Genomic DNA, 63722 nt, shown 5'->3' on the forward strand with positions numbered 1-63722 from the left:
TTGCTCCTGCCAGGGGTTCCTCAGCCGTCTCACTCCGCAGAGTGACGGGGCTGAGCACCTCGGTACCTGTGGACACATCTACCGTTTCAAAGAAAGGGTTAACGGGTTCAGTCGGCACAGATACATCAACATCATCATTCCTAGGAAAAGAATGGTTATCAGTTTGCTTTGGTACAATCACATCAGCATCATACCTTGGGAAAGAATGGTTGTTAGTTGCGTCATTACTCATCAAGGCATTAGCAGGTAACACATTCAGTTTCCCATCATCAACATCATCAGGGTTAACGTTACCCTTATTATCAGTTTGGGGAAGGGTGTCAGGGACATAGTATGCAACCATCCTCCCCAAGTCAGTCCCCAATAAAACATCAGTGGGCAAATTTTCAGACACTCCCACCTCCCTCAACCCGCTCCCGGCACCCCAATCAAGAAAAACTCGTGCCACTGGCAAGGGACAACGGGTGCCTCCAATCCCGGTGACAGTCAAGGTTTTCCCCTCAACAAACTCTTCAGGGGCCGCCAGTCCAGGACGGATGAGGGTTCGTTCAGCCCCGGTGTCCTTGAGGCCTGTAGCAAGACGGGCCCCCACCTGAACAGGTTGAACGTTGTCGTCAGCCCTCCCAACCACACCTCCCACCAAAAGAACAGAGGCGTTGGGCCCGGGGGCCTTGGCTGGGGGGTTCTTCGGCCTATTCGGACAGGTGTAAAAGAAGTGACCAGGCCGCTGGCAGTGGTGACACAGGCGACTGTCAGTAGCCGGCCTGCTGTTGGCAACAGGGACAGGGCCTCCGGAGGGACGGCTAGCTGGGGCATTGGGGTTGGTTGCTGGCTTACCCCCTTTCCAGCTGGTGGCGACTGGCCTCCGCGTCTCGGGCTTCCGGTTGGCCTCGTGGTTGTCGGCGATCTGCGCCGCTTTGTCCGCGTTCGTTGGTTCGCGGTCCAGGATGAACTGTCGGACCTCAGCTGGGCAGAGATGCAGGAACTGGTCTTTGATCATCAGGTCCCGTAGCTGCTCAAAGGTTTCAACGGACAGTCCATGGATCCACTGGTCAAAGTGGGTCCTGAGTCCTTGCACCACATCACTGTAGCTATCGTGTGGGCCACGTTGGAGGTGTCGGAACTTCTTTCGGTATACCTCAGGTGTCAGCCGGTATTTGGCGATCAGCGCCTGCTTTATGGCGTCATAGTCGTCATCGGCTTCTGGCGGAAGAGAAGCAAATGCCTCCAGGGCTTTGCCTTTTAGCCCTGGGGTCAAGTACCTTGCCCATTGGTCTCTAGGCAGCTGGTACTGTCTGCAGGCTTTCTCAAAGGCTCGCAGAAATGTGTCCAAGTCCCCGTCCTTTTCCATCACGGGAAAATGCTCTGGCCGGGGTTTAGAAGTCTGGACGCTGCTGGGCTCACGGCTTCGGGCTGTGGGGGCATTCCACCCCCGCTGGAGCATCTCCAGCTCATGGGCCCTCTGAGCTTCAGCTTGGCGCTCACGTTCGGCTTGGGCCTCCTGCCGATATTGCTGGATCAGCCTCACCCGCCCATCCCTGTCTTCGGCGGGGAGTTCGTCCAAGGCCATTTGCAGATAGGGGTCCACCCCGTTCTGGTTGAATGTGGGGCCAGCGCTCAGGAGTGGAGCCTCTGCTGCAGCCCCATGGCAACTTGGGCCAACTTCTGCGCTCGCTGGATTCTGGCCGTTGTCCAGCTGCACTAGAGCCGCGATCATTTGATCTTTGGTTCCGCCTGCGGCGTCTATGCCTCGGTACGTGCATAACCCAGTAAGGGTGTCCTTTTTCTGCTTCTGATACCACTCCACTGTCATCGCCGCCATGGTTGCCAAATAAAAGATAGAAAAAGAAAAACGAAGAAACGGGAGGGGGATACTTGCAAGTACACACTAATGTCTCAGGACTAGTAACCACTGAGTCTGTTCTCCAAAACCTATGATGCAGGATTCCCGCAGGAACCGTGCAGGTCTTTAGTGAGAGGAATGATTGCTCAAACCAAATCACTAATGCTCTAGGATTATCCCACCGCTCTGCCACCAATATGTGACGAACAGCCCACCGCCGTTCGTCCACTTACGGGCGACACTAACGGGAGTCCCGCTGCCACCAAAACGCGACGGACAGCGGACCCTGTGTCACCACTATGTCACAATCCCACCACTGACCCGGGTGTATCAGCGGACGGAGGGACGTGACACAATGCCGGCACACGGCTATCACAGGCACCGTTGGGGCTTATCTTAGTTATCCCAACACTGGCACCATGTGACCAAAAATATCCAGCAAGCTAATCTCGCTCTACAATTGGCCGCAGGGGGAGTTTAATTTGGATGCCCCACCACTGCTATCAATCTTCCAAGTTCTGCGGGGATTTATGTATATCCCACTTTCTCAGTTCCACTTTGGAACTCGCAGCTCTCCGGCGCCCCCCTTACCCTCAGGTCAGTCAGGGAACTGCACCTAGGATAATTAGTCGCCGGACGGGCTGCCTGTTGTGAACCGGCAATTAGGCTTCTGCAGTAAGGGAATTATCAATGCTGTGGCTGAAGCCCCTTACTCAGCAATATAAGACCCTTCTAGACTGCCAGCAAGCCGTAATAGCCGTACACAACGCGCTGCCACCAGTCACGGTTACTTAATTCACAGTGTTAAATTAAGAGGGTCCGTGGCAAACCCCTTGAATTAGTAGCGATTATCTATCAAAGGCGTATAGTTCGATTCTTAGAGCATGGAGACAGATCTAAATAATTTCATTTATTTTCCGAAAGAGGACAGTGATTACAGATAAAAGTTGCTATAAAATTGAGACATAAAATATGTACAGTACAGGTATAAAATAAAAGTGGAGAAAACAAAGAGATTACACTCACAGTTCCATATTGTTCCTTAGGCAGACCATGCGGCTTTAAGGGAGGAGGAGCCACACGTCTCCATTCATCTGGAGTTCTTGTCAGCACGGACTCTGCAGCTGTTCTGACCTGGTTTGCCCAGGAAATGCCTTATAGACTTTCCTATGTGACATCACGGAGAGGTGCATTCTGGGTTGATCCCACCTCTCTTATCCAAGTTATGTTTTGGCTACAAAACTTAGATTAGCTATAACTTTATGGGAGAAGCTGGTATGGACTCATCAGTGGTATCATGTTTCCCAGCGTAATGAGCCCATCAAGAAAACATCAAACATCTATGCGATATGACCGTCCATTTGGGCGCAAATCATATCTCAGGTTCTGGACATCCGAGAGTTTTGCAACAGGCACCACAGCGAAGCTGGGTCTGCTCGGATCGCAGAAATATGATTTTTATATTTCTGCTGGGTATGGTTTTCGTAATATGACTTTTATGTTTCCCATATACCGGCATACAGCCTGTGTTTTTCCGAACAAAGGGATCCCTTCCCCCTGCTCTTCGAGAGGAAGTTGGTTTAAGGTTTCAGAGCTAGCCCAGGCAGGGGGGCACTGGTCAGTGTGTGAGTGAGCCATGGGCGAAAAGAGGAGGGGGGGAAGGTGCTGCATGAGCTGACAGCCTGCATTGGCATAGAGGGCTGGATTTTTCTGGAAAGTTACAACAGAAAACATCATATTTTGTAGACAAAACCCCATACCTCACAGACATTGTACATCACACTGTACCTGTGCTGTGTATACCTGTCATGGTGTAGTAGTAGTGTGAGGAGATGTGTGTACTGTACCTGTGCTGTGTGTATACCTGTCATGGTGTAGTAGTAGTGTGAGGAGGAGATGTGTGTACTGTACCTGTGCTGTGTATACCTGTCATGGTGTAGTAGTATTATGAGGAGGAGATGTGTGTACTGTACCTGTGCTGTGTATACCTGTCTTGGTGTAGTAGTATTATGAGGAGATGTGTGTACTGTACCTGTGCTGTGTATACCTGTCATGGTGTAGTAGTAGTGTGAGGAGATGTGTGTACTGTACCTGTGCTGTGTGTATACCTGTCATGGTGTAGTAGTAGTGTGAGGAGGAGATGTGTGTACTGTACCTGTGCTGTGTATACCTGTCATGGTGTAGTAGTATTATGAGGAGATGTGTGTTCTGTACCTGTGCTGTGTATACCTGTCATGGTGTAGTAGTATTATGAGGAGATGTGTGTACTGTACCTGTGCTGTGTATACCTGACATGGTGTAGAAGTATTATGAGGAGATGTGTGTACTGTACCTGTGCTGTGTATACCTGACATGGTGTAGTAGTATTATGAGATGTGTGTACTGTACCTGTGCTGTGCATACCTGTCATGGTGTAGTAGTATTATGCGGAAGAGATGTGTGTACTGTACCTGTGCTGTGTATACCTGACATGGTGTAGAAGTATTATGAGGAGATGTGTGTACTGTACCTGTGCTGTGTATACCTGTCATGGTGTAGTAGTATTATGAGATGTGTGTACTGTACCTGTGCTGTGTATACCTGTCATGGTGTAGTAGTATTATGAGATGTGTGTACTGTACCTGTGCTGTGCATACCTGTCATGGTGTAGTAGTATTATGCGGAAGAGATGTGTGTACTGTACCTGTGCTGTGTATACCTGACATGGTGTAGAAGTATTATGAGGAGATGTGTGTACTGTACCTGTGCTGTGTATACCTGACATGGTGTAGTAGTATTATGAGATGTGTGTACTGTACCTGTGCTGTGTATACCTGTCATGGTGTAGTAGTAGTGTGAGGAGATGTGTGTACTGTACTTGTGCTGTGTATACCTGTCATGGTGTAGTAGTATTATGAGGAGATGTGTGTACTGTACCTGTGCTGTGTATACCTGTCATGGTGTAGTAGTATTATGAGATGTGTGTACTGTACCTGTGCTGTGTATACCTGTCATGGTGTAGTAGTAGTGTGAGGAGATGTGTGTACTGTACCTGTGCTGTGTGTATACCTGACATGGTGTAGTAGTATTATGAGATGTGTGTACTGTACCTGTGCTGTGCATACCTGTCATGGTGTAGTAGTATTATGCGGAAGAGATGTGTGTACTGTACCTGTGCTGTGTATACCTGACATGGTGTAGAAATATTATGAGGAGATGTGTGTACTGTACCTGTGCTGTGTATACCTGTCATGGTGTAGTAGTAGTGTGAGGAGATGTGTGTACTGTACCTGTGCTGTGTGTATACCTGACATGGTGTAGTAGTATTATGAGATGTGTGTACTGTACCTGTGCTGTGCATACCTGTCATGGTGTAGTAGTATTATGAGGAGATGTGTGTACTGTACCTGTGCTGTGTATACCTGTCATGGTGTAGTAGTATTATGAGGAGATGTGTGTACTGTACCTGTGCTGTGTATACCTGACATGGTGTAGTAGTATTATGAGATGTGTGTACTGTACCTGTGCTGTGTATACCTGTCATGGTGTAGTAGTATTATGAGGAGATGTGTGTACTGTACCTGTGCTGTGTATACCTGTCATGGTGTAGTAGTATTATGAGATGTGTGTACTGTACCTGTGCTGTGTATACCTGTCATGGTGTAGTAGTAGTGTGAGGAGATGTGTGTACTGTACCTGTGCTGTGTGTATACCTGTCATGGTGTAGTAGTAGTGTGAGGAGGAGATGTGTGTACTGTACCTGTGCTGTGTATATGTAGTAGTATTATGAGGAGGAGATGTGTGTTCTGTACCTGTGCTGTGTATACCTGTCATGGTGTAGTAGTATTATGAGATGTGTGTACTGTACCTGTGCTGTGTATACCTGTCATGGTGTAGTAGTATTATGAGATGTGTGTACTGTACCTGTGCTGTGCATACCTGTCATTGTGTAGTAGTATTATGAGGAGATGTGTGTGCTGTACCTGTGCTGTGTATACTGTGATAAAACACTCCGGGATCGCCTTTGCTGGGGTCAAAGGTCACGTGCGTTCAGCATAAATCTCAGGCGCAGAGCTGGGATTCGGGTATAACTGACTCTGGGTCAGGATTATTAATGGTGAAAGCAATGCATAAAAGAAATAAAACATAAAACAATTCCTTGTCTGTCCGGCACTAACTAAACAAAGTACAACCTAACTACCAACTGGTGGGCTTCTCCCGTCCAGCCAAACCACAGTTGCAGTGGGCACTGCTTCCACTCACGTGTGTCTCTCAAACAGACAGGCTCTCTGTGTTCCCAGGCTGAGACACTCACACATCCACCTGGCATCCTTTTATATCCACCTCCCATTATCCATTAGTAAGCAGGTGCGATACTGACCAGACTAGGCCACATAGGAAAGGAATCTGGGCGAGATATACCTGCCCTCATCCACTATTCCCACATGATTCTCACATATCCCCCCCCCTCTGCTCAGACCACTCCGGTCGAGCAATGACACCCGCCAAACAGTGCACTCGGGACAGGGCATCTGCATTTCCCATCTGTACTCCTGGGCGGTGCTCCACCGTAAAAGTGTAGGCCTGCAGGGCAAGGAACCACCGGGTCACCCGGCTATTCCGTTCCTTGTTTAAGTGCATCCACTTGAGAGGGGCATGGTCAGTGATCAGCCTGAACTTTCGGCCCACCAGTTAATATTTGAGGGCCTCTAGAGCCCACTTAATGGCGAGGCACTCTTTTTCTACGACAGCATACCTTTGCTTGTGTTTATTCAGCTTCCTGCTGAGATAGAGGACTGGGTGTTCCACTCCGTCCCTCACTTGTGAGAGTACGGCCCCGATACCGGTATCAGAGGCATCTGTTTGTACCACAAACTCGCTGCGGAAGTCCGGAGTCACCAGTACGGGCTGAGAGCAAAGTGCCCGTTTAAGGCTATGGAAGGCTTCTTCAGCCGCTAAACTCCATTTAATCATGACGGAGTCTTTCCCTTTTGTAAGATCCGTCAGGGGGGTAGCGATGGCTGCAAAATTGGGTATGAACCGGCGATAATAGCCGGCGATCCCCAGGAAGGCTTGCACCTGCTTCTTGTTGACAGGTTGTGGCCAGTCCTGAACCGCCTGAATCTTATCAACCTGGGGTTTAACAACACCCCTCCCAATTACATACCCCAAATACCGGGCTTCTTCTAGCCCGATGTGACATTTCTTGGGGTTCGCGGTTAGACCTGCCTCCCACAGGTCGTCAATCACAGCTTGTACTTTCTGGAGATGAGTCTCCCAGTCCAAGCTGTAAATGACAATGTCATCCAAATAGGCCGAAGCATACCGCCTATGTGGCCTCAAGACTCGATCCATCAGTCTCTGGAAGGTCGCCGGTGCCCCGTGCAGTCCAAACGGCATATACACATACTGAAATAAACCTTCCGGCGTAGCAAATGCCGTCTTTTCTCTGGCAGCCTCAGCCAGAGGGATCTGCCAATACCCCTTTGTTAGGTCTAGGGTCGTAATATACCGGGCTTTTCCTAACCGGTCTATTAACTCGTCGACCCGGGGCATGGGGTAGGCATCAAATTTTGAGACCGCATTCAGTTTCCTGAAGTCATTGCAGAACCGGATGGTGCCGTCCGGTTTAGGAATTAGCACAATCGGGCTGGACCACGCACTGTGCGATTCCTCAATGACTCCTAACTCTAACATTGCCTTCACTTCTCGGGAAACGGCTTCACGACGCACTTCCGGGATTCGGTAGGGCTTTACGTGAACTGTGACACCTGGTTCCGTTACGATGTCATGTTTCATTAGCATAGTCTGCCCGGGTTTTTCTGAGAAAAACTTTTGGTTGTGAAGTAGAAACTGCCTGACTTCCGTCTTTTGCCGCTCCGAGAGAGTCTCTGCAACCCGTACCTCCGGTACGGTATGCGAGCAGACAGGACGGGCCAGCTCCGCTGACAAGGCAGACCGATCCTTCCAGGGCTTTATCAGATTTACATGATAAATCTGTTCAGGTTTCCGTTTACCTGCCTGGTATACTTTGTAGTTTACTTCACCAACTCTTTCCTTGATCTCAAAGGGGCCCTGCCACTTTGCCAGGAACTTACTGTCCACCGTGGGGACCAGGATCAACACCCTATCTCCGGGTGCAAACGTACGGATCTTGGCGCCCCTATCATAGATTCTTTTTTGGGCTCCTTGAGCCTGTATCATGTGTTCTTTGACGATAGGCATAACAGCCGCAATACGGTCCTGCATTTGTGTGACGTGATCTATCACTGTTTTAAATGGAGTGACCTGACCCTCCCAGGTTTCTTTTGCAACGTCTAACAGTCCGCGAGGACGTCGGGCGTACAATAACTCGAAAGGCGAGAATCCCGTGGAAGACTGGGGTACTTCCCTGATGGCAAAAAGCAAATACGGAAGTAAATAGTCCCAGTTCTTCCCATCCTTGTCTATCACCTTTCTCAGCGTCTACTTCAGAGTTTTATTGAACCGTTCAACCAACCCGTCTGTTTGAGGGTGATACACGGATGTGCGTAACGGTTCGATTTGTAACAATCGGCAGAGCTCCTTCATTACCCTGGACATAAAGGGGGTCCCCTGGTCGGTGAGTATCTGTTTTGGTATACCGACCCGACTAAACACATGCACCAGTTCCTTGGCAATCGTCTTGGTGGCCGTGTTACGCAAAGGGATGGCCTCCGGGTAACGAGTGGCATAATCCAAGATGACCAGGATATGTTGGTGTCCACGTGCAGACCGTGGAAGGGGCCCAACTAAATCCATCCCAATCCTCTCAAACGGGACTTCAATAATAGGTAGGGGTACCAAAGGGCTACAGAACCGGGGCTTAGGTGCAGAGGCTTGGCAGTCAGGACAAGACTCACAATATACACGAATATCGTGATGCATGCCTGGCCAAACAAAACAGTGTAATATCCTTTCGGTCGTTTTCTGGACTCCCAGGTGACCTCCCATCACATGTCCGTGGGCCAGGTCCAGCACCTGCCGCCGGTAGGGTTTTGGCACGACTAATAGTTGCACCGTATCTTCCCCCTTTTTCTCTATCTGATAGAGTAAATCATTCTCCAGAACCATGTAAGGATATGCCAGCCTAGAGCCAGGTTCTACGGGTACCCCATTTATCACTTTTCCATTTGTCCTAGCCTGAGAAAGGGTAGGATCCTTTATTTGCTCGCTTTGGAAGTCATCTTTCTGAACTTCTAAATCCGGCAAACGGGGAGGTGGACGGCTGTCGGCCTCCTCCTCTTCCCCGGTCTCCTCCGTATCACCCGCCATGACTGAAAACGGGAACGGCAGGTCATTTCCCGCAGACTCTTCTCCAGAGTCTTTCGGGGAGACCTCTTCCAGGGGTTCGGGACCCACACGCGCCCTGGGAGAAGAACCATGTACACTATTACCCGAGGGCATCAACAGATTCTCCCACAATTGCCAGAAGTGGGGAAAATCCCGGCCCAGGATAACATCATGCAATAACGCCGGGACGAGTCCCACTTTATGTTGCACAGACCCATAGGAAGTAGTAATGCATATGACCGTGGTGAGGTATGAACAGGTGTCTCCATGCACACACGTTACAGAAAATTTGTCTGATGGTCCAGTCGGGGCTGACACCAGACTGGCCTTCACCAGAGTCACCACACTTCCCGAGTCTAACAATGCCACCACATTTTTGCCGTCAACAGTTAAATCACACAAGTGTTTTTCCACATCCTTTTGACCGGCATTCACACTCACTACCCGTGCAACCATAGACATGCGGTTTTTAGAGTCTGTGGCGTCGCACTGCATGGGTTCAGTAGTGACCGGACAGTTCGCAGCAATATGTCCCATCTCTTGGCAGCGGAAACACCTAACGGGCCCCTTGCTTAGACCATAGTTCGTTACTCTCGGCCTCGCAGTGCGGGCAGTCCCGTTTTCCTCCCCCACTGTCTTAGGGATTTTTCCATCTCCCCTACTCCCTGGAACAGTCTTACCGGATCCACGTGGAGATGATGAAGAACGAGGTGGGGTAGCGTCGTCTCGGAGTCCTTCCGCCACGGAGTAACGTTCAACCAGATCCACCAGTTGATCTGCCGTCGTAGGATTTCCATGGCTTACCCACTTCCTCAGGGCTGGCGGTAGAGCTCTCAGGTACTTGTCCATGACGACTCTCTGGATTATCTCTGGCGCTGTCAGCACCTCGGGTTGTAGCCACTTCTTCGTCACGTGGACCAGGTCGAACATCTGTGACCGCGGTGGTTTATCAGGCTGATAAGTCCATTGATGCACTCTCTGTGCACGGACAGCGGTCGTCACTCCCAGCCGGGCCAAGATCTCGGATTTCAATTTGTCAAAGTCCTGCGCAGCTTCAGGTTCCAAGTCATAATACGCCTTTTGGGCCTCACCGGAAAGAAACGGGGCAATCAGGCCGGCCCATCGTGCCTTCGGCCATTTTTCTCGCACCGCCGTCCGTTCAAACGTGGTCAGGTACGCCTCGACGTCATCTTCGGTCGTCATCTTCTGCCAGTACCGACTCACGTGAATCACTCTCGACTCGGCTTCCAGGTTAACCTCCTGTAGGCTTGCCAGGCGCTGCGCCACCTGCTGGAGAAGCGAACGATCGGTAGCTGTCATGTCCACCAACTCCTTCAGCTGGGCCATCATCACCCGATTAGCTTCTTGCTGGACGGCGGTGGACTGTACCAGCGCTTTCACCACGTCCTCCATGCTCATGCTTGCAACGTGATGCCCGCATTCTCCACCACAATGTGATAAAACACTCCGGGATCGGCTTTGCTGTGGTCAAAGGTCACGTTCGTTCAGCATAAAACTCCGGCCCAGAGCTGGGATTCGGGTATAACTGACTCTGGGTCAGGTTTATTAACGGTGAAAGCAATGCAAAAGGAAATAAAACATAAAACAAATCCTTGCCTGTCCGGCACTAACTAAACAAAGTACAACCTAACTACCAATTGGCGGGCTTCTCTCATCCAGCCAAACCACAGTTGCAGTGGGCACTGCTTTCACTCACGTGTGTCTCTCACGCAGACAGGCTCTCTGTGTTCCCAGGCTGAGACACTCACACAACCACCTTGCATCCTTTTATATCCACCTCCCATTATTCATTAGCAAGCAGGTGCGATACTGACCAGACTAGGCCACATAGGAAAGGAATCTGGGCGAGATATACCTGCCCTCATCCACTATTCCCACATGATTCTCACAATACCTATCATGGTGTAGTAGTATTATGAGGAGATGTGTGTACTGTACCTGTGCTGTGCATACCTGTCATGGTGTAGTAGTATTATGAGGAGGAGATGTGTGTGCTGTACCTGTGCTGTGTATACCTGTCATGGTGTAGTAGTGTTATGAGGAGATGTGTGTTCTGTACCTATGCTGTGTATACCTGTCATGGTGTAGTAGTATTATGAGGAGGAGATGTGTGTACTGTACCTGTGCTGTGTATACCTGTCATGGTGTAGTAGTAGTGTGAGATGTGTGTACTGTACCTGTGCTGTGTATACCTGTCATGGTGTAGTAGTAGTGTGAGGAGATGTGTGTACTGTACCTGTGCTGTGTATACCTGTCATGGTGTAGTAGTATTATGAGGAGGAGATGTGTGTACTGTACCTGTGCTGTGTATACCTGTCATGGTGTAGTAGTAGTGTGAGGAGGAGATGTGTGTACTGTACCTGTGCTGTGTATACCTGTCATGGTGTAGTAGTAGTGTGAGGAGATGTGTGTACTGTACCTGTGCTGTGTATACCTGTCATGGTGTAGTAGTAGTGTAAGGAGATGTGTGTACTGTACCTGTGCTGTGTATACCTGTCATCGTGTAGTAGTGTGGGGAGGAAATGTGTGTACTGTACCTGTGCTGTGTATACCTGTCATGGTGTAGTAGTAGTGTGAGGAGGAGATGTGTGTACTGTACCTGTGCTGTGTATACCTGTCATGGTGTAGTAGTAGTGTGAGGAGGAGATGTGTGTACTGTACCTGTGCTGTGTATACCTGTCATGGTGTAGTAGTATTATGAGATGTGTGTACTGTACCTGTGCTGTGTATACCTGTCATGGTGTAGTAGTATTATGAGGAGGAGATGTGTGTACTGTACCTGTGCTGTGTATACCTGACATGGTGTAGTAGTATTATGCGGAAGAGATGTGTGTACTGTACCTGTGCTGTGTATACCTGACATGGTGTAGAAGTATTATGAGGAGATGTGTGTACTGTACCTGTGCTGTGTATACCTGTCATGGTGTAGTAGTATTATGAGGAGATGTGTGTACTGTACCTGTGCTGTGTATACCTGTCATGGTGTAGTAGTAGTGTGAGATGTGTGTACTGTACCTGTGCTGTGTATACCTGTCATGGTGTAGTAGTATTATGAGGAGATGTGTGTTCTGTACCTGTGCTGTGTATACCTGTCATGGTGTAGTAGTATTATGAGATGTGTGTACTGTACCTGTGCTGTGTATACCTGTCATGGTGTAGTAGTATTATTAGATGTGTGTACTGTACCTGTGCTGTGTATACCTGTCATGGTGTAGTAGTAGTGTGAGGAGATGTGTGTACTGTACCTGTGCTGTGTATACCTGTCATGGTGTAGTAGTGGTGTGGGGAGATGTGTGTACTGTACCTGTGCTGTGTATACCTGTCATGGTGTAGTAGTGTGGGGAGATGTGTGTACTGTACCTGTGCTGTGTATACCTGTCATGGTGTAGTAGTATTATGAGATGTGTGTGCTGTACCTGTGCTGTGTATACCTGTCATGGTGTAGTAGTAATGTGAGGAGATGTGTGTACTGGACCTGTGCTGTGTATACCTGTCATGGTGTAGTAGTGGTGTGGGGAGATGTGTGTACTGTACCTGTGCTGTGTATACCTGTCATGGTGTAGTAGTATTATGAGGAGATGTGTGTATATTCTTGTACATAGGAGCAGTGTTATAGTAGTTATGTTCTGTACATAAGGGGCAGTATTATAGTAGTTATATTCTTGTACATATGAGCAGTATTATAGTAGTTATATTCTTGTACATACGGGCAGTATTATAGTAGTTATATTCTTGTACATAGGAGCAGTATTATAGTAGTTATATTCTTGTACATAGGGGCAGTATTATAGTAGTTATATTCTTGTACATGGGGGCAGTATTATAGTAGTTATATTCTTGTACATAAGGGGCAGTATTATAGTAGTTATATTCTTGTACATAGGGGGCAGTATTATAGTAGTTATATTCTTGTACATAGGAGCAGTATTATAGTAGTTATATTCTTGTACATAGGAGCAGTATTATAGTAGTTATATTCTTGTACATAGGAGCAGTATTATAGTAGTTATATTCTTGGACATAGGAGGCAGTATTATATTAGTTATATCCTTGTACATAGGGGCAGTATTATAGTAGTTATATTCTTGGACATAGGAGGCAGTATTATAGTAGTTATATTCTTGTACATAAGGGGCAGTATTATAGTAGTTATATTCTTGTACATAGGGGCAGTATTATAGTAGTTATATTCTTGGACATAGGAGGCAGTATTATATTAGTTATATCCTTGTACATAGGGGCAGTATTATAGTAGTTATATTCTTGGACATAGGAGGCAGTATTATAGTAGTTATATTCTTGTACATAGGGGCAGTATTATAGTAGTTATATTCTTGTACATAGGAGCAGTATTATAGTAGTTATATTCTTGAACATAGGGGGCAGTATTATAGTAGTTATATTCTTGTACATAGGGGGTAGTATTATAGTAGTTATATTCTTGTACATAGGGGGCAGTATTATAGTAGTTATATTCTTGTACATAGGGGGTAGTATTATAGTAGTTATATTCTTGCACATAGGGGGCAGTATTATAGTAGTTATATTCTTGTACATAGGAGGCAGTATTATAGTAGTTATATTCTTGTACATAGGGGGTAGTATTATAGTAGTTATATTCTTGTACACAGGGCCGCCATCAGGGCATGATAGCCCTTACTGCTGTATGGGGCCCGATGAACATCAGTACAGAAGGGGGCCCGCAGATCAGGGGCCCCGCTCCTGTGCTGCCAGTCATCGGGCCCCAAGTGCTGTGCGTCATAGGGGCGCCGGGCAGGCCCCAAGTGTGCGCTGCAATCGGGCCTGCAGCGCACACATCAGCAGAGCCGCCACAGCGCCCGACATCCGAAAGGTAGAGAAGAGCTGAAGGACCTGTGGTGACGTCATCATTATCACAGGCCTTCAGCATTGATCAGATCCGCCCCCTGATCACATGACGATGACGTCACCACAGGTCCTTTCAGCTCACACAGCAGCAGCTCCATCTTCAGCGCAGGAGCGAGGTCAGGTAAGAAGAAAGTTTTTATTTTTGAAAGGAGCAATATGTATCCCTGGCAGAATGGAGACACGGGGGCAGGATTGGAGGAACACAGGGGCAAATATGGAGACAGGGGGCAGGATTGGAGTCACACAGGGGCAAATATGGAGACGGGGCAGGATTGGAGTCACACAGGGGCAAATATGGAGACAGGGGGCAGGATTGGAGACACAGGGGCAAATATGGAGACGGGGCAGGATTGGAGTCACACAGGGGCAAATATGGAGACAGGGGGCAGGATTGGAGACACGGGCAAATATGGAGACAGGGGACAGGATTGGAGACACAGGGGCAAATATGGAGACGGGGCAGGATTGGAGTCACACAGGGGCAAATATGGAGACAGCGGGCAGGATTGTAGTCACACAGGGGCAAATGTGGAGACGGGGGGCAGGATTGGAGTCACACAGGGGCAAATGTGGAGACGGGGCAGGATTGGAGTCACACGGGCAAATATGGAGACAGCGGGCAGGATTGGACTCACACAGGGGCAAATGTGGAGACGGGGCAGGGTTGTAGTCACACAGGGGCAAATGTGGAGACGGGGCAGGATTGGAGTCACACAGGAGCAAATATGGAGACAGGGGGCAGGATTGGAGTCACACAGGGGCAAATATGGAGACAGGGAGCAGGATTGGAGTCACACGGGCAAATATGGAGACAGCGGGAAGGATTGTAGTCACACAGGGGCAAATGTGGAGACGGGGCAGGATCGGAGTCACACGGGCAAATATGGAGACGGGGCAGGATTGTAGTCACACAGGGGGAAATGTGGAGACGGGGCAGCATTGGAGTCAAACAGGGGCAAATGTGGAGACGGGGCAGGATTGGAGTCACACAGGGGCAAATGTGGAGACAGGGGGCAGGATTGGAGACACACAGGGGCAAATATGGAAACAGGGCGCAGGATTGGAGACACACAGGGGCAAATATGGAGACAGGGGGCAGGATTAGAGACACACAGGGCCAAATATGGAGACAGGGGGCAGGATTAGAGACACACAGGGCCAAATATGTAGACACGGGGCAAAATGCAAGACATGGGGGTAGAATGCAAGACATGGGGGCAAAATGCAAGACATGGGGACAGAATGCAAGACATGGCAGAATGCAGACATGGGTGCAGAATGCACACATGGGTGCAGAATGCACACATGGGGGCAGAATGCAAGACATGGGGGCAGAATGCAAGACATGGGGGCAGAATGCAAGACATGGGGGCAGAATGCAAGACATGGGGGCAGAATGCAAGACATGGGGGCAGAATGCAAGACATGGGGGCAGAATGCAAGACATGGGGGCAGAATGCAAGACATGGGGGCAGAATGCAAGACATGGGGGCAGAATGCAAGACATGGGGGCAGAATGCAAGACATGGGGGCAGAATGCAAGACATGGGGGCAGGCAGAATATGACAGTGAGACACAGGAGGGGGCTGAATGTGACAGACATGGGGCAGAAAGGACATGGGGCAGAATGTGAGACACGAGGGTAGAATGTGAGACATGAGGGCAGAATGCAGAACGTGAGGGCAGAATGCAAGATATGGGGGCAGAATGCAGACATGGGGGCAGAATGTGACAGTAAGACACAGGGGGAGCAGAATGGGACATTGAGACACAGGAGGGGGCAGAATGTGAGACATGGGGCAGAATGTTACAGTGAGACACAGGAGGGGGCAGAATGTGACAGTGAGACACAGAAGGGGGCAGAATGTGAGACACGGGGTCAGAATGGACATGGGGGCATAATGTGACAGTAATACACAAGAGGGGGCAGAATGTGACAGTGAGACACAGGTGGGTGCAGAATGTGACAGTGAGACACAGAAGGGGGCAGAATGTGAGACACGGGGTCAGAATGGACATGGGGGCATAATGTGACAGTAATACACAAGAGGGGGCAGAATGTGACAGTGAGACACAGGAGGGTGCAGAATGTGACAGTGAGACACAGAAGGGGGCAGAATGTGAGACACGGGGTCAGAATGGACATGGGGGCATAATGTGACAGTAATACACAAGAGGGGGCAGAATGTGACAGTGAGACACAGGAGGGTGCAGAATGTGACAGTGAAACACAGGAGGGGACAGAATGTGAGGCACGGGGGCAGAATGTGACAGAGTGACACAGGAGGGGGCAGAATGTGACAGAGAGACACAGTTGGGGGCAGAATGTGAGACACAGGGTACAGGATGGGAGACACATGGTGCAGGATCATGGGGCAGGATGGATACTATGTAGACAGATGGGGCAGGATCGGGAGATCATGTGGGGGCAGAATGGATACTCATGAGGGCAGGATGAGAGAAAATATGGCTGGAGCCAGGATGGGGGATATTATTACCATAGGGGCTAATTAAGGGATATTATTACTGCAGTGATGTATTTATTTTATTTTTTTGAGGATACTGTTTTAAATGGGGGGAGGTTCTGTTACTGTGCAGAGCGACACTATGTCGCCTTTTTTTCTTCTTCATCTGGTGTAGTGTAGAAGTTGGGAAAAAAAATTAAGTAATGTGTTCTGCAAGTGGAGCTCTAGATAACTGTGTTATTTCCTCCAGAGACAAGCCCTGGCTGGAAGACGTGATGGCGATCTGTGCTGGATGAAAGATGAAAAGCAAAGATGAAGGACTTCACCTAGAGACATCACTGGTGAGTTTGTGTTACCTGTACAATGACACTATACACTATATACAGAGTGCCTTTGTACAATGTCACCAGTGATCACTGTATTACCTGTACACTGACACTATATAGAGTTCCTGTGTATAATGTCACTGGTGATCACTGTATTACCTGTACACACACTACATACTAAGTACAGATCTCCTGTGTATAATGGCACTTATGGTGATAGTAATATGTTTTTTTATTAATGATCAGTATCCAGTCACCATGTGCTGGTAATAAGTGGTCTGGTCATGGTGCGGTGGTATTTGTCCCTTGTATGTGCTATTATTCTGTCACTGGGGGTAATATGTGGCCTGGACATGGTATGGCTGTATTTGTTCCCTGTATGTGGTATTATTGGTCACCATGTGGTGGTAATATGGTGTCTGGGCATGGTGTGGTGGTATTTGTCCCTTTGGATGTGATATTATTGGTCATTTTAAAAATTGAAAAATAAATAAAAAAATATACCTAAATTGTATTGGATATTTTAGCAAATGTTTAATTGGTTAGAGTAGAATAGGGCTCAGCCAAAAGAGTCTACCTAGTGGTGGCAGATTTAAAAAATATTTTGGTCATAATAAGAGCTGCTGGCTATGTGTGTGATCTGGAGATGGGAACTGTTAATGTCTGATTGGTGAGAAGTGGAATTTTTCTAAGAGAGAGCGGTGGGGCTGTGGTCAGTTTGAGGGGTGGAGGGCGGGGCTGTGGTGGAGTCTCAAGGGGGCCCAAAAAATTTTGCCAGTATGGGGCCCCAAAATTCCAAGTGGCAGCCCTGCTTGTACATAAGGAGCAGTATTATAGTAGTTATATTCTTGTTCAGGGGGCCAGTATTATAGTAGATATATTCTTGTACATAGGAGGCAGTATTATAGTAGTTATATTCTTGTACATAGGGGCAGTATTATAGTAGTTATATTCTTGTATATAGGGGCAGTATTATAGTAGTTATATTCTTGTACATAGGGGCAGTATTATAGTAGTTATATTCTTGTACATAGGGGGCAGTATTATAGTAGTTATATTCTTGTACATAGGGGCAGTATTATAGTAGTTATATTCTTGTACATAGGAGCAGTATTATAGCAGTTATATTCTTGTACATAGGGGGCAGTATTATAGTAGTTATATTCTTGTACATAGGAGCAGTATTATAGTAGTTATATTCTTGTACATAAGGGGCAGTATTATAGTAATGTTCTTGTACGTAGGGGGCAGTATTATAGTAGTTATATTCTTGTACATAGGGGGCAGTATTATAGTAGTTACAGTGGGGAAAAAAGTATTTAGTCAGTCAGCAATAGTGCAAGTTCCACCACTTAAAAAGATGAGAGGCGTCTGTAATTTACATCATAGGTAGACCTCAACTATGGGAGACAAACTGAGAAAAAAAAATCCAGAAAATCACATTGTCTGTTTTTTTTTCATTTTATTTGCATATTATGGTGGAAAATAAGTATTTGGTCAGAAACAAGCAATCAAGATTTCTGGCTCTCACAGACCTGTAACTTCTTCTTTAAGAGTCTCCTCTTTCCTCCACTCATTACCTGTAGTAATGGCACCTGTTTAAACTTGTTATCAGTATAAAAAGACACCTGTGCACACCCTCAAACAGTCTGACTCCAAACTCCACTATGGTGAAGACCAAAGAGCTGTCAAAGGACACCAGAAACAAAATTGTAGCCCTGCACCAGGCTGGGAAGACTGAATCTGCAATAGCCAACCAGCTTGGAGTGAAGAAATCAACTGTGGGAGCAATAATTAGAAAATGGAAGACATACAAGACCACTGATAATCTCCCTCGATCTGGTGCTCCACGCAAAATCCCACCCCGTGGGGTCAGAATGATCACAAGAACGGTGAGCAAAAATCCCAGAACCACGCGGGGGGACCTAGTGAATGAACTGCAGAGAGCTGGGACCAATGTAACAAGGCCTACCATAAGTAACACACTACGCCACCATGGACTCAGATCCTGCAGTGCCAGACGTGTCCCACTGCTTAAGCCTGTACATGTCCGGGCCCGTCTGAAGTTTGCTAGAGAGCATTAGGATGATCCAGAGGAGTTTTGGGAGAATGTCCTATGGTCTGATGAAACCAAACTGTAACTGTTTGGTAGAAACACAATTTGTCGTGTTTGGAGGAAAAAGAATACTGAGTTGCATCCATCAAACACCATACCTACTGTAAAGCATGGTGGTGGAAACATCATGCTTTGGGGCTGTTTCTCTGCAAAGGGGCCAGGACGACTGATCCGGGTACATGAAAGAATGAATGGGGCCATGTATCGTGAGATTTTGAGTGCAAACCTCCTTCCATCAGCAAGGGCATTGAAGATGAAACGTGGCTGGGTCTTTCAACATGACAATGATCCAAAGCACACCGCCAGGGCAATGAAGGAGTGGCTTCGTAAGAAGCATTTCAAGGTCCTGGAGTGGCCTAGCCAGTCTCCAGATCTCAACCCTATAGAAAACCTTTGGAGGGAGTTGAAAGTCCGTGTTGCCAAGCGAAAAGCCAAAAACATCACTGCTCTAGAGGAGATCTGCATGGAGGAATGGGCCAACATACCAACAACAGTGTGTGGCAACCTTGTGAAGACTTACAGAAAACGTTTGACCTCTGTCATTGCCAACAAAGGATATATCACAAAGTATTGAGATGAAATTTTGTTTCTGACCAAATACTTATTTTCCACCATAATATGCAAATAAAATGAAAAAAAACAGACAATGTGATTTTCTGGATTTTTTTTTCTCAGTTTGTCTCCCATAGTTGAGGTCTACCTATGATGTAAATTACAGACGCCTCTCATCTTTTTAAGTGGTGGAACTTGCACTATTGCTGACTGACTAAATATTTTTTTTCCCCACTGTATATTCTTGTACATAGGGGGCAGTATTATAGTAGTTATATTCTTGTACATAGGGGCAGTATTATAGTAGTTATATTCTTGTACATAGGGGGCAGTATTATAGTAGTTATATTCTTGTACATAGGAGCAGTATTATAGTAGTTATATTCTTGTACATAGGGGCAGTATTATAGTAGTTATATTCTTGTACATAGGGGGCAGTATTATAGTAGTTATATTCTTGTACATAGGGGCAGTATTATAGTAGTTATATTCTTGTACATAGGGGGCAGAATTATAGTAGTTATATTCTTGTACATAGGGGCAGTATTATAGTAGTTATATTCTTGTACATAGGGGGCAGTATTATAGTAGTTATATTCTTGTACATAGGGGCAGTATTATAGTAGTTATATTCTTGTACATAGGGGGCAGAATTATAGTAGTTATATTCTTGTACATAGGGGCAGTATTATAGTAGTTATATTCTTGTACATAGGGGGCAGTATTATAGTAGTTATATTCTTGTACATAGGGGCAGTATTATAGTAGTTATATTCTTGTACATAGGGGCACTATTATAGTAGTTATATTCATGTACATATTGGCAAATTTCCGTGATTCTTAAAAATCTAACATTTTATTCATTATAAATTTACAAGCAGAAAATTCACATCAATTAACAAGAAATGAACTGGAATTATGAAAGTGCAATATCAGCACTGCTTGGCACGTTTGCGGTCCGTGGTCCGTTCTGCAGAATCCTTATATTGAGGGCAGTAGCAGGGCAGTGAATACCAAGTTTGCACCATTACAGAGCAACGTCACCAAGTTGCAGAGAGAGGAGATACCGTGGTAACGCATGAAGGATTTGCGCAGGGCTTGGTATTTGGGGTCCTTCTCCCGCAGGCGCTTGTACCCTTCAATGTTGGCGCTCAGCCCGATCTCTGCTCCCAGGCCATGCTCGCGCTCTATGGCCTGCATCTTAAACATGACATTAGTAGTGGCCGGTGAGAACCACCGAGCGTTGAGTGCTGATAGAATGAGCGAGACAAAGAAAAGACCGATCTGCAAAATATAGAGAGAGATGAGAAGATTAACGAGAGCGCTGCCACATGGGACATAAGTATAGAGGTAGACAGGGCTCTCTCCTGTCCTATATAACACAACCAGAGGTAAAAAATGCAGTAAGGGTGTATTACTTGTAGAAGGAATAAGCCACCATGGAAGAGAACCTGATGTCCCCTCACCCTGACATGCGTTTCGCCGCCAGCTTCTTCTGGGGGCGTAATACACAATTACTGTATTTTTTACTTGGCAGTCTGCACACATGATATGTTAACCCCTTTATCCCCAAGGGTGGTTTGCACGTTCATGACCGGGCCAATTTTTACAATTCTGACCACTGTCCCTTTAAGAGGTAATAACTCTGACACTCTTCCATGGATCCCGGTGATTCTGACATTGTTTTCTCGTGACATATTGTACTTCATGTTAGTGATAAAATTTCATTCAAATAACTTGTATTTATTTGTGAAAAAAACAGAAATTTGGCGAAAATTTTGCAATTTTCCAACTTTGAATTTTTATGCCCTTAAAGGGAATCTGTCACCCTTTTTTTCGGCTTGCGGCTGCCGGCATAGACATCGGGGGCTTATCTACAGCAGTCTGTAATGCTGTAGATAAGCCTCCGATGTAACCTGAAAGAAGAAAAACACGTTATACTCACCGGGGTGGGCGGTCCGGTCCGACGCCTCCCTTCTTCATGCGATGACGTCCTCTTCTCCCATCCTGTAATGGCTGCGGCGCAAGCGCACTGCTCTGCCCTGTTGAGGGCAGAGTAGAGTCCTGCAGTGCGCAGGCGTCAGGAGAGGTCCGGCGCCTGCGCACTGCAGAATTCTACTCTGCCCTCAACAGGGCAGAGCAGTGCGCTTGCGCCGGAGCCAATACAGGACGGGAGAAGAGGACGTCATCGCATGAAGAAGGGAGGCGTCGGACCGGACCGCCCACCCCGGTGAGTATAACGTGTTTTTCTACTCTTTCAGGTTACATCGGAGGCTTATCTACAGCATTAAAGACTGCTGTAGATAAGCCCCCGATGTCTATGCCGGCAGCCGCAAGCCGAAAAAAAGGGTGACAGATTCCCTTTAAATCACAGAGATACGGCACACAAAAAACTTAAGTAACATTTCCCACATGTTTACTTTACATCAGCACAATTTTGGAACCAAAATTTTTTTTTGTTAGAAAGTTATAAGGGTGAGTCTGACTTCTATACCAGGAAAGATCTTTGAACAAATTATTAAACAACATGTATGTCAGTACCTGGATAAGAATGAAGTGATTAAACAGAGTCAGCATGGGTTTGTAACTAATAAGTCATGTCAGACTAACTTAATTTCCTTCTATGACGGAATCACTGATTGGATCAAGGAAATGCTGTAGATATAGTATATCATGACTTCAGCAAAGCATTTGACAAAGTCTCTCATACAATCCTTATTGAAAAAATGACTAAGTATGGAATGGACAAGGCAACTGTTAGGTGAATTCATAACTGGCTTAGTGATCGGACCCAAAGAGTGGTCATAAATGGCTGCACATCCAGTTGGAAGAATGTCTCAAGTGGGGTACCACAGGGCTCTGTCCTGGGCCCTGTATTGTTCAACATCTTTATCAACGATATAGATGAAGGAATTGAGGGTAAACTGATTAAATTTGCTGATGACACAAAGCTAGGAGGGATAGCTAATACTAGAGAAGAGAGAGAGAGGATTCAAAAAGATATAAATAAACTGGAGAAGTGGGCAGCAACTAACAGAATGGTTTTTAACAGGGAGAAATGCAAAGTACTACATCTGTGCAATAAAAATGAAAAAAGCATATATAGAATGGGAGGAATAGGGCTAAGCAACAGCACATGTGAAAAAGACTTGGGTATACTAATAGATCACAGACTGAATATGAGTCAACAGTGTGATGCAGCAGCAAAAAAGGCAAATGCAATTCTAGGATGTATTAACAGAAGCATACAGTCTAGATCACGTGAAGTCATTATTTCCCTCTACTCCTCTTTGGTCAGACCTCATCTGGAATATTGTGTCCAGTTTTGGGCACCACATTTTAAAAAAGACATCAACAAACTGGAGCAAGTTCAGAAAAGAGCGACCAGAATGGTGACCGGTCTGCAAACCCTGTCTTATGAGGAAAGGTTGCAGGATTTGGGAATGTTTAGTTTGCAAAAGAGAAGACTGAGAGGAGACTTAATAGCTGTCTACAAATATCTAAAGGGCTGTCACATTGTAGAAGGATCAACTTTATTCTCATTTGCACAAGGAAAGACTAGAAGCAATGGGATGAAACTGAATGGGAGGAGACACAGATTAGATATTAGAAAAAACTTTTTGACAGTTAGAGTGATCAATGAGTGGAACAGGCTGCCACGAGAAGTGGTGAGTTCTCCTTCAATGGAAGTCTTCAAACAGAGGCTGGACAGACATCTGACTGGGATGATTTAGCGAATCCTGCTTTGAGCAGGGGGTTGGACCAGATGGCCCAGGAGGTCCCTTCCACCTCTACGATTCTACGGGTTAAAGTTGACCAGCGATTTTTGGTCATTTTTGCAACACCATTTTATTTTTACGGACCACATCGCATTTGAAGCCACTTTGAGGGTTCTATTTGGTAGAAAATACCCAAAAGTGACACCATTCTAAAAACTGCACCCCTCAGGGTGCTCAAACCCACATTCAAGAAGTTTATTAACCCTTCAGGTGCTTCACAGGTATTTTTTTTTAATGTTTAAAAAAAAAATGAACACAACTTTTTTTTCACAAAAAAATTACTTCAGGTCAAATTTTTATTTATTTTACCAAGGGTAACAGGAGAAATTGGACTGCAAAAGATATTGTGCAATTTGTCCTGAGTACGCTGATACCTGATATGTTGGGGGGAACCACTGTTTCGGCGCATGGCAGAGCTCAGAAGGGAAGGAGCGCCGTTTGACTTTTTCAATGCAAAATTGGCTGGAATTCAGATCGGACACCATGTCACGTTTGGAGAGCCCCTGATGTACCTAAACAGTGGAAACCCCCCACAAGTGACCCCATTTTGGAAACTAGACCCCCCCAAGGAACTTATCTAGTGAGCACTTTGAACCCCAAGGGCTTCACAGAAGTTTATAATGTACAGTCGTAAAATTAAAAAAAAAAAAAATCACTTTTTTCCACAAAAATTATCTTTTCACCCCCAATTTTTATTTTCCCAAGGGTAACAGGACCCTAAAAGTTATTGTGCAATTTGTCGTGAGTACGCTGGTACCCCATATGTGGGGGTAAACCACTATTTGTGTGCATGGCAGAGCTCGGAAGGGTAGCAGCGCCATTTGACTTTTTTGGCTAGAATTGGGATTGAACACCATGCCGCGTTTGGAAAGCCCCTGATGTACCAAAACAGTAGAAACCCCCCACAAATAACACCATTTTGGAAACTAGACCCCCTAAGGAACTTATCTAGATGTGTGGTGAGCACTTTAAAACCCCCAGTGCTTCACAGAAGTTTATAACCCCCGGACGTGAAAATAAAAAAATCATTTTTTCCACAAACATGATCTTTTAGTCCCCAATTCTTTTATTTTCCCAAGGGAAACAGGAGAAATTGGACCCCAAAAGTTGTTTTGCAATTTGTCCTGAGTAGGTTGATACCCTATATGTGGGGGTAAAACACTGTGTGGGTGCATGGCAGAGCTTGGAAGGGAAGGAGCACCGTTTGACTTTTTCAACGCAGAATTGGCTGGAATTGAGATCAGACGCCATGTTGCATTTGGAGAGCACCTGATGTGCCCAAACAGTGGAAACCCCCAATTCTAACTCCAACCCTAACCCCAACACACCCCTAACCCTAACCCCTGCCCTAACCCCAGCCCTAATCCTAGCCCTGGACCTAGCGGGAAAATGGAAATACATACTTTTTTTAATTTTATCATTTTTCCCTAACTAAGGGGGTGATAACGGGGGGTTTGATTTACTATTTATGGCGGTTTTTTTGTTTTGGCAGCTGTCACACGCTAAAAGACGCTTTTTATTGTAAAAAGTTTTTGCATCACCACATTTTGAGAGCTATAATTTTTCCATATTTTGATCCACCGAGGCTTGTGAGGTCTCATTTTTTGCGGGACGAGTTGACGTTTTTATTGGTACCATTTTCGGGCACGTGACATTTTTTGATCGCTTTTTACTCTGATTTTTGGGACGCAGAATAAACAAAAACCAGCGTTTCATGAATTTCTTTTGGGGGAGTGCGTTTACACCGTTCCACGTGCGGTAAAATTGATAAAGCGGTTTTATTCTTCGGGTCAGTTCGATTATAGCGATACCTCATTTATGTCTTTTTTTTTTTAGGTTTTGTCGCTTTTATGCAATGAAAACAATTTTATATAAAAAATAATTATATATATATATATATATATATATATATATATATATATATATATATATATATATATATATATTATATCTTTTTTATTTTTCCGCTGAAGATGCTGTATGGTGGCTCGTTTTTTGCGGGACAAGATGACGTTTTCAGCGGTGCCATGGATATTTATATGCGTCTTTTTGATCGCGTGTTATTGCACTTTATGTTCGGCAGTATGATAATAAAGCATTATATTTTCCTTTGTTTTTTATTTTTTAAGGGGTTAGCTTAAGGGGTTAACTAATGGGACAGTTTCATAGGGCAGGTCGTTACGGACGCGGCGATACTAAATATGTGTACTTTTATTGTTTTTTTTATTTCCAAAAAATGAATTTATTAGGGAATTTTTTTTTTTTAATAAATTATTTTTACACTTTTTTTTTTTACTTTATTACAATGTCCCCGGGGGGACATCACTGTCATGTGACAGATCGCTGATCAGCGATCTGTCACATGACAGTGATGTCCCCCCTGGGACATTGTAATTAAGTTAAAAAAAAAAAAGTGCAGACTTCCTCATGCCTGCGCTTTGCAGGCAGTGAGGAAGCCAGCTACCTGCAGGCCCCCCGGAGGTCTCCGCTGCCATATTGGATCCGGGGACCTGCAGGGAAGGAGGTCCCCGCAGCAGCGCTGCACATCGCGCTGCTGTAGGGGGCTCAGGGAAGCACGGAGGGAGCCCCCTCCCTTCCGATGCTTCCCTAAACCCCCGGTACACTGCGATCGTGTTTGATCGCAGTCTGCCAAGGGGTAACGTGTCGGGGGCGGTCCGTGAACGTCCCTGACACATAGTGCCAGGTGTCAGCTGTGATAATCAGCTGACACCCGGCCGCGATCAGCAGCGCTCACCCCGTGAGTGCCGCTGATCGTGCTAGACGTACTATACCGTTCATGGGCACAGGGGCCCAGGTCCCATGGATGGTATAGTACGTCTCATGTCAGAAAGGGGTTAAAATTTATGATTTTAACCATCACCTTATTTTGAGATCTCTTCTTTTTTTTTTTCCCGTGTTTATCCTCATAATAGCTGGTGGCCCGATTCTAACGCATCGGGTATTCTAGAATATGTATGTAGTAATTTATTTAAAGGGAATCTGTCACTCTATTTTTGCCCCATAAGCTGGGGCCACCGCCATCACGAGCTTATCTACAGCATTCTGTAATGCTGGGCCCTGTATTGTTCAACTTCTTTATCAACGATTTAGATGAAGGAATTGAGGGTAAACTGATTAAATTTGCTGATGACACAAAGCTAGGAGGGATAGCTAATACTAGAGAAGAGAGAGAGAGGATTCAAAAAGAAATAAATAAACTGGAGAAGTGGGCAGCAACTAACAAAATGGTTTTTAACAGGGAAAAATGCAAAGTACTACATCTGGGCAATAAAAATGTAAAAAGCATATATAGAATGGGAGGAATAGGGCTAAGCAACAGCACATGTGAAAAAGACTTGGGTATACTAATAGATCACAGACTGAATATGAGTCAACAGTGTGATGCAGCAGCAAAAAAGGCAAATGCAATTCTAGGATGTATTAACAGAAGCATACAGTCTAGATCACGTGAAGTCATTATTTCCCTCTACTCCTCTTTGGTCAGACCTCATCTGGAATATTGTGTCCAGTTTTGGGCACCACATTTTAAAAAAAGACATCAACAAACTGGAGCAAGTTCAGAAAAGAGCGACCAGAATGGTGACCGGTCTGCAAACCCTGTCTTATGAGGAAAGGTTGCAGGATTTGGGAATGTTTAGTTTGCAAAAGAGAAGACTGAGAGGAGACTTAATAGCTGTCTACAAATATCTAAAGGGCTGTCACATTGTAGAAGGATCAACTTTATTTTTGTTTTCACAAGGAAAGACTAGAAGCAATGGGATGAAACTGAATGGGAGGAGACACAGATTAGATATTAGAAAAAACTTTTTGACAGTTAGAGTGATCAATGAGTGGAACAGGCTGCCACGAGAGGTGGCGAGTTCTCCTTCAATGGAAGTCTTCAAACAGAGGCTGGACAGACATCTGTCTGGGATGATTTAGCGAATCCTGCTTTGAGCAGGGGGTTGGACCAGATGGCCCAGGAGGTCCCTTCCAACTCTACAATTCTATGTCTCTGATTGGTCGCAGCCGGCCGCGACCAATCAGCGACGCAGGATTTTTGTTACAAACAGACAGAATTAGACGATTATATGGTAGATGGGAATTGCGTTGCTCTACTGTATATGAGGTGCCCTTTTTTATTTAAAGACATTTAGTTTATCTCACCTCTTAGGATGCATGATAGCTGGGGGGGCTGTGCTACAGTTTTGATGCGGTGGTCACTCACCTGCACACTCTCAGTGGTGGCGAGCAGCTCCCGCGGGTGATAAGTGGCGTAAATGGCCAGGTTCAGGAAGGAGAAGCACAGGACAATGTGCCCATAGAAGGGAAACAGCTTACTCTGCACCAGTCCAAACATATGGCGGGGAACCCCCCTGATCATTACGAAGCCTGCGGAGGAGTAGAAGGAAGTCAGCTACTCATAAGGCCGAGGCTGAAGAGGACTCTGGGAGTATGACCGAAGATCGCTTTGTGCAGCTGCTACATTGCAGGCGTCTCGGGGCGGGAAAGTCACACAACACCCAACTGGTTCTGACGTCCTCGTCCCAATATCCCAGGATGGACAACAGTCACTTATCACTATGCAGCGGCACAGAGCGATGTTTGGCCACGGCCAAAAAGTCACCACACACGTGACATATCAGCTGGAGTCACCTGCGACAAACGTCACCCAGCACTGCATGCCCCACGATGCCGCCAGCAGCAGGATGTGCGCCACCTTCACCAGGCTCCCGGGATCGCCCTCCGCCACCATCCTGCGGAGAAAGACAGCAATTATCACTGATGGGCACCCCGCGGGATCTACAGTGTTGACTACTCCCCTCTGCAGGCCTCATACTATGGTGGTGCTGAGTCATGCAATCATGTGAGAGATAAGGCAGCTGTGGACGGTACAAGAGGCCAACGTGGGCTGCGGGCGGTCGTCAGGTCGGGGGCAGCGGGCGGTCGTCAGGTCGGGGGCAGCGGGCGGTCGTCAGGTCGGGGGCAGCGGGCGGTCGTCAGGTCGGGGGCAGCGGGCGGTCGTCAGGTCGGGGGCAGCGGGCGGTCGTCAGGTCGGGGGCAGCGCGGTCACCCAGCACCCCAACATTAGGGGGCAGTCTCCTGTATTCCCTATCCTGACATATAATGGTGCCCCCCTGTATCGCAGCTATAGACCCGCCAGACAGGCGCTGCTCCTCACACAGTAGAGCGTCACCGGAGCGGTCATTTCTCGGGGGCACAATTCCTGTAAGCCGCTGCAGGAGGATCAGCCAGAAAGGCGAATTATTGTACAAAGCGAGGGAGCAAGGCCGCTGTCACGGAATGTAACCCTCCATTTATACGTGGAGTCCAGCTGTGGCGGCCCGTGCGGATGTGTCGCCCGCTGCCACGGATGAAGGCTGGGCGATGGCGCACGCTGGATGTGTCTATTCACTGACAGCAAGCAGAATCCAAGCCGCTGAATGACAGGTTTATTACAGTGACAGGCCCCACTGCGGCGACACAGAGAAGAGGGTCAGGGATCTTTAATCAAGAAGTTGTGCTCCAGAAGTCATGAGATGGAGTTCCCCTCTAAGAGCTAATAATGGATTACATCCCTGGCCTGATCTCGCGCCTTCCTTGTTTACATAAAAAACCATTAGCAGCTTATGCTGGAGAACTACAAATCCTAGCGAGCCTGAGAGAGCCTCCAAATATTACATCAAACACACACAGACCGCCATTGGTGTGACTCCGTGACGTCACACAGTGAGCCGCCGCCTGTACCTGACTATCGCCTACCCCCCGGTCTGACAGCAACACAGCGACTGGCAGCTACTTCCGGGTTCCCTGCGATTTCATTATTACTCATGACGTCATCAGAAGCTGGTTTCATTTCCGACCAATCGGAAACGCGTTCCTCCCTTAGTAACTGTTGCTAAGATGTCCCTGATTACCTTGTGGACTACGGAAGCTCGGCTGAGGCAAAGTTATAACTTTCTATCTTGATCGCGTTCTGAAAAAGGCCTAATAGGTGGACTCCTGGTCCGAGCCGAAGCGAAGCTGTCATGTCTCCCACATGTCTGACTGAATGTGAGGGAATGTACTCCGAAATTACACATATATCACATCCACAGTGCCCCCATAATAACAGCGATCTCCACAGTGCCCCCATAATAACAGCGATCTCCACAGTGCCCCCATAATAACAGCGACATCCACAGCGCCCCCATAATAACAGCGATATCCACAGCGCCCCCATAATAACAGCGACATCCACAGCGCCCCCATAATAGCGATATCCACAGTGCCCCCATAATAACAGCGATATCCACAGTGCCCCCATAATAACAGCGATATCCACAGTGCCCCCATAATAACAGCGATATCCACAGTGCCCCCATAATAACAGCGATCTCCACAGTGCCCCCATAATAACAGCGATATCCACAGTGTCCCCCATAATAGCGATATCCACAGTGCCCCCATAATAACAGCGCTATCCACAGTGCCCCCATAATAACAGCGACATCCACAGTGCCCCCATAATAACAGCGACATCCACAGTGCCCCCATAATAACAGCGACATCCACAGTGCCCCCCATAATAACAGCGCTATCCACAGTGCCCCCATAATAACAGCGATATCCACAGTGCCCCCATAATAACAGCGATATCCACAGTGCCCCCATAATAACAGCGATCTCCACAGTGCCCCCATAATAACAGCGATATCCACAGTGTCCCCCATAATAGCGATATCCACAGTGCCCCCATAATAACAGCGCTATCCACAGTGCCCCCATAATAACAGCGCTATCCACAGTGTCCCCATAACAGCGACATCCACAGTGCCCCCCATAATAACAGCGCTATCCACAGTGCCCCCATAATAACAGCGCTATCCACAGTGCCCCCATAATAACAGCGCTATCCACAGTGCCCCCATAATAACAGCGATATCCACAGTGTCCCCATAATAACAGCGATATCCACAGTGTCCCCATAATAACAGCGATATCCACAGTGCCCCCATAATAACAGCGATATCCACAGTGCCCCCATAATAACAGCGATATCCACAGTGCCCCCCATAATAACAGCGCTATCCACAGTGCCCCCATAATAACAGCGCTATCCACAGTGCCCCCATAATAACAGCGCTATCCACAGTGCCCCCATAATAACAGCGACATCCACAGTGCCCCCCATAATAACAGCGCTATCCACAGTGCCCCCATAATAACAGCGCTATCCACAGTGCCCCCATAATAACAGCGCTATCCACAGTGCCCCCATAATAACAGCGATATCCACAGTGTCCCCATAATAACAGCGATATCCACAGTGTCCCCATAATAACAGCGATATCCACAGTGCCCCCATAATAACAGCGATATCCACAGTGCCCCCATAATAACAGCGATATCCACAGTGTCCCCATAATAACAGCGATATCCACAGTGCCCCCATAATAACAGCGATATCCACAGTGCCCCCATAATAACAGCGATCTCCACAGTGCCCCCATAATAACAGCGATCTCCACAGTGCCCCCATAATAACAGCGATATCCACAGGGCCCCCATAATAACAGCGATATCCACAGCGCCCCCATAATAACAGCGATATCCACAGCGCCCCCATAATAACAGCGATCTCCACAGCGCCCCCATAATAACAGCGATATCCACAGCGCCCCCATAATAACATCGATATCCACAGCGCCCCCATAATAACAGCGATATCCACAGCGCCCCCATAATAACAGCGATATCCACAGCGCCCCCATAATAACAGCGATATCCACAGCGCCCCCATAATAACAGCGATATCCACAGCGCCCCCATAATAACAGCGATATCCACAGCGCCCCCATAATAACAGCGATATCCACAGCGCCCCCATAATAACAGCGATATCCACAGCGCCCCCATAATAACAGCGATATCCACAGCGCCCCCATAATAACAGCGATATCCACAGCGCCCCCATAATAACAGCGATATCCACAGTGCCCCCATAATAACAGCGATATCCACAGTGCCCCCATAATAACAGCGATATCCACAGTGCCCCCATAATAACAGCGATATCCACAGTGCCCCCATAATAACAGCGATATCCACAGTGCCCCCATAATAACAGCGATCTCCACAGTGCCCCCATAATAACAGCGATATCCACAGTGTCCCAATAATAACAGCGATATCCACAGTGTCCCCATAATAACAGCGATATCCACAGTGCCCCCATAATAACAGCGATATCCACAGTGCCCCCATAATAACAGCGATATCCACAGTGTCCCCATAATAACAGCGATATCCACAGTGTCCCCATAATAACAGCGATATCCACAGTGTCCCCATAATAACAGCGATATCCACAGTGCCCCCATAATAACAGCGATATCCACAGTGCCCCCATAATAACAGCGATATCCACAGTGCCCCCATAATAACAGCGATATCCACAGTGTCCCCATAATAACAGCGATATCCACAGTGCCCCCATAATAACAGCGATATCCACAGTGTCCCCATAATAACAGCGATACCCACAGTGCCCCCATAATAACAGCGATATCCACAGTGCCCCCATAATAACAGCGATATCCACAGTGTCCCCATAATAACAGCGATATCCACAGTGCTCCCCATAATAACAGCGACATCCACAGTGCCCCCATAATAACAGCGACATCCACAGTACCCCCATAATAACAGCGATATCCACAGTGTCCCCATAATAACAGCGACATCCACAGTGCTCCCCATAATAACAGCGACATCCACAGCGTCCCCATAATAACAGCGACATCCACAGCGCCCCCATAATAACAGCGATATCCACAGCGCCCCCATAATAACAGCGATATCCACAGCGTCCCCATAATAACAGCGATATCCACAGTGTCCCCATAATAACAGCGATATCCACAGTGCCCCCATAATAACAGCGATATCCACAGTGCCCCCATAATAACAGCGATATCCACAGTGCCCCCATAATAACAGCGATATCCACAGTGTCCCCATAATAACAGCGATATCCACAGTGCTCCCCATAATAACAGCGACATCCACAGTGCCCCCATAATAACAGCGACATCCACAGTACCCCCATAATAACAGCGATATCCACAGTGTCCCCATAATAACAGCGATATCCACAGTGCTCCCCATAATAACAGCGACATCCACAGCGTCCCCATAATAACAGCGACATCCACAGCGCCCCCATAATAACAGCGATATCCACAGCACCCCCATAATAACAGCGATATCCACAGCGTCCCCATAATAACAGTGATATCCACAGTGTCCCCATAATAACAGTGATATCCACAGTGTCCCCATAATAACAGCGATATCCACAGTGTCCCCATAATAACAGCGATATCCACAGCACCCCCATAATAACAGCGATATCCACAGCGCCCCCATAATAACAGCGATATCCACAGTGTCACCATAATAACAGTGATATCCACAGTGTCCCCATAATAACAGTGATATCCACAGTGTCCCCATAATAACAGCGATATCCATAGTGCCCCCATAATAACAGCGATCTCCACAGCGTCCCCATAATAACAGCGATATCCACAGCGCCCCCATAATAACAGTGATATCCACAGTGTCCCCATAATAACAGCGATATACACAGTGCCCCCATAATAACAGCGATATCCACAGTGCCCCCATAATAACAGCGATATCCACAGTGCCCCCATAATAACAGCGATATCCACAGTGCCCCCATAATAACAGCGATATCCACAGTGCCCCCATAATAACAGCGATATCCACAGTGCTCCCCATAATATCAGCGACATCCACAGTGTCCCCATAATAACAGCGATATCCACAGTGCCCCCATAATAACAGTGATATCCACAGTGCCCCCATAATAACAGCGATATCCACAGTGTCCCCATAATAACAGTGATATCCACAGTGCCCCCCATAATAACAGCGATATCCACAGCGCCCCCCATAATAACAGCGATATCCACAGTGTCCCCATAATAACAGCGATATCCACAGTGCCCCCATAATAACAGCGATATCCACAGCGCCCCCATAACAGCGATATCCACAGTGCCCCCATAATAACAGCGACATCCACAGTGCCCCCATAATAACAGCGATATCCACAGCGCCCCCATAATAGCGATATCCACAGTGCCCCCCATAATAACAGCGATATCCACAGTGCCCCCATAATAGCGATATCCACAGTGCCCCCCATAATAACAGCGACATCCACAGCGCCCCCATAATAGCGATATCCACAGCGATCTCCACAGCGCCCCCATAATAACAGCAATATCCACAGTGCCCCCATAATAACAGCGATATCCACAGTGTCCCCATAATAACAGCGATATCCACAGTGTCCCCCATAATAACAGCGATATCCACAGTGTCCCCATAATAACAGCGATATCCACAGTACCCCCATAATAACAGCGATCTCCACAGTGTCCCCATAATAACAGCGATATCCACAGTGCCCCCCATAATAACAGCGATATCCACAGTGCTCCCATATTAACAGCGATATCCACAGTGTCCCCATAATAACAGCGATATCCACAGTGCCCCCATAATAACAGCGATATCCACAGTGTCCCCATAATAACAGCGATATCCACAGTGTCCCCATAATAACAGTGATATCCACAGTGCCCCCATAATAACAGCGATATCCACAGTGTCCCCATAATAACAGCGATATCCACAGTGTCCCCATAATAACAGTGATCTCCACAGTGCCCCCATAATAACAGCGATATCCACAGTGTCCCCATAATAACAGCGATATCCACAGCGCCCCCATAATAACAGCGATATCCACAGCGCCCCCATAATAACAGCGATCTCCACAGTGCCCCCATAATAACAGCGATCTCCACAGTGTCCCCATAATAACAGTGATCTCCACAGTGCCCCCATAATAACAGCGATATACACAGTGTCCCCATAATAACAGCGATATCCACAGTGTCCCCATAATAACAGCGATATCCACAGTGTCCCCATAATAACAGCGATCTCCACAGTGTCCCCATAATAACAGCGACATCCACAGTGCCCCCATAATAACAGCGATATCCACAGTGTCCCCATAATAACAGCGATATCCACAGTGCCCCCATAATAACAGTGATCTCCACAGTGTCCCCATAATAACAGCGATATCCACAGTGCCCCCATAATAACAGCGATATCCACAGTGTCCCCATAATAACAGTGATCTCCACAGTGCCCCCATAATAACAGCGATATCCACAGTGCCCCCATAATAACAGCGATATCCACAGTGCCCCCATAATAACAGCGATATCCACAGTGTCCCCATAATAACAGCGATATCCACAGTGTCCCCATAATAACAGTGATCTCCACAGTGCCCCTATAATAACAGCGATATCCACAGTGCCCCCATAATAACAGCGATATCCACAGTGCCCCCATAATAACAGCGATATCCACAGTGCCCCCATAATAACAGCGATATCCACAGTGTCCCCATAATAACAGCGATATCCACAGTGTCCCCATAATAACAGTGATCTCCACAGTGTCCCCATAATAACAGCGATATCCACAGTGTCCCCATAATAACAGTGATCTCCACAGTGCCCCCATAATAACAGCGATATCCACAGTGCCCCCATAATAACAGCGATATCCACAGTGTCCCCATAATAACAGCGATATCCACAGTGTCCCCATAATAACAGTGATCTCCACAGTGCCCCCATAATAACAGCGATATCCACAGTGTCCCCATAATAACAGTGATCTCCACAGTGCCTCCATAATAACAGCGATATCCACAGTGCCCCCATAATAACAGCGATATCCACAGTGCCCCCATAATAACAGCGATATCCACAGTGTCCCCATAATAACAGTGATATCCACAGTACCCCCATAATAACAGTGATCTCCACAGTGTCCCCATAACAGCGACATCCACAGTGCCCCCATAATAACAGCGACATCCACAGTGCCCCCATAATAACAGCGATATCCACAGTGTCCCCATAATAACAGCGATATCCACAGTGCCCCCATAATAACAGTGATCTCCACAGTGCCCCCATAATAACAGCGATATCCACAGTGCCCCCATAATACGTGTCACAGATGTGTCAGATGGGGTCAGTGTCAGAGTGGGGTGCCACGGCCCCACCAGTAACATTGACTTTGGGGGGACTCACTTTTCACCTCCCTCGTTCACACATTTCCCTCTGTCCCTACATAATAATACACTGGGGAGTTTGGTTCATGAATGAGGAGATGCCGCTTTATTCTGTACAGAGTGAAACATGTGAATTATGGCAAGTCCTGCCATTACAGTGCGGTTGGGGCCCACCGGGGGATTCCCCTGTTGCCCTATGGGCCAGTCCGAGCATGGGTGGTGTTGACCTTTGCACTGCGTCTGTGTGCAGAAGGTCTCCGTTGTTTGCTTTGCAGACTAGAGACCACCTTCCCCGGCTAATGGCCACTCCTGGACCTGGGGGTTTACACCGCGTGCAGAATTATTAGGCAAGTTGTGTTTGAGAGGATACTTTTTATTATTAACCCCTTAGTGACAGAGCCATTTTGCAGCTTAATGACCGGGCCAATTTTTACAATTCTGACCACTGTCCCTTTATGAGGTTATAACTCTGGAACGCTTCCATGGATCCCGCTGATTCTGAGACTGTTTTTCATGACATATTGTACTTCATGTTAGTGGTAAAATTTCATTCAAATAACTTGCGTTTATTTATGAAAAAAACAGAAATATTGCAAAAATTTTGAAAATTTTGCAATTTTAAAACTTTAAATTTTTATGCCCTTAAATCACAGAGATACGGCACACAAATTTCTTAATAAATAACATTTTCCACATGTCTACTTTACATCAGCAAAATTTTGGATGCAAATTTTTGTTTTGTTAGGAAGTTATAAGGGTTAAAGTTGACCAGCGATTTCTCATTTTTACAACAAAATTTACAAAACCATTTTTTTAGGGACCACATCATATTTAATGTCATTTTGAGGGGTGTACATGACAGAAAATACCCAAAAGTGACACCGTTCTAAAAACTAGACCCCTCAAGGTGCTCAAAACCACATTCAAGAAGTTTATTAACCCTTTAGGTGCTTCACAGGAACTAAAGCAATGTGGAAGGAAAAAATTAACATTTAACTTTTTTTTTGCAAAAAATTTAATTTAGAAGCAATTTTTTTTATTTCCACAAGTGTTAAAAGAGAAAATGAACCACAAAATTTGTTGTACAATTTCTCCTGAATGCTTCAATACCCCATATGTGGGGGTAAATTACTTGTTCAGCGCACAGCAGAGCTCGCAAGGGAAGGAGCGCCGTTTGACTTTTTCAACACAGAATTGGCTGCAATTGAGATCGGATGCCATGTTGCGTTTGGAGAGCCCCTGATGTTCTTAAACAGTGGAAACTCCCCACAAGTGACCCCATTTTGGAAACTAGACCCCTTAAAGAACTTATCTAGATGTATGGTGAGCATTTTGAACCTTCAAGTGCTTCACAGAACTTTATAACGTAGAGCCATGAAAATTAAAAATACTTTTTTTTTACTCAAAAATGATTTTTTAGCCCGCTATTTTTTATTTCCACAAGGCTAACAGGAGAAATTGAACCAAAAAAGTTGTTGTGAAATTTGTCCTGAGTACGCTGATACCCCATATGTGGGGGGGACCACTGTTTGGGCGCATGGGAGAGCTCGGAAGGGAAGGAGTGCCATTTTGGAATGCAGACTTTGATGGAATGGTCTGCGGGCATCATGTTGCGTTTGCAGAGCCCCTGATGCACCTAAATAGTGGAAACCCCCCACAAGTGACCCCATTTTGGAAACTAGACCCCCCAAGGAGCTTATCTAGATGTGTGGTGAGCACTTTGAACCCCCAAGTGCTTCACCGAAGTTTATAACGCAGACCCGTGAAAATAAAAAATCATTTTTTTCCTCAAAAATGGTTTTTTAGCCCTCTATTTTTTATTTTCCTAAGGGCAACAGGAGAAATTGGACCACAAAAGTTGTGCAATTTGTCCTGAGTACGCCGATACCCCATATGTGGGGGGGAACCACTGTTTGGGCGCATGGGAGAGCTCGGAAGGGAAGGAGCGCCATTTTTCGAATGCAGACTTTGATGGAATGGTCTGTGGGTGTCATGTTGCGTTTGAAGAGCCCCTGATGCACCTAAACAGTGAAAACCCCCGAGAAGTGACCCCTTTTGGAAACTAGACCCCCCAAGGAGCTTATCTAGATGTGTGGTGAGCACTTTGAATCCCCAAGTGCTTCACAGAAGTTTATAACCCAGAGCCATGAAAATAAAAAGTATTTTTTATTTCCACAAAAGTGATTTTTTAGCCCCCAATTTTTAGACCAATTTTTAGACCCCCACAGTTGGTAAATAGTGGAAACCACTCAATTATTGCTCCAACCCTAACCCCAACACACCTCTAACCCTAATCCCAACCTTAACCCTAATCCCAACCCTAATCCTATTTCTAACCCTAATCCTAATTCGCCCTAACCCTAATTCTAACCCTAATTCTAGCCCTAACCCTAGCCCTAACCCTAGCCATAGCCCTAACCCCAGCCCTAACCCCAGCCCTAATGGAAAAATGAAAAAAAAAAATTTTCTTTATTTCATTTTGTTTGCCAAACTAAGGGGATGATAAACGGGGGGGGGGGGGTTATTCACTATTTTTTTATTTTGATCACTATGATAGATTATCATAGTGATCAAAATAAATGAATGGAATCTGCCAGCCGGAGCCGGCAGACTCCCGGCGGGCGCACTGCGCATGCGCCCGCCATTTTCCCCGGATCCAAGATGGCGGCGCCCACCGGAGGACGTCGGCGGGACGCAGGACCACCGGGAGGGGACAGAGGACCACGGAGAGGTACAGGGGGGGGATCGGGGACCCTCTTTCTCTCTCCTCTGATGTGCGATCACATCAGAGGAAAGAGAAATTAAATGCAATATCGCAGCTTTTTTTTTGCGAGCGCCGTTTTAGGGTTAATAATAATGGCGATCGCAAAAGCGGGGTCGGTAAAAACCGACCCGATTAATGTTCTCTGGGGTCTCGACTACCCCTTGCAGCCGAGACCCCGGAGAAAATCCAACACTGGGGGCGCAATTTACTTACTCCACAGCGCCGTGAATTCACGGCGCTGTGGTTTAAGCACCCTTAATTACCGCCGTCAAAAAAGGTGTATCGACGGTCGTTAAGGGGTTAAACAACAACTATGTTCTCAATCAACCCAAAAGACTCATAGATATCAAAGCTTATTATTTTTGGAAGATGGAGTGATTTTTTTAGATTTGGCTATCTTAGGGGGATATCTGTTTGTGCAGGTAACGATTACTGTGCAGATTTATTAGGCAACTTAACCCCTTCATGACCCAGCCTATTTTGACCTTAATGACCTGGCCATTTTTTGCAATTCTGACCAGTGTCCCTTTATGAGGTAATAACTCTGGAACACTTCAACGCATCTTAGCGATTCTGAGATTGTTTTTTCGTGACATATTGGGCTTCATGTTAGTGGTAAACTTAGGTCGATAATTTTTGCGTTTATTTGTGAAAAAAACAGAAATTTGGCGAAAATTTTGAAAATTTCGCAATTTTCAAATTTTGAATTTTTATTCTGTTAAATCAGAGAGTGATGTGACACAAAATAGTTACTAAATAACATTTCCCACATGTCTACTTTACATCAGTACAATTTTGGAAACAATTTTTTTTTTGTTAGGAAGTTATAAGGGTTAAAAGTTGACCAGCGATTTCTCATTTTTACAACAATATTTACAAAACCATTTTTTTTAGGGACCACCTCACATTTGAAGTCACTTTGAGGGGTCTATATGGCAGAAAATACCCAAAAGTGACACCATTCTAAAAACTGCACCCCTCAAGCTACTCAAAACTACATTCTAGGAGATTATTAACCCTTCAGGTGCTTCACAGGAACTAAAGCAACGTGGAAGGAAAAAATGGACATTTTATTTTTTGCACCACAAATTTTCATTTATCATTAATTTTTTTCATTTTCACATGGGCTACAGGATAAAATGGATCCTAAAATTTGTTGGGCAATTTCTCCTGAGTACACTGATACCTCATATGTGGTCATAAACCACTGTTTGGGCGCACGGCAGGGCTCAGAAGGGAAGGAGCACATTTGACTTTTTGAATGGAAAATATGCTGGAATATTTAGCGCTTGCCATGTCGCGTTTGGAGAGTCGCTGTGCGCCTAAGCACTGGAGCTTCCCCACAAGTGACCCCATTTTGGAAACTAGACCCCCCAAGGAACTTATCTACATGCATAGTGATCACTTTGAACCCCCCAGGTGCTTCACAAATTAAAAAAGTACTTTTTTTTCACAAAAATTTTCTTTTGGTCTCAGTTTTTTCATTTTCACATGGGCAACAGGATAAAATGGATCCTAAAATGTGTTGGGCAATTTCTCCTGAGTACACCGATACCTTATATGTGGTCATAAACCACTCTTTGGGCGCACGGCAGGGTCCGTAAGTGAAGGAGCGCTATTTGACTTTTTGAATGGAAAATTCGCTCCAATCGTTATCGGACACCATGTCGCGTTTGGAGAGCCCCTGTGTACCTAAACATTGGAGCTCCCCCACAAGTGACACCATTTTGGAAACTAGACCCCTTAAGGAACTTATCTAGATGTGTAGGGAGCACTTTCAACCCCCAAGTGCTTCACAAAAGTTTATAACGTAGAGCAGTGAAAATAAAAAATGATTTTTTTTCCTCAAAAAAGATTTTTTAGCACGCTATTTTTTATTTTCACAAGGGTAACAGGAGAAATTGGACCACAAAAGTTGTTGTCCAGTTTGTCCTGAGTACGCTGGTACCCCATATGTGGGGGGGGACCACTGTTTTGGCACACATCAGGGCTCGGAAGGGAAGTAGTGACATTTTGAAATGCTGACTTTTATGGCATGGTCTGCGGGCATCATGTTACATTTGCAGAGCCCTTGATGTACCTAAACTGTGGAAACCCCCCACAAGTGACCCCATTTTGGAAACTAGACCCCATAAGGAAGTTGCATAAATGTGTGGTGAGCACACTGAACCCCCAAGTGCTTCACAGAAGATTATAACGCAGAGCCATGAAAATAAAAAAAAATTTTTTTTTCCTCAAAAAATGATTTTTTAGCTCTCAATTTTTTATTTTCACAAGGGTAACAGGAGAAATTGGACCCCGAAAGTTGTTGTACAGTTTGTCCTGAGTACGCTGATACCCCATATGTGGGGGGAAAACCACTGTATGAGTACACGTCAGGGCTCGGAAGGGAAGTAGTGACATTTTGAAATGCTGACTTTGATGGAATAGTCTGCGGTCGTAATTACGTTTACAGAGCCCCTGATGTGCCTAAACAGTGGAAACCCCCCACAAGTGACCCCATTTTGGAAACTAGACCTTCCAAGGAACGTATGTAAGATGTGTTGTGAGCACTTTTAACCCCCAAGTGCTTCACAGAAGTTTATAATGCAGAGACGTGAAAATGAAAAAATCATTTTTTTCCACAAAAATAATTTTTTAGCCCCCAATTTTTTATTTTCCCAAGGGTAACACGGGAAATTAGTCCCCAAAAGTTGTTGCGCAATTTTTCCTGAGTATGCTGATACCCCATATGTTGGGCTAAACCACTGTTTGGGCACATGTCAGGGCTTGGAAGGGAGGGTGCACCGTTTGACTTTTTGAACGCAAAATTGGCTGGAATCAATGGTTGCACCATGTCGCGTTTGGAGACCCCCTGATGTGCCTAAACAGTGGAAACCCCTCAATTCTAACTCCAACCCTAACCCCAACACACCCCTAACCACAGCCCTAACCCTAACACATCCCTAACCACAAGCCTAACCCTAATTCCAACGCTAACCCTAATTCCAACCCTAACCCTAATTCTAATCCTAATTCCAACCCTAACCCTAATTCCAACCCTAACCCTAATTCCAACCCTAACCCTAATTCCAACCCTAACCCTAATTCAACCCTAACCCTCTTTCCAACCCTAACCCTCTTTCCAACCCTAACCCTCTTTCCAACCCTAACCCTCTTTCCAATCCTAACCCTAACCCTCTTTCCAACCCTAACCCTAACCCTCTTTCCAACCCTAACCCTCTTTCCAACCCTAACCCTCTTTCCAACCCTAACCCTCTTTTCAACCCTAACCCTAACCCTAACCCTCTTTTCAACCCTAACCCTAACCCTAATGGAAAAATAAAAATAAAAATATTTTCTTTACTTTATTAGTTGTGCCTACCTATGGGGGTGATAATCGGGGGGTTTATTTACTTTTTCTTTCATTTTGATCACTGTGAGAGTGATCAAAATGAAAGAATGGAATCTGCAGCTGGCAGATTCGGGCGGGCGCACTGCGCATGCGCCCGCCATTTTCAAGATGGCGGCGCCCATGAACCGGACCCGCCGGACACCGGGAGCGACAGGGGGACTTAGAAGGTGCCGGGGGAGGTGAGATGGGGTGAGGGGGTTATCGGAAGCTGGCGGGGAGCAGAGGGAATGGGAGGGGGGCAGATGATGACAGCGGCGGCAGATCGCCGCTGTCATTCAGTTGCGGGTGGGCGATCGCCGGTGGGGGGGGTGGAATCGGTGTCTCCAGCCATGTCCGATGCTACAGCAGCATCGGCCATGGCTGGATTGTAATATTTCATCAATTTTCATTGATGAAATATTACTATCGCTCTGATTGGCTGTTTCACTTTTAACAGCCAATCAGAGCGATCGTAGCCACGTGGGGGCGAAGCCACGCCCCCTGTGGCGAAGAACAAAGCCCCCTGTATCTGCGGGTCGGGTGACCTTTCAGTGACCTAGGTCACCCGACCCGCAGGGGGGCTTTAAAGTCATGACGCCACATAGGCGTCATGGGTCGTTCTGGCACGACTTTTCATGACGCCTACGTGGCGTCAAAGGTCGTGAAGGGGTTAATAAAAACCAAATATATACCCATCTCACTTGTTTATTTTCGCCAGGTAAACCAATAGAGCAACACAAAATGTAGAAATAAACATTTCTGACATTGAAAACCAAAACAAAAAAAAGGGACCAATATAGCCACCTTTCTTTACGATGACACTCAAAAGCCTTCCATCCATAGATTCTGTCAGTTGCTTGATCTGTTTACGATCCACATTGCAATGTGCCGCAGCCACCACAGCCTCCCAGACACTGTTCCGAGAGGTGTACTGTTTTCCCTCCTGTAGATCTCACGTTTTATGAGGGACCACAGGTTCTCTATGGGTTTCAGATCAGGTGAACAAGGGGGCCATGTCATTATTTTTTCTACTTTTAGACCTTTACTGGGCAGCCACGCTGTGGAGTATTTGGATGCATGTGATAGAGCATTGTCCTGCATGAAAATCATGTTTTTCTTGAACGATACCGACTTCTTCCTGTACCTCAACCCGAAAAGGTTCCACATTTCATCTTTGATGATACTGTGGTAGGGGGGCCGGATTGGGGGGTGGTCCACTGCTTACCACGTCCAGATGACACAGACACCAGATGATGCAAAGACGAGACGGAGGCAGAATTCAGTTGTCACAGATCCGGGTTTATTGGCCGTCCTCCTGACGACCATAGCCATGCACCGCAGTTCCTTTACAGCTCTCCGTTTCCATGCCCGTGTGCCTTCACCTTTCCGTCAGTAATAGTGACGTTCCTCGCGGATCTTTCGCTGGGGCTGTCCTAGACCAATCTACCGCCAGCGCTTCACCTTCCCGAGGTCGTTGTCCAATCGGTACCCCTGGGTCCTCGTCTGTCCTGCGGTCCGTTGTGTCAGGGCCACCCCCCTGACTGTCTCTTCCTGTTAGTCCCCTGGCTGAGCTCTACCACCGTTCTCAGTCTTCTGTCCTGAGTCTTCTCCTCCTGAGCTCCTCCCGGGACTAGCCTCACCTGGAACCCCAACCTGTCCTATTTATCCCCTATCTCCCTGGGAATTTCCCTCCTGGGTTCCTATCTCCCTGCCTCCCATGACTAAGCAGTTTCTATAGCCGTAAGCTGATATCAAGTCCTGAACTACACTCCCCCCTGCCATCTTGTGGTCAAATTTCGGTACTGCACTCCCTTTTCTGTCTTTCCCTGCTGTTACCTTTCTGTCCTTGCCAATCTCCGTCTATAGTGCACAAATCGTCCCCTCCAACTTCCAGTCAAGTCTGTCCGTCAAGTCACCTTCCCCACACTCCCCCTTCCTTTGTCCATTATCGTCCCGACAATCGTACTCCCTACCTACGTCGTACTAAAGCTTGTGCACAGTCTGTTGTCGGAGCGGTCATTGGGCCAAACCCGCCGCCCACGGGGGCCGAACCAAACCGGTAGCACCATGCTCCGAGCAGCCTACTGCTACTCGCCGGCGCGCACGCCACGTGACAACTTCGTTCAGGTTGGCGAGGTCCACCCGGACTACTCTACGGCGTGTACCTCCCACAACTCTCCCCTTCTGTTACCCTCAACTGTCCGGAACGCCCTGACCGAGGCCCTACGTCTACCAGGTCTTCGACAGCGCCCGCCTGTCCTACTGGGATGTCCATGGTGTCGGGGACCTGACTGACGGACCACTGTCTGGTTCAATGTTCTTCGTCTCTTCGTCCTTCCCTTAAAAAGAGTCATGGTCGGCGTCTTCGTCACATCTACCTCGTACCCGGGACCTGTTACACACACATTTTTTTTTTTGTTACACACACTACTCATTAAATCAACTTTTAGCATATCGTTACCTCTACTTTAATAACAATAGGAGTTACTCAACTGGAGTAAGGCTGGTTTCACATTTGCGTTTTTTTTCGCGGTAATTTAGCGCTAAATAGCGCATGCGTTTTTTTTCCTATACTTTGCATGGGATGCGCTTATGCGCGCATACACATGCGTTTGTACGCGTTTTACCGCGCATGCGTTTTTTTGCGGTATGCGCTCGGGCGCACAAAATGCAACTTGTTGCATTTTTTGTGCGTCCGATTTGCCTCAAAAAAACGCATGCGCGCGCAATGCGTTTTTTTACAGCAAGACACCCATTATAAGTCTATGGTGAGCATATGTGCGCATTGGCATGCTTATGTATGCGTTTTTTTGCACATGCGTTTTTTTTTTACCATTAGTTTAGACAATGGAATTTAGGGGTTTGGGTAAAGTTAGGGTTAGTTAAGGGGGTTTAGGGTTAGGGTTAGGGTCAGGGTTAGGGTTAGGGTCAGGGTTAGGGTTAAGTATGGTTTGGTTAAGGGTTAGGGTCAGGGTTAGGGTTAGGGTTAGGGTCAGGGTTAGGGTCAGGGTTAGGGTTAAGTATGGTTTGGTTAAGGGTTAGGGTCAGGGTTAGGGTTAGGGTTAGGGTCAGGGTTAGGGTTAGGGTTAAGGTTAAGTATGGTTTGGTTAAGGGTTAGGGTCAGGGTTAGGGTTAGGGTTAGGGTCAGGGTTAGGGTTAGGGTTAAGGTTAAGTATGGTTTGGTTAAGGGTTAGGGTCAGGGTTAGGGTTAAGTATGGTTTGGTTAAGGGTTAGGGTTAGGGTTAGGGTCAGGGTTAGGGTTAGGGTTAGGGTTAGGGTTAGGGTTAGGGTTAGGGTTAAGGTTAAGTATGGTTTGGTTAAGGGTTAGGGTCAGGGTTAGGGTTAAGTATGGTTTGGTTAAGGGTTAGGGTCAGGGTTAGGGTTAGGGTTAGGGTCAGGGTTAGGGTCAGGGTTAGGGTTAAGTATGGTTTGGTTAAGGGTTAGGGTCAGGGTTAGGGTCAGGGTTAGGGTTAGGGTTAGGGTCAGGGTTAGGGTCAGGGTTAGGGTTAAGTATGGTTTGGTTAAGGGTTAGGGTTAGGGTTAGGGTCAGGGTTAGGGTTAGGGTCAGGGTTAGGGTTAAGTATGGTTTGGTTAAGGGTTAGGGTTAGGGTCAGGGTTAGGGTCAGGGTTAGGGTTAGGGTTAGGGTCAGGGTTAGGGTTAAGTATGGTTTGGTTAAGGGTTAGGGTTAGGGTCAGGGTTAGGGTTAGGGTCAGGGTTAGGGTTAGGGTTAGGGTCAGGGTTAGGGTTAAGTATGGTTTGGTTAAGGGTTAGGGTTAGGGTTAGGGTCAGGGTTAGGGTTAGGGTTAGGGTCAGGGTTAGGGTTAGGGTCAGGGTTAGGGTTAGTAAAGTCATGGTTTGGGTTAGTGTGAGTGGCCACCTAATGTTGGAAAAAAAACGCAAACGCGGTAAAAACGCACTAAAAACGCATACAAACGCTTAAAAACGCTGCGTTTTTTTCATGCATGCTCATAAAAATGCTTGAAAAAAACGCAGCAGTTGTATGCTTTTGTATGCGTTTTTCAATGCGTTTTTTTGCGGGAAAAACGCGCTGCAAAAAAAAGCAAGTGTGAAACAGGCCTAACCCCTTTTTCTCTCATTTTTTTTTGGTTTTTCCTTTAACTCCTTCTTTAAACACATTATTTCAAACATAAAATGGAAGTACTCCCCCTTCCTTTAACATTAACACTTCCTCCCACATCCCCGCTATATCAGGAGAAAGCAATAAACAATAAAAACATTTTCCTTAACTTTGGACGCGTAACTGTCCTTTTGGCCTGCACAACGGTGCAGTGATAAAAGTCCGGGCCGTCTCCTGATAGCCGATGTCTCATCAGTAGTAAGGTGGGCTCCACAGCCGTGGAGCTCCCAGGAAGCTGGGAGTGTCTCTAGGGGTCCTTTTACGGGGGCTTGTGGCTTTCGGGTTCAGCAATCACGGCTACCGCGTAGTAGCCGCGGGGACAGTACTCCATGTAGTATGACACCAAGTCCCCCTCCCGCAAAGCCCGGCCGTGGTGGATGGAAGTCACGTTGATATATACCTTCTGGCCGGTTGCGAGGTCCCGAATGAACCCGTATCCTTTTTCCAGATTGGTATACACGAGCCGCCCCGTGGATCGGGAAGCCGCCATGCCAGCCTCCCCTCTCTCGTGGAGCAGGTTCCAGACCTCCCGCTCCCTGGCTTTTTTCTTCTGTATGACCTCCGCGACCCAGACGGAGGGTCCGGTGTAGGCCTCCGAGTCCGGTGGGCGGGACGCGGCCAGGGTTGAGAGCGGGAGAGAGGCGGCCGCAGATTCCAGTGGCCCAGCAGGCGCTAGGGCCGGGCGACGGGCAGGGGCAGCAGTGGTTCCCGGTGGGTAGGCCGCAGAGCCCGACAAGCAGGCCGCAGCCGACTCCAGGGGTGACATAGATTCGGCCGCTGGGCAGGCCGCAACCGGAGTCGCAGCTGGGATCGGAGTGGCGGCAGGCTGCGGTGGATAGGCCACCGCCGCCAGATGGAACGTAGCAGGGACGGCCACAGGTGGGTTCCTCACCGGCGACACCGGATGTGGCGCCGCTAGGCGGGGTGGCTCGGGGACATGTGCAGAGGCGTCGCTCAGCCCGGCGGAGGCCGCAGAGCCCTCCACAGCCGGGCCCACAGGAACGCAGGAGGCCGCGCTGGGAGGCTGGGTGGTGGGGGCTGGCCGTGGTGGGGGCCACCCCGCGGCTCCTCCCGCAGCATCCGATCTTCACCCCGCCGTCCGGCAGGGCTAGCCTCCAGGCTCGTGGGTCCCACGGGGAGGTTCCCAGGCGATGTCTTCGGCGGCTGCTCCCGCAGGGCCCGCAGTCGCTTCTCCTGTCCGCCCGATGTCTGGGGGGCTGTCAGTGGCTCCAGAAAGCAGGTCTCCCAGCGAGATTCGACCTCTTGACGCCACCGCCATTCCAGGCGTCCGAGGCCACGGCAGCTGCAGCGTTGCATCCCGTCTGGTGTACAGCAGTCAAATGGCGCCAAACAGCCGCAGCCGGTCTTCCCACCCGGGCCACTCCCGCCCTTGGGTGGGGCGATGGTCGGCTTCTCCACCCATCTTCCCGGGTCCAGTATGAGGGGGTGGCGGTCTCCAGACATACACTGCTCCCCCCAGGGGTAAATTGGAGACGGTCCCAGTCCGTCCAGAGCAGCTACAAACGCCCGGGCCTCTTCCCGACGTTGCAGTACCATGGCCACGTTGTCCGGCTTCTGGTACCGCCCCGGATCCGGAACCAAGTCTCAAATTTGTAATCCACAGGCGAATAAATTTGTAATCCACAGGTGAACAGCTCAAGTCCTTTTAGATTCTCCAAGCGCAGGCCTGCCGCAGAAGCTGTAGTATTGGCGACTGCGATCCTGTCGACTACGCCAAATGTGGTAGGGGGGCCGGATTGAGGGGTGGTCCACTGCTTACCACGTCCAGACGACACAGACACCAGACGATGCAAAGACGAGACGGAGGCAGATTTCAGTTGTAACAGATCCGGGTTTATTGGCCGTCCTCCTGACGACCTTAGCCATGCACCGCAGTTCCTTTACAGCTCTCCATTTCCAGGCCCGGGTACCTTCACCTTTCCGTCAGTAGTAGTGACGTTCCTCGCGGATCTATCGCTGGGGCTGTCCTAGACCATTCTACCGCCAGCGCTTCACCTGCCCGAGGTCATCGTCCAATCGGTACCCCCGGGGCCTTGTCTGTCCTGCGGTCTGTTGTGTCAGGGCCACCCCCCTGACTGTCTCTTCCTGTTAGTCCCCTGGCCGAGCTCTTCCACCGTTCTCAGTCTTCTGTCCTGAGTCTTCTCCTCCTGAGCTCCTCCCGGGACTAGCCTCACCTGGAACCCCAACCTGCCTATTTATCCCCCCTCTCCCTGGGAATTTCCCTCCTGGGTTCCTATCTCCCCGCCCCCCATGATTAAGCAGTTTCTATAGCCATAAGCTTATGTCAATTCCTGAACTACACTTCCCCCTGCCATCTTGTGGTCAAATTTCGGTACTGCACTCCCTTTTCTGTCTTTCCCTGCTGTTACCTTTCTGTCATTGCCAATCTCCGTCTATAGTGCACAAATCGTCCCCTCCTACTTCCAGTCAAGTCTGTCCGTCAAGTCACCTTCCCCACAATACTAGCCCATACCAGTACCCCACCTCCACCTTGCTGGCGTCTGAGTCGGAGTGGAGCTCTCTGCCCTTTACTGATCCAGCCTCGGGCCCATCCATCTGGCCCATCAAGAGTCGCTCTCATTTCATCAGTCCATAAAACCTTACAAAAATCAGTCTTAAGATATTTCTTGGCCCAGTCTTGACGTTGTATCTTATGTTTCTTGTTGTAAGGTGGTCGTTTTCCAGCCTTCCTTACCTGGCCATGTCCCTGAGTATGGCACACTGTGAGCTTTTTGATACTCCAGTAAGTTGCAGCTCTGAAATATGGCAAAACTGGTGGCAAATGGCATCTTAGCAGCTTCACGCTTGATTTTCCTCAATTCATGGGCAGTTATTTTGCGCCTTTTTTTATCAACACGCTTCTTGCGACCCTGTTGGATATTTGCCATGAAACGCTCGATTGTTCAGTGATCACGCTTCAAAAGTTTGGCAATTTCAAGACTGCTGCATCCCTCTGCAAGACATCTCACAATTTTTGACTTTTCAGAGTCCGTCAAATCTCTCTTCGGACCCATTTTGCCAAAGGAAAGGAAGTTGCCTAATAGTTAAGCACACCTTATATAGGGTGTTGATGTTATTAGACCACACCCCTCCTCATTACAGAGATGCAAATCACCTGATTTACATAACTGGCAGTTGGCTTTCAAGCCTATACAGCTTGGAGTAGGACAGCATGTATAAAAAGGATGTGATCAAAATACTCATTTGCCTAATAATTCTGCACACAGTGTATAGCTCCCAGCTTCCTGTTGAGAGTTGCAGATGATATTTTCTATTTGCTCTTCCCTGGAGAGGCTTGGAGCTATAGCAGTCTGCTGTCGTCCTTTTTGGAATTTGGAGAACATGTTTATATGCCCCGACCACAGGAGACAAAGCCAATAGCCGTCCCTTATTAATGCCTGTCCTATTTGCTGGTTCTACTGTAGTCGGGGCATGCCGGGCTCAGCTCTCCCTTAGGACGAGCAGTAATATCTTCTGGTTCTCCTGTAGTCGGGGCATGCCGGGCTCAGCTCTCCCTTAGGACGAGCAGTAATATCTGCTGGTTCTCCTGTAGTCGGGGCATGCCGGGCTCAGCTCTCCCTTAGGACGAACAGTAATATCTTCTGGTTCTCCTGTGGTCGGGGCATGCCGGGCTCAGCTCTCCCTTAGGACGAGCAGTAATATCTTCTGGTTCTCCTGTGGTCGGGGCATGCCGGGCTCAGCTCTCCCTTAGGACGAACAGTAATATCTTCTGGTTCTCCTGTGGTCGGGGCATGCCGGGCTCAGCTCTCCCTTAGGACGAGCAGTAATATCTTCTGGTTCTCCTGTAGTCGGGGCATGCCGGGCTCAGCTCTCCCTTAGGACGAGCAGTAATATCTTCTGGTTCTCCTGTGGTCGGGGCATGCCGGGCTCAGTTCTCCCTTAGGACGAGCAGTAATATCTTCTGGTTCTCCTGTGGTCGGGGCATGCCGGGCTCAGCTCTCCCTTAGGACGAGCAGTAATATCTGCTGGTTCTCCTGTAGTCGGGGCATGCCAGGCTCAGCTCTCCCTTAGGACGAACAGTAATATCTTCTGGTTCTCCTGTGGTCGGGGCATGCCGGGCTCAGGTCTCCCTTAGGACGAGCAGTAATATCTGCTGGTTCTCCTGTGGTCGGGGCATGCCGGGCTCAGCTCTCCCTTAGGACGAGCAGTAATATCTTCTGGTTCTCCTGTGGTTGGGGCATGCCGGGCTCAGCTCTACCTTAGGGCGAGCAGTAATATCTTCTGCTTCTCCTGTAGTCGGGGCATGCCGGGCTCAGCTCTCCCTTAGGACGAGCAGTAATATCTACTGGTTCTCCTGTAGTCGGGGCATGCCGGGCTCAGCTATCCCTTAGGACGAGAAGTAATATCTTCTGCTTCTCCTGTGGTCGGGGCATGCCGGGCTCAGCTCTCCATTAGGACGAACAGTAATATCTACTGCTTTTCCTGTGGTCGGGGCACACGGGGCTCAGCTCTGCCTTAGGACGAGCAGTAATATCTGCTGGTTCTCCTGTGGTCGGGGCATGTCGGGATCATCTCTCCCTTAGGACAAGCAGTAATATCTTCTGGTTCTCCTGTAGTCGGGGCATGCCGGGCTCATCTCTCCCTTAGGACAAGCAGTAATATCTTCTGGTTCTCCTGTAGTCGGGGCATGCCGGGCTCAGCTCTCCCTTAGGACAAGCAGTAATATCTTCTGGTTCTCCTGTAGTCGGTGCATGCCGGGCTCATCTCTCCCTTAGGACGAGCAGTAATATCTTCTGGTTCTCCTGTAGTCGGGGCATGCCGGGCTCATCTCTCCCTTAGGACGAGCAGTAATATCTTCTGGTTCTCCTGTAGTAGGGGCATGCCGGGCTCAGCTCTCCCTTAGGACAAGCAGTAATATCTTCTGGTTCTCCTGTAGTAGGGGCATGCCGGGCTCAGCTCTCCCTTAGGACCAGCAGTAATATCTTCTGGTTCTCCTGTGGTCGGGGCATGCCGGACTCAGCTCTCCCTTAGGACAAGCAGTAATATCTTCTGGTTCTCCTGTAGTCGGGGCATGCCGGGCTCAGCTCTCCCTTAGGACGAGCAGTAATATCTTCTGCTTCTGTAGTCTGGGCATGCCGGGCTCAGCTCTCCCTTAGGACGAGCAGTAATATCTTCTGGTTCTCCTGTAGTAGGGGCATGCCGGGCTCAGCTCTCCCTTAGGACCAGCAGTAATATCTTCTGGTTCTCCTGTGGTCGGGGCATGCCGGGCTCAGTTCTCCCTTAGGACGAGCAGTGATATCTTCTGGTTCTCCTGTACTCGGGGCATGCCGGGCTCAGCTCTCCCTTAGGACGAGCAGTAATATCTTCTGGTTCTCCTGTGGTCGGTGCATGCCGGGCTCAGTTCTCCCTTAGGACGAGCAGTAATATCTTCTGCTTCTGTAGTCTGGGCATGCCGGGCTCAGCTCTCCCTTAGGACGAGCAGTAATATCTTCTGGTTCTCCTGTAGTAGGGGCATGCCGGGCTCAGCTCTCCCTTAGGACAAGCAGTAATATCTTCTGGTTCTCCTGTGGTCGGTGCATGCCGGGCTCAGTTCTCCCTTAGGACGAGCAGTGATATCTTCTGGTTCTCCTGTACTCGGGGCATGCCGGGCTCAGCTCTCCCTTAGGACGAGCAGTAATATCTACTGGTTTTCCTGTGGTCGGGGCACACGGGGCTCAGCTCTGCCTTAGGACGAGCAGTAATATCTGCTGGTTCTCCTGTGGTCGGGGCATGTCGGGCTCATCTCTCCCTTAGGACAAGCAGTAATATCTTCTGGTTCTCCTGTAGTCGGGGCATGCCGGGCTCATCTCTCCCTTAGGACAAGCAGTAATATCTCCTGGTTCTCCTGTAGTCGGGGCATGCCGGGCTCAGCTCTCCCTTAGGACAAGCAGTAATATCTTCTGGTTCTCCTGTAGTCGGTGCATGCCGGGCTCATCTCTCCCTTAGGACGAGCAGTAATATCTTCTGGTTCTCCTGTAGTCGGGGCATGCCGGGCTCATCTCTCCCTTAGGACGAGCAGTAATATCTTCTGGTTCTCCTGTAGTAGGGGCATGCCGGGCTCATCTCTCCCTTAGGACGAGCAGTAATATCTTCTGGTTCTCCTGTAGTCGGGGCATGCCGGGCTCATCTCTCCCTTAGGACGAGCAGTAATATCTTCTGGTTCTCCTGTAGTCGGGGCATGCCTGGCTCATCTCTCCCTTAGGACGAGCAGTAATATCTTCTGGTTCTCCTGTGGTCGGGGCATGCCGGGCTCAGCTCTCCCTTAGGACGAGCAGTAATATCTTCTGCTTCTGTAGTCGGGGCATGCCGGGCTCAGCTCTCCCTTAGGACGAGCAGTAATATCTTCTGCTTCTGTATTCGGGGCATGCCGGGCTCATCTCTCCCTTAGGACGAGCAGTAATATCTTCTGGTTCTCCTGTAGTCGGTGCATGCCGGGCTCAGCTCTCCCTTAGGACGAGCAGTAATATCTTCTGGTTCTCCTGTAGTCGGTGCATGCCGGGCTCAGCTCTCCCTTAGGACGAGCAGTAATATCTTCTGGTTCTCCTGTAATCGGGGCATGCCGGACTCAGCTCTCCCTTAGGACGAGCAGTAATATCTTCTGGTTCTCCTGTAGTCGGGGCATGCCGGGCTCAGCTCTCCCTTAGGACGAGCAGTAATATCTTCTGCTTCTGTAGTCTGGGCATGCCGGGCTCAGCTCTCCCTTACGACGAGCAGTAATATCTTCTGGTTCTCCTGTAGTCGGTGCATGCCGTGCTCAGCTCTCCCTTAGGACGAGCAGTAATATCTTCTGGTTCTCCTGTACTCGGGGCATGCCGGGCTCAGCTCTCCCTTAGGACGAGCAGTAATATCTTCTGGTTCTCCTGTAGTCGGGGCATGCCGGGCTCATCTCTCCCTTAGGACGAGCAGTAATATCTTCTGGTTCTCCTGTAGTAGGGGCATGCCGGGCTTATCTCTCCCTTAGGACGAGCAGTAATATCTTCTGGTTCTCCTGTAGTCGGGTCATGCCGGGCTCAGCTCTCCCTTAGGACCAGCAGTAATATCTTCTGGTTCTCCTGTGGTCGGGGCATGCCGGGCTCAGCTCTCCCTTAGGACGAGCAGTAATATCTTCTGGTTCTCTTGTAGTCGGGGCATGCCGGGCTCAGCTCTCCCTTAGGACGAGCAGTAATATCTTCTGCTTCTGTAGTCTGGGCATGCCGGGCTCAGCTCTCCCTTAGGACAAGCAGTAATATCTTCTGGTTCTCCTGTAGTCGGTGCATGCCGGGCTCAGCTCTCCCTTAGGACGAGCAGTAATATCTTCTGGTTCTCCTGTACTCGGGGCATGCCGGGCTCAGCTCTCCCTTAGGACGAGCAGTAATATCTACTGGTTCTCCTGTGGTCGGGGCATGCCGGGCTCAGCTCTCCCTTAGGACGAGCAGTAATATCTTCTGGTTCTCCTGTAGTCGGGGCATGCCGGGCTCATCTCTCCCTTAGGACAAGCAGTAATATCTTCTGGTTCTCCTGTAGTCGGGGCATGCCGGGCTCATCTCTCCCTTAGGACAAGCAGTAATATCTACTGGTTCTCCTGTAGTCGGGGCACACGGGGCTCAGCTCTCCCTTAGGACGAGCAGTAATATCTTCTGGTTCTCCTGTAGTCGGGGCAAGCCTGGCTCAGCTCTACCTTAGGGCGAGCAATAATATCTTCTGGTTCTCCTGTAGTCGGGGCATGCCGGGCTCATCTCTCCCTTAGGACAAGCAGTAATATCTTCTGGTTCTCCTGTAGTCGGGGAATGCCGGGCTCAGCTCTCCCTTAGGACCAGCAGTAATATCTTCTGGTTCTCCTGTGGTCGGGGCATGCCGGACTCAGCTCTCCCTTAGGACGAGCAGTAATATCTTCTGGTTCTCCTGTAGTAGGGGCATGCCGGGCTCATCTCTCCCTTAGGACGAGCAGTAATATCTTCTGGTTCTCCTGTAGTCGGTGCATGCCGGGCTCAGCTCTCCCTTAGGACCAGCAGTAATATCTTCTGGTTCTCCTGTACTCGGGGCATGCCGGGCTCAGCTCTCCCTTAGGATGAGCAGTAATATCTTCTGGTTCTCCTGTAGTCGGTGCATGCCGGGCTCATCTCTCCCTTAGGACGAGCAGTAATATCTTCTGGTTCTCCTGTAGTAGGGGCATGCCGGGCTCATCTCTCCCTTAGGACGAGCAGTAATATCTTCTGGTTCTCCTGTAGTCGGGTCATGCCGGGCTCAGCTCTCCCTTAGGACCAGCAGTAATATCTTCTGGTTCTCCTGTGGTCGGGGCATGCCGGGCTCAGCTCTCCCTTAGGACGAGCAGTAATATCTTCTGGTTCTCTTGTAGTCGGGGCATGCCGGGCTCAGCTCTCCCTTAGGACGAGCAGTAATATCTTCTGCTTCTGTAGTCTGGGCATGCCGGGCTCAGCTCTCCCTTAGGACAAGCAGTAATATCTTCTGGTTCTCCTGTAGTCGGTGCATGCCGGGCTCAGCTCTCCCTTAGGACGAGCAGTAATATCTTCTGGTTCTCCTGTACTTGGGGCATGCCGGGCTCAGCTCTCCCTTAGGACGAGCATTAATATCTACTGGTTCTCCTGTGGTCGGGGCATGCCGGGCTCAGCTCTCCCTTAGGACGAGAAGTAATATCTTCTGGTTCTCCTGTGGTCGGGGCATGCCGGGATCAGTTCTCCATTAGGACGAGCAGTAATACCTACTGGTTCTCCTGTAGTCGGGGCACACGGGGCTCAGCTCTCCCTTAGGACGAGCAGTAATATCTTCTGGTTCTCCTGTAGTCGGGGCATGCCGGGCTCATCTCTCCCTTAGGACAAGCAGTAATATCTTCTGGTTCTCCTGTAGTCGGGGCATGCCGGGCTCAGCTCTCCCTTAGAACCAGCAGTAATATCTTCTGGTTCTCCTGTGGTCGGGGCATGCCGGACTCAGCTCTCCCTTAGGACGAGCAGTAATATCTTCTGGTTCTCCTGTAGATGGGGCATGCTGGGCTCATCTCTCCCATAGGACGAGCAGTAATATCTTCTGGTTCTCCTGTAGTCGGGGCATGCCGGGCTCATCTCTCCCTTAGGACGAGCAGTAATATCTTCTGGTTCTCCTGTAGTCGGGGCATGCCGGGCTCATCTCTCCCTTAGGACGAACAGTAATATCTTCTGGTTCTCCTGTAGTCGAGGCATGCCGGGCTCATCTCTCCCTTAGGACGAGCAGTAATATCTTCTGGTTCTCCTGTAGTCGGGGCACACCGGGCTCATCTCTCCCTTAGGACGAGCAGTAATATCTTCTGGTTCTCCTGTAGTCGGAGCACGCCGGGCTCAGCTCTCACTTAGGACGAGCAGTAATATCTTCTGGTTCTCCAGTAGTCGGGGCATGCCGGGCTCAGCTCTCCCTTAGGATGAGCAGTAATATCTTCTGTTTCTCCTGTAGTCGGGGCATGCCGGGCTCAGCTCTCCCTTAGGACGAACACTAATATCTTCTGGTTCTCCTGTAGTCGGGGCATGCCGGGCTCATCTCTCCCTTAGGACGAGCAGTGATATCTTCTGGTTCTCCTGTAGTCGGGGCATGCCGGGCTCATCTCTCCCTTAGGACGAGCAGTAATATCTTCTGGTTCTCCTGTAGTCGGGGCATGCCGGGCTCAGCTCTCCCTTAGGACGAGCAGTAATATCTTCTGGTTCTCCTGTAGTCGGGGCATGCCGGGCTCAGCTCTCCCTTAGGACGAGCAGTTATATCTTCTTGTTATCCTGTAGTCGGGGCATACCGGGCTCATCTCTCCCTTAGGACGAGCAGTAATATCTTCTGGTTCTCCTGTAGTTGGGGCACGCCGGGCTCATTTCTCCCTTAGGTCGAGCAGTAATATCTTCTGGTTCTCCTGTAGTCGGGGCATGCTGAGGTAATATCTTCTGGTTCTCCTGTAGTCGGGGCATGCCGGGCTCAGCTGTCCCTTAGGACGAGCAGTTATATCTTCTGGTTCTCCTGTAGTCGGGGCATACCGGGCTCATCTCTCCCTTAGGACGAGCAGTAATATCTTCTGGTTCTCCTGTAGTCGGGGCATGCCAGGCTCATCTCTCCCTTAGGACGAGCAGTAATATCTTCTGGTTCTCCTGTAGTCGGGGCATGCCAGGCTCATCTCTCCCTTAGGACGAGCAGTAATATCTTCTGGTTCTCCTGTAGTCGGGGCATGCCGAGCTCAGCTCTCCCTTAGGACGAGCAGTAATATCTTCTGGTTCTCCTGTAGTCGGGGCATGCCTGGCTCAGCTTTCCTTAGAACGAGCAGTAATATCTTCTGGTTCTCCTCTAGTCGGGGCATGCCGAGCTCAGCTCTCCCTTAGGACTAGCAGTAATATCTTCTGGTTCTCCTGTAGTCGGGGCATGCCGGGCTCAGCTCTCCCTTAGGATGAGCAGTAATATCTTCTGGTTCTCCTGTAGTCGGGGCAAGCCGGGCTCAGCTCTCCCTTAGGACGAGCAGTAATATCTTCTGGTTCTCCTGTAGTGGGGGATGCCGGGCTCAGCTCTCCCCTAGGACGAGCAGTAATATCTTCTGGTTCTCCTGTAGTTGGGGCATGCCGGGCTCAGCTCTCCCTTAGGACGAGCAGTAATATCTTCTGGTTCTCCTGTAGTCGGGGCATAACGGGCTCATCTCTTCCTTAGGACGAGCAGTAATATCTTCTGGTTCTCCTGTGGTCGGGGCATGCCGGGCTCAGCTCTCCCTTAGGATGAGCAGTAATATCTTCTGGTTCTCCTGTAGTCGGGGCAAGCCGGGTTCAGCTCTCCCTTAGGACGAGCAGTAATATCTTCTGGTTCTCCTGTAGTCGGGGCACGCCGGGCTCATCTCTCCCTTAGGACGAGCAGTAATATCTTCTGGTTCTCCAGTAGTCGGGGCATGCCAGGCTCAGCTCTCCCTTAGGATGAGCAGTAATATCTTCTGTTTCTCCTGTAGTCGGGGCATGCCAGGCTCAGCTCTCCCTTAGGACGAGCAGTAATATCTTCTGGTTCTCCTGTAGTCGGGGCATGCTGGGCTCATCTCTCCCTTAGGACGAACACTAATATCTTCTGGTTCTCCTGTAGTCGGGGCATGCCGGGCTCATCTCTCCCTTAGGACGAGCAGTGATATCTTCTGGTTCTCCTGTAGTCGGGGCATGCCGGGCTCAGCTCTCCCTTAGGATGAGCAGTAATATCTTCTGGTTCTCCTGTAGTCGGGGCATGCCGGGCTCAGCTCTCCCTTAGGACGAGCAGTTATATCTTCTGGTTCTCCTGTAGTCGGGGCATACCGGGCTCATCTCTCCCTTAGGACGAGCAGTAATATCTTCTGGTTCTCCTGTAGTTGGGGCACGCCGGGCTCATTTCTCCCTTAGGGCGAGCAGTAATATCTTCTGGTTCTCCTGTAGTCGGGGCATGCTGAGGTAATATCTTCTGGTTCTCCTGTAGTCGGGGCATGCAGGGCTCAGCTCTCCCTTAGGACGAGCAGTAATATCTTCTGGTTCTCCTGTAGTCGGGGCATGCCGGGCTCAGCTCTCCCTTAGGACCAGCAGTAATATCTTCTGGTTCTCCTGTGGTCGGGGCATGCCGGGCTCAGCTCTCCCTTAGGACGAGCAGTAATATCTTCTGGTTCTCTTGTAGTCGGGGCATGCCGGGCTCAGCTCTCCCTTAGGACGAGCAGTAATATCTTCTGCTTCTGTAGTCTGGGCATGCCGGGCTCAGCTCTCCCTTAGGACAAGCAGTAATATCTTCTGGTTCTCCTGTAGTCGGTGCATGCCGGGCTCAGCTCTCCCTTAGGACGAGCAGTAATATCTTCTGGTTCTCCTGTACTCGGGGCATGCTGGGCTCAGCTCTCCCTTAGGACGAGCAGTAATATCTACTGGTTCTCCTGTGGTCGGGGCATGCCGGGCTCAGCTCTCCCTTAGGACGAGAAGTAATACCTACTGGTTCTCCTGTAGTCGGGGCACACGGGGCTCAGCTCTCCCTTAGGACGAGCAGTAATATCTTCTGGTTCTCCTGTAGTCGGGGCATGCCGGGCTCATCTATCCCTTAGGACAAGCAGTAATATCTTCTGGTTCTCCTGTAGTCGGGGCATGCCGGGCTCAGCTCTCCCTTAGGACCAGCAGTAATATCTTCTGGTTCTCCTGTGGTCGGGGCATGCCGGACTCAGCTCTCCCTTAGGACGAGCAGTAATATATGCTGGTTCTCCTGTAGATGGGGCATGCTGGGCTCATCTCTCCCATAGGACGAGCAGTAATATCTTCTGGTTCTCCTGTAGTCGGGGCATGCCGGGCTCATCTCTCCCTTAGGACGAGCAGTAATATCTTCTGGTTCTCCTGTAGTCGGGGCATGCCGGGCTCATCTCTCCCTTAGGACGAACAGTAATATCTTCTGGTTCTCCTGTAGTCGAGGCATGCCGGGCTCAGCTCTTGCTTAGGACGAGCAGTAATATCTTCTGGTTCTCCTGTAGTCGGGGCATGCCAAGCTCAGCTCTCCCTTAGGACGAGCAGTAATATCTTCTGGTTCTCCTGTAGTCGGGGCAAGCCTGGCTCAGCTCTCCCTTAGGACGAGCAGTAATATCTTCTGGTTCTCCTGTAGTCGGGGCAAGCCTGGCTCAGCTCTCCCTTAGGACGAGCAGTAATATCTACTGGTTCTCCTGTAGTCGGGGCATGCCGGGCTCAGCTCTCCCTTAGGACGAGCAGTAATATCTTCTGGTTCTCCTGTAGTTGGGGCATGCCGGGCTCATCTCTCCCTTAGGACGAGCAGTAATATCTTCTGGTTCTCCTTTAGTCGGTGCATGCCGGGCTCAGTTCTCCCTTAGGACGAGCAGTAATATCTTCTGGTTCTCCTGTACTCGGGGCATGCCGGGCTCAGCTCTCCCTTAGGACGAGCAGTAATATCTTCTGGTTCTCCTGTAGTCGGGGCATGCCGGGCTCATCTCTCCCTTAGGACGAGCAGTAATATCTTCTGGTTCTCCTGTAGTAGGGGCATGCCGGGCTCATCTCTCCCTTAGGACGAGCAGTAATATCTTCTGGTTCTCCTGTAGTCGGGTCATGCCGGGCTCAGCTCTCCCTTAGGACCAGCAGTAATATCTTCTGGTTCTCCTGTGGTCGGGGCATGCCGGGCTCAGCTCTCCCTTAGGACGAGCAGTAATATCTTCTGGTTCTCTTGTAGTCGGGGCATGCCGGGCTCAGCTCTCCCTTAGGACGAGCAGTAATATCTTCTGCTTCTGTAGTCTGGACATGCCGGGCTCAGCTCTCCCTTAGGACCAGCAGTAATATCTTCTGGTTCTCCTGTGGTCGGGGCATGCCGGGCTCAGCTCTCCCTTAGGACCAGCAGTAATATCTTCTGGTTCTCCTGTGGTCGGGGCATGCCGGGCTCAGCTCTCCCTTAGGACGAGCAGTAATATCTTCTGGTTCTCCTGTAGATGGGGCATGCTGGGCTCATCTCTCCCATAGGACGAGCAGTAATATCTTCTGGTTCTCCTGTAGTCGGGGCATGCCGGGCTCATCTCTCCCTTAGGACGAGCAGTAATATCTTCTGGTTCTCCTGTAGTCGGGGCATGCTGAGGTAATATCTTCTGGTTCTCCTGTAGTCGGGGCATGCAGGGCTCAGCTCTCCCTTAGGACGAGCAGTAATATCTTCTGGTTCTCCTGTAGTCGGGGCATGCCAGGCTCAGCTCTCCCTTAGGACCAGCAGTAATATCTTCTGGTTCTCCTGTGGTCGGGGCATGCCGGGCTCAGCTCTCCCTTAGGACGAGCAGTAATATCTTCTGGTTCTCTTGTAGTCGGGGCATGCCGGGCTCAGCTCTCCCTTAGGACGAGCAGTAATATCTTCTGCTTCTGTAGTCTGGGCATGCCGGGCTCAGCTCTCCCTTAGGACAAGCAGTAATATCTTCTGGTTCTCCTGTAGTCGGTGCATGCCGGGCTCAGCTCTCCCTTAGGACGAGCAGTAATATCTTCTGGTTCTCCTGTACTCGGGGCATGCTGGGCTCAGCTCTCCCTTAGGACGAGCAGTAATATCTACTGGTTCTCCTGTGGTCGGGGCATGCCGGGCTCAGCTCTCCCTTAGGACGAGAAGTAATACCTACTGGTTCTCCTGTAGTCGGGGCACACGGGGCTCAGCTCTCCCTTAGGACGAGCAGTAATATCTTCTGGTTCTCCTGTAGTCGGGGCATGCCGGGCTCATCTATCCCTTAGGACAAGCAGTAATATCTTCTGGTTCTCCTGTAGTCGGGGCATGCCGGGCTCAGCTCTCCCTTAGGACCAGCAGTAATATCTTCTGGTTCTCCTGTGGTCGGGGCATGCCGGACTCAGCTCTCCCTTAGGACGAGCAGTAATATCTTCTGGTTCTCCTGTAGATGGGGCATGCTGGGCTCATCTCTCCCATAGGACGAGCAGTAATATCTTCTGGTTCTCCTGTAGTCGGGGCATGCCGGGCTCATCTCTCCCTTAGGACGAGCAGTAATATCTTCTGGTTCTCCTGTAGTCGGGGCATGCCGGGCTCATCTCTCCCTTAGGACGAACAGTAATATCTTCTGGTTCTCCTGTAGTCGAGGCATGCCGGGCTCAGCTCTTGCTTAGGACGAGCAGTAATATCTTCTGGTTCTCCTGTAGTCGGGGCATGCCAAGCTCAGCTCTCCCTTAGGACGAGCAGTAATATCTTCTTGTTCTCCTGTAGTCGGGGCAAGCCTGGCTCAGCTCTCCCTTAGGACGAGCAGTAATATCTTCTGGTTCTCCTGTAGTCGGGGCAAGCCTGGCTCAGCTCTCCCTTAGGACGAGCAGTAATATCTACTGGTTCTCCTGTAGTCGGGGCATGCCGGGCTCAGCTCTCCCTTAGGACGAGCAGTAATATCTTCTGGTTCTCCTGTAGTTGGGGCATGCCGGGCTCATCTCTCCCTTAGGACGAGCAGTAATATCTTCTGGTTCTCCTTTAGTCGGTGCATGCCGGGCTCAGTTCTCCCTTAGGACGAGCAGTAATATCTTCTGGTTCTCCTGTACTCGGGGCATGCCGGGCTCAGCTCTCCCTTAGGACGAGCAGTAATATCTTCTGGTTCTCCTGTAGTCGGGGCATGCCGGGCTCATCTCTCCCTTAGGACGAGCAGTAATATCTTCTGGTTCTCCTGTAGTAGGGGCATGCCGGGCTCATCTCTCCCTTAGGACGAGCAGTAATATCTTCTGGTTCTCCTGTAGTCGGGTCATGCCGGGCTCAGCTCTCCCTTAGGACCAGCAGTAATATCTTCTGGTTCTCCTGTGGTCGGGGCATGCCGGGCTCAGCTCTCCCTTAGGACGAGCAGTAATATCTTCTGGTTCTCTTGTAGTCGGGGCATGCCGGGCTCAGCTCTCCCTTAGGACGAGCAGTAATATCTTCTGCTTCTGTAGTCTGGGCATGCCGGGCTCAGCTCTCCCTTAGGACAAGCAGTAATATCTTCTGGTTCTCCTGTAGTCGGTGCATGCCGGGCTCAGCTCTCCCTTAGGACGAGCAGTAATATCTTCTGGTTCTCCTGTACTCGGGGCATGCCGGGCTCAGCTCTCCCTTAGGACGAGCAGTAATATCTACTGGTTCTCCTGTGGTCAGGGCATGCCGGGCTCAGCTCTCCCTTAGGACGAGAAGTAATACCTACTGGTTCTCCTGTAGTCGGGGCACACGGGGCTCAGCTCTCCCTTAGGACGAGCAGTAATATCTTCTGGTTCTCCTGTAGTCGGGGCATGCCGGGCTCATCTATCCCTTAGGACAAGCAGTAATATCTTCTGGTTCTCCTGTAGTCGGGGCATGCCGGGCTCAGCTCTCCCTTAGGACCAGCAGTAATATCTTCTGGTTCTCCTGTGGTCGGGGCATGCCGGACTCAGCTCTCCCTTAGGACGAGCAGTAATATATGCTGGTTCTCCTGTAGATGGGGCATGCTGGGCTCATCTCTCCCATAGGACGAGCAGTAATATCTTCTGGTTCTCCTGTAGTCGGGGCATGCCGGGCTCATCTCTCCCTTAGGACGAGCAGTAATATCTTCTGGTTCTCCTGTAGTCGGGGCATGCCGGGCTCATCTCTCCCTTAGGACGAACAGTAATATCTTCTGGTTCTCCTGTAGTCGGGGCATGCCGGGCTCAGCTCTCCCTTAGGACGAGCAGTAATATATTCTGGTTCTCCTCTGGTCGGGGCTAGCCGGGCTCAGCCCTCCCTTAGGACGAGCAGTAATATCTTCCGGTTCTTCTGTGGTCGGGGCATGCCGGGCTCAGCTCTCCCTTAGGACGAGCAGTAATATCTTCTGGTTCTCCTCTGGTCGGGACTAGCCGGGCTCAGCCCTCCCTTAGGACGAGCAGTAATATCTTCCGGTTCTTCTGTGGTCGGGGCATGCCGGGTTCAGCTCTCCCTTAGGACGAGCAGTAATATCTTCTGGTTCTCCTGTGGTCGGGCCATGCCTGGCTTAGCTCTCCCTTAGGACGAGCAGTAATATTTTCTGCTTCTCCTGTAGTCGGAGATGGCGCCCGGACCGATGGGTCGCCCTCCCTGGGCTGTGGGGTACTCGGTACCGGGCCGGTGTCAGTGGGATGTGTCACAGCAGCGGTGACCCGGACCATGGCCCTGGGCGCCCAAGTAATGGGGTAATGTGATGTAGTTTATGGAATGGAATAGTTTGTGACGCCACCTGTGGTGTTTGGCAAGCAAGATGTTAAGCCAACGCTGCGTGCAGATCCTCTGGGGCTGATGGTGTGTTGCAGCATAGATGGTGTAGCTCCCCACAGGTGAAGCTGTAACCCCAGGGCAGTGTATAGGCGCAGGTAGTGTAAAGGATGATACCAGATGTAGCGGTGCTGACAGTGTTGGCGCACAATGAATGGAAGACACCAGGGCTTGTAGTTCCAAAGCTTTACTCACAGTTCGTGGTACCCACTGGTGCCTACCTCCGTGCAGTGTCCTCCGGGGCAGAGACCCAATCAACCTCCCGGGCAAGTCAGGGTTCTCCTCTCCAACACTCCGCCAACATGTACCTTTCCTGAACGACTCCTCTATTGCGCCTTTTAGTGTGAAGAGCTCCAGTACCGTGGTACTCTGAAGTTCCTCCTGTCAGATGTTCCTAACAACTCTTCCTTGTACGGCAGACAGCTGTAGCCTACTTCGGGGACTCCCTTTATCCTGAGTCCCGGCTCCCTATACAGATGCTGTTGTGCCCCAAGTCTTGGATGGGAGTAATGCATTTACAGCCAACTACTCCACCGGTGTCTGCTGCAAAACCATAAGTGTCCATACAACCTCTGAGACCGGGCCCCAGCCTTGCGCTGAGAACCTATAGGCAGGGTTCCTCTTCCAACCCACGCCTCCTCTCTGTTCTCCTACTCCTTCGTACCGCACTGTTCCTTCTCTCGATTATGGAAGCTTAGGTTGCAGTTCTACGTCTTTCTCCTTCTGTTCCTTTCCCGTGCCAGCTGGCTCAGATCACTGATGCAGCTGCAGCACTCCTTCTCCTCGGACCCGTCCTCAGACTCTCCTGACTGACTGTCCTTACTCACTCCTCTGACCCACTGTCAGACTGACCAGTAATTCTAAGGGTATGTGCACACACTGCAGATTCACCTGCGGGTTTTTTCCCGCGGAACCGCAGGTAAAACCACAGGTAAAGTGACCTGCGGTTTTGCTGCGGTTTGCCCTGCGGTTTGACACCTGGACAATGGAATAGGTGGCAAACCGCAGCAGAATCCGCAGAAACAATTGACATGCTGCGGAAAAAAACCCGCAGCTTTTCCGCAGGTAAAAAACCGCAGCGTGAGCACTGCGGTTTTGAAAACCCATAGGCTAACATGGTAAAGTACCATGTCTGCGGAACTGCTGCAGTTCTGCTGGGCCAAAACCGCAGCAAAACCGCAGCGTGTGCACATACCCTAAACCTTCCCACTCTTTTATATGGATCTCCACTCCACCCACCTCTCAGCACATCTTGTGTTACGAAGCAAGGACCCACGAGAGGTGCTCTGCTACCCACTAAGCATGAGCCGCAATGTGG

The 63722-nt window shown here is 48.9% G+C and overlaps 1 protein-coding gene across 1 annotated transcript; it reads right to left on the bottom strand.

Moving 5' to 3' along the window:
- Positions 1-20337: 20337 nt before the first annotated feature.
- On the bottom strand, positions 20338-29141 carry TMEM205 (transmembrane protein 205). Its single transcript, XM_073587436.1, has 4 exons — positions 29028-29141; positions 27936-28036; positions 27508-27671; positions 20338-20784 (listed from the first exon to the last, which is right to left on the bottom strand). The coding sequence occupies exons 2-4, from the start codon at positions 28033-28035 to the stop codon at positions 20482-20484; spliced, it is 567 nt and encodes a 188-aa protein (XP_073443537.1). The 5' UTR covers position 28036; positions 29028-29141; the 3' UTR covers positions 20338-20481.
- Positions 29142-63722: the final 34581 nt, after the last annotated feature.

This window comes from Dendrobates tinctorius, unplaced genomic scaffold, assembly GCF_039654945.1.
Source record: "Dendrobates tinctorius isolate UK_male_01 unplaced genomic scaffold, ASM3965494v1 ptg000099l, whole genome shotgun sequence".
In the NCBI taxonomy this organism is placed as follows: Eukaryota; Metazoa; Chordata; class Amphibia; order Anura; family Dendrobatidae; genus Dendrobates; species Dendrobates tinctorius.

Coding starts and splice junctions, on each gene's coding strand:
- TMEM205 (XM_073587436.1), bottom strand. CDS start 28,035: ATGGTGGCGGAGGGCGATCCCGGGAGCCTGGTGAAGGTGGCGCACATC. Junction 27,672..27,935: donor CTGGGTGACGTTTGTCGCAG/GTGACTCCAGCT, acceptor ACTCCTCCGCAG/GCTTCGTAATGATCAGGGGG. Junction 20,785..27,507: donor CCACCACTGAGAGTGTGCAG/GTGAGTGACCAC, acceptor TATATTTTGCAG/ATCGGTCTTTTCTTTGTCTC.